This window comes from Balaenoptera musculus, chromosome 20, assembly GCF_009873245.2.
Source record: "Balaenoptera musculus isolate JJ_BM4_2016_0621 chromosome 20, mBalMus1.pri.v3, whole genome shotgun sequence".
NCBI lineage: Eukaryota > Metazoa > Chordata > Mammalia > Artiodactyla > Balaenopteridae > Balaenoptera > Balaenoptera musculus.
In genome coordinates, this window is record NC_045804.1 from 39,901,091 (window position 1) to 39,972,052 (window position 70,962).

The 70,962-nt window shown below is 46.0% G+C and overlaps 2 protein-coding genes across 6 annotated transcripts; one reads left to right on the forward strand and one right to left on the reverse strand.

Moving 5' to 3' along the window:
• Window positions 1-24,062: 24,062 nt before the first annotated feature.
• CCL1 (C-C motif chemokine ligand 1) lies at window positions 24,063-26,642 on the forward strand. Its single transcript, XM_036838166.1, has 3 exons — window positions 24,063-24,138; window positions 25,313-25,427; window positions 26,552-26,642. Exons 1-3 carry the CDS (start codon window positions 24,063-24,065, stop codon window positions 26,640-26,642), a joined length of 282 nt encoding a protein of 93 aa, XP_036694061.1.
• Window positions 26,643-27,629: 987 nt separating this feature from the next.
• On the reverse strand, window positions 27,630-47,696 carry LOC118887543 (C-C motif chemokine 8). Of its 5 annotated transcripts, none has more exons than XR_005018028.1 (4): window positions 35,124-35,184; window positions 32,854-33,204; window positions 30,748-30,867; window positions 27,630-27,964 (listed from the first exon to the last, which is right to left on the reverse strand). XR_005018028.1 is itself a non-coding variant. In XM_036838426.1 (3 exons), exons 1-3 carry the CDS (start codon window positions 47,628-47,630, stop codon window positions 30,086-30,088), a joined length of 393 nt encoding a protein of 130 aa, XP_036694321.1. In that variant the 5' UTR covers window positions 47,631-47,680; the 3' UTR covers window positions 29,635-30,085. The 5 variants fall into 5 exon arrangements, 2 of the variants coding, with proteins under 2 accessions (XP_036694321.1, XP_036694320.1); XR_005018027.1 differs by lacking the exon at window positions 27,630-27,964 and adding an exon at window positions 29,635-29,958; XR_005018026.1 differs by lacking the exon at window positions 27,630-27,964 and adding an exon at window positions 29,635-30,284.
• Between the last annotated feature and the right edge of the window lie 23,266 nt (window positions 47,697-70,962).

The following is a 70,962-nucleotide window of genomic DNA, read 5'->3' on the forward strand; positions in this document are numbered from 1 at the left end:
ATAGACGATCTCACACAGGCACAGCTGGAATATTATCCCAGATCTTTCATGCCCTAATCCCCCGCCCCACCCCCCCAGCCCCAGCCCATGCTGGTTCCACTTTGACCCCGTGGAAGCTGGGAGGTAGCAGGGGCTAAGGAACAGCAGTCCACACCCACCTTCCCCTGCTGTAGCTTTGCCTCCCTCAGAGCTGCACCCACACAGGGTTTCCCATGCCCAACTTGTTGCTAATTTTGGTCTCTGTGGCTTGGTCCTCCTCCGCCACACCTTCCTGTGACGTCCTCAGGCCCCCATGTCCCAGCCAGGGGCCGAAGGAAGGGAGATACCATTGAATGCCCTGGCGTGGGGCGGGGCGGAGAGGGGTTCTTTGCTGAGGTCTTCTATCTCTTTCCTTTCCAGTAGTTTATTCCTCCTCAATGTCATCCGTCCCACTCAGGAGCTTTGTGAACATCATTCTCCTAGCGCAGACACCAAAAAGAGAAGGAACAGAGTGGGTGAGCAACTTCCCCTGGGTTACACAGCGGGAAGGTCTCTGTGGGCAATAAGTTTCTTGGTGGCCGCCTTCAGCAGATGGTGACAGAAAAGGGTAAAGACCCCAGTCCTGTAATGTCCCCATCCTTCTTTGCTCTGTGCATATCGTAATCTCTCTCTGTTGCTGGGAAACGCCCACCTTGGTTTGGCAGTAGGGTTTGGATCTTTTTGGGCATCTGAACCTTCCTCCACGCCCCTTCCCCTCTCTTTCTTACTGCACACGGCTCATCAGTCTCCACCACAGGGAAATTCCAGTCCCTGCCTCCTGGTCTCCGCTCCCCTCTGAACCGTGCTAGGGGCTGTCACCTGCATGGCGTGACGCCATTACCCTGCACACTTGGTAGCCTCACTACCCTCATTCTAGAGATGAAGACACTGAATTTCAAAGACGTCTGGTGACTTGTCCAAGGTAACACCCCGGGTAACGTGTAGGGCTAGGCTCTGAAATCATGTCCTTAGCCCCCAAGCCCAGGGCCCTCTCCTTTGCAGCCTACATGGGGTAGGGGCAGCTGTGCTTTCTTCCACTCTCCCGGGGAGTGGCTTTACTGGAGAAGAACGCAAGCTCCACAGTTGACATAAATGGAGCACTGACTCTGCGCCAGGCTTGGCTTGAGCTCCTTCAATCCTCACCACACCCTACGCAGTGGGTACCACTGCTCTCTTGGTTTATAGCCAGGGAAACTGAGGCCCAGAGAGATGAGTGACTGATCCGAGTTAACATATCTAGTAGTCGACAGAAGTGTCAACTTGAACCCAGGACAGCTTCAGTGCTTAAGAATGGTGCTGCCTTCCTGAAAGGAAAAGCACAGGTTTGAGAGAGCTATATAGGTCTGGGTTTGAAGCCCCGCTTTGCCACGCCTAGCTGGTGCCGTCTCTCTCACCTGGGCCCCTAGATATGCAACGGGGGTGTTGCCCTGCAGTGTTGGATTGTGTGGACGCAAGAGAGGCATCTAGAGATAAAGCTCATTATAAAGTTCTGGCCCAGGGTAGGGGCTCAGTCAACCCGAGTTCCTTTCTTCTCTTTCTAGGCTTCAGCTTAGGTCCTCCAGCCTCAGACCACGAAGGAAGGATCTTAGATTACAGGAAAGAGGATGTTCTACTGAAGTTGGAGCCGGCTTCTTCCTGGTCCCAGGCAGCTTGCCCTTTTCATCTTCCTGGACCTCGCTCCGAGGGGCTGTGGGAGAGACTGTGCCCTGTGTCTCCCTCTCTGTTTTACAACCTGAAGTTTAATCTTCTCCCCTCCCTGCCCACCCTGGCGTCCCCTTTCCACCTCCCTAGCACACTGCCCGTGGGTTTCTACCATGGAAAGGCCCTACTGCCTGAACTCCTATCTGCTTCCTGTGGTTAATATTGGGGCAGTTTCTTTGAGTGGGAACATCTGTCTGAGTCACTGTCTCCTCCGCAGCTCCCACTGACTCAGCATTGGGCTTCCCTTCCTGTCCCCATCACCCCCCACCCCAGGTGAGCTTCTCCCTGCTCCACTCTGACCACTGGCTCCTCCTTTACCAGCTGCTCAGAGCCTCTGAGAGAGGGCAGGGCTCAATTTCAAGCCCCCACTCCTTCTGAGCACCTGCTCTGAACCAGGCCCTGTGCTAAGCATTTTCTGCGCATTATCTTATTTGACTCTCAAAACATCACTGTGTGGTCACGATTAGTTACTAACTGTTTCCTCTCGGAGGATCAGGGAGGTTAAGGAATTTACCCCAAATCGCATAGCTAGGCAGAGCCATGACTCAAACCCATGTCTGGCGGACTCCAGATCCTAGTTTCTTAAACACACTGTCCTGTGCGATATTTGGTCCTGAAGCAGAGGGAAAGACAGACAAGAGTCCTTCTAGCTGGGAGAATTTGAATACCCCATCACACACTCAACTTTGGGGGAAAATTGGGCTCCTGGGCACCCACTTAGAAGTCAAAAGTTGCCCTGGGATTTCCCAGAGACCAAAGAAGGCCACCATGTGTGGGAGGGAGGAAGTGTGAATTTCCAGGGGCCGGAGGGGTCCACAGTGCTTGGAGTCCGGTGGTGCTGGGCAGGGTGGAGGGGTGGTTCTCATCTCCTCAGAGGCCTGGTTACTTGGTCTGGGCTGTTCATTCCCTAGCCGACCTTCACAGAGGGCCCTGTGTGTACTCACACTCTGCCCCCAAGGCTCTCTGGGTAGTAAAAGAGACAGAAGTGGCAACAAGTATTGGCATGGCCGGTGACAAGGACTATGGTGGAAGCAGGCAAAGAAGGAAGGCTTTGAGGAAGGCTCTGAAGAAGAGCAAGGACCCACTCTCCCCAAGGTCTCGTGTAGAGTGACGGAAGGTCAGAGAGTGCTGGGTTCAAATCCAGTCTCTGATGCTTCTGACCTGGGGGATCTCCAGCAGATTTTCTCTGAGCTTCAGTTTTGCCATCATGAAATGGGGATAATCCTGTCTACTTCACTGGAGTGTTGTGCCTGGTAAATAAGGCGGGTTTTTTTTTTTTTTTAAACATTCCGGTTTTTAAAAAAAATTTTATTGATTGATTGATTGATTTTTGGCTGCATTGGGTCTTCATTGCTGCATGTGAGCAGGGGCTACACTTTGTTGTGTTGCGCCGGCTTCTTATTGCAGTGGCTTCTCTTGTTGCAGAGCATGGGCTCTAGGTGCGTGGGCTTCAGTAGTTGCAGCACGTGGGCTCAATAGTTGTGGCGCACGGGCTTAGTTGCTCCACAGCATGTGGGATCTTCCCGGACCAGGGCTCAAACCCGTGTCCCCTGCATTGGCAGGCGGATTCCTAACCACTGCGCCACCAGGGAAGTCCAATAAGGCGGGGTTTTAAAGCCCTGAGAGGTATCAGATGCTACTCTCTGTTTCCGTCCCCACCTTGTCCTGTCATCAAAAAATACTTGCAGGAACAACCTTCCCAGCAGCCATGGTTGCTGTCAAAGTGAACGGCTTGATCCTCAAGTTAGACAGTAGCTCTGGGCTCTACTCTTTTGTCCTGATCACAGAGGGTTTTAGATAAGAGATTGAGGAGAATTGGGGGTCACTCCCATACCTCGTCTTAAAAACAAAGCAAAAGAAAACAAAACAAGCAAACAAAAAAAACCCCCAAAACTAAAAACGGTGTTACAATGTCAATTGATGGGGAATTGGGAACTTTAAATCTCAAATATGCTACTTAACCCTCAAAACTGGGAGGCTTTACAGGCTGGGTTAAGAACACAGATTCGAGACCCAGACTATCTAGGTTTGCTTCTTGGCTCCATGGTGTTCAAGCTGAATGAACTTGGACACTTTTCTTACAATGCCCAGTATCCTTGCATCGGGCCTTACCTTCCTCAGCTGAGAATGGGGATCCTAGCAGTAATACTAGGGTCTTCCTCCTGGAGAACATGTGAGGCCAAAATAAGATAGCATGTGTCAGGAGCTAAGCACAGAACCTGGAGTATAGGAAGCGCTCAAAAAACAATAGCCAGTCTGTTACTGCTTGGAAACTGCGGTTTAGCCTTAGAGACTGGCAGTGCTGGCCTGGACTCTGGGGTCATCTAGATGCATGGTTTTCACCTGGGGGGCTCCAGGGTGTGTGGACGTGCCCCAGGAGCCCCTCGTCAGATTCCAGAGAGGAGTAGGCAGGCCCACCCATCGTCTGCCTCTGCCCCTGCCCCCATCTGTTTCATAGCTTGGGGTTCCCTGTAAAAGTTGTTTGGATAAAAGTGTGTGTGTGTGTTGACAGGGTTGGGGGTGGGTGGTTCTATTGTTTTTTTTTAGAAGTTTGAAATCTACAGATTTGTGTCAGTGATTTCCAGCTCCCTCTACCCCATGAGGACCTTTGACTATCTTTTCATCATAAACCCCATGGTTTGAAGAGTTTGGTCTACCTCCAAACTACATGTATTTAGCAACGACGTGTAAGATTTTTAGCTCTGGTTAAGGTATTTTGGAAAGACCTTTGGCAACACTTACAATTAGGAATCGTCATTGTGTATTTCAGAGTCTGAGAAGAGACTGGGGCCCTAGGCCTGGGACTTGGATCCCCTCCACGCCTTTTCCTACACGGGACCACGTCTTCTGAGCACCTTCTATGAGCATGATCTTATTTAACTTTCACAAGCATCCTTTGTTCCGATCCTCATTTTAGACTCAGAGAACAGAGCATAGAGGCATGGGAGGGGGCTGGTGGTGGTGGTATGTTTCACTGCCCAGTATCACTCATTTGATAAATGGTTTTCAAAGTCCCAGCCCACTGAAGCTTTATTTATTTTCTGCATGAAAACTAGAGGCTTGTAGCATCTGTCCACTTTTTTCCAAATCGTCCCAACTCTTCTAAACATTTCATTGTTATTTGGAATTCATTAATTGGTTCCCTGTGTTAGCAGAGCTATGCAGGAAGGTGCAGATGAAAGAACTGCGTTAAGCCACAAGTTGCCTGTGTTTGATTTCATTCCTTACATCTCCTCCACGATTCCAGGCTACAATTTATTCACACATACACATGAGCATACTCTAAGGAATACATGCTCAGAAACAAGGTGTCCGCAGCAGAACCCCAGACATATACACTCCACAACACGTCTGTTCTTTGAGGCATAAACATGGAAGCGGATGCACACACAGAGACGGTCAGATACTCGGACTCTTATATGTATCCAGATACAAAGAACCATAGCTACATCACAGCATGCACACACATACACGCACACCCTAATTGAAATGAATTCTCTTTGAAGCCCGTTTGACCAGATGTCTTTGGAAAGAAGAAGGGATATAGGATTTACAGAAAGGAAAATTGCAACGATGACAGGGTAACTTACATGCTCACTAAACTGGCAAAAAAAAAAAAGTAGGAGGGGAGTGGAATAATGACACCCAATGCTGAGGACTACTTTTTACAAAACAAGTGTCTTTATACATTGCCACTAACAAAGAAATGGTTACTTTTTTTTTGGAAACATCTTTCTTATCGCTCCAGGAGTCAGATGTGTTTATACTCTCTTTTCCTGTAATTCCACTTCTAGGAAGTTAATCTAAAGAAACACATCGACAAGAAGAAAATTTGATTTATAGAAAAGTAGCCACAACACTGTTACTTAGGAAATAGTGGTAGCCAGATAAAGATCTACAATTAAATCCCGTCATCTCAGTTTGAGGGAATATTTTCCAGCCACATCACAATGACAATTATGAAGACTAGGGAACATCACAGAAAATATTTATGATAAAGTCAGTGAAAAAGAAGAGCACAAAACTGGGAGTTCACTGTGGATGGGATGAGATGAAGATTTGTCTACAAAGAGTTAAATGGTGGAAGGTGAGAAACGAATAGTTCTTTGAGAGAGATATGACTATTACTGATATGGTTTTTTGTTTGTTTACTTTAATGTTGTTAAAATAAAGATTTCGGTTCCCAAAGCTATCTGTAATATAAAAAACCCAATGTAAGCCAGCCTGACAACTGCAGTAGAGATTTAACCCACTTGCGGACCCTTAGCAACTCCTATGTTCGAGGAGCTGTATACACAGACATGTGCATCTCTAAGAATGCCATGTGTACATTGGACTTGGTCAGCCTCCCAGCCTCAACCTACAAGAGTCTTAAATGACAAGCTAAGAATTGTCCATGGTGCTTCACAGGCCTAAGGCTCACCTCTGTTATTCTTCCAAGCCCTAAACTTGAATATTTTCAGGTGATCTATTTAATACCAATATCTGACCTTGCAGCTCTTGATCCTTGGAGATAAGACTCCAGTTGGTGAAAAAAGTTATTCAGTAGGGCCAGAGACCAAGTAAGGCCTAGCCTTTCCATGAACTAGCTCTGTGATCTTTGGCCAAACTTGTTAGCATTCATTTTGCAAATTGACAGCTTTGGGTGCTATGGTGGATGCCCTACGCCAGGGGTCCTCAACCTTTAGGAGCACCAGAATCACCTGGAAGGGGTTTCTTGCTGATACAGAGGTCACTGGGCCTCACCCCCTGTGATAAGACTCAGTAGGACTGGAGTGGGGTCCAGGAGTTTGCATTTCTAACAAGCTGCCAGGTGATGTTGAAGCTGCTGACCCAGTATGGAGGGCCATTTGCTCTATATATATTTTGCTCAGAATAACCTTGCAAATGAAGTAGCTTAAATATTGCTCCCATGAACTAAGAGGATAGAGAACTTGAGTGACTTGGAAAGTCATTTAATCCTCTTGGTAATAAGATTACCTCCTTCTCTTTCAAGAACTGAAATATGGAATTGATGTGACAATCCAGATACTAGTCATTTGCTCTGATGTGAATACCAATACACACACCCACACCCACACCCACACACACACTCTCTCCTCTATTATGGAGACCCACTGCCAGCCTGCCTTCTTCTTCAATATGAACTATCTCCAGGGGTCAGTTTCCTGTTTGTTTGTTTTTTTTGTTTTGTTTTTCAGTCAATGAGAATGAACTGACTTAGATGGTCAACTTAGAAACTTAGATGGCCAACTTAGAAACCTTCATGGTTTCTGCTGTCACCAGGGATCCTCAGCAAAGTGACAGCAGGCACTGCTAGTGACTCTGCAGATGCCCCAGGCTTTGTGGTCTCAGGCTTATCAGTGTATCCACTGTGCTGCCTGGGTGAGCTGGGTGCTGGGAGCACGCAGAAGAGCTACTGCTTTGCAGCTGTGTGCCAGCAGTCCGTCTCTGTGCATCTCAGCTGTAGTATGGGGAAAATAACCCCGACCTTCATCAGGTGGTGGTGAGGGTTCAATGAGCCGGCACATGTAAAGAACACAGCCTGGTACCCAACAGAGATTTTCCTGGGACTTGATGAAATGGCTCCAAACTTGACATAAAAGAGTAAAAGGGTGAAAATAGCCAGAACACGTCTGGTTGAAACACACAAAAACAACAAAAAAAGAGAGGGGGGCCTTACTTAACCAGATACCATGACTCATTATGGTCAATGCAGTGATAAACAAGATGACCCATGAAAAGAAAGTCCATAAACAGAACCATGTATGTATGATGCTATGGTATGTGATATGCCTTGTATGTCACATCAATTCAAAAATTAGGCCTGGAAAAATGGCAGTCCATATGGAAGAAGAGATTAAATTGGATCCTTATATTACACCATATGCAAAAATCAACTGCAGATGGTTAAATGTTAAAAATACGTCCCTGAAAATTTTAATAGAAAACCTTAATAGAAATATCTTTTGAACTTTGGAGAAGGGAAAGACTCCTTAAACAAGATACAAAAATGTTGACTCTAGAAGAAAAGAATGATACATTTTTCTGTATGAAAATTAAGAGTTTTCTTTCTTAAAAAGACAACTTGAAAATAAGCTACAGGTACTTCCCTGGTGGTTCAGTGGTTAAGACTCCGCGCTCCCAGTGCCAGGGGCCTGGGTTCGATCCCTGGTCAGGGAACTAGATCCTGCATGCTGCAACTAAGACCGGCGCAGCCAAATAAAGAAAGAAAGAAAAAAGAAAATAAGCTACAAATCGTAGACTATATGGCAATCCACATCCTAACAAAGGATTATATAAGAATGTCTCAAGAGCTCCTTGATATCTGTGAGAGACTCTATTCTTGTTTAAAATGATTCAGAATATATTGCCCTACATCATTGGCTTTGGGCTTGGCCATGTAACTTCCTTGAGCCAACAGAATGTGAGCAGATAGGACATGTGTCATAGCTTAGCAGAAGCTTTAAAAGCATTGCAAGTTTCTTTTTCCTGGATCCTCTGCCAGGAGAATGACATATCCTAAACAAGAGCTGTTCTTTTAGCCTGAGCCCAGGAGTAGGAAGACGTGGGGCAAGGAGCTGACCCACAGGTTGGAGCAGAGACGCAACTGACCTGCAGACTTGAGAGCAAAAAGGAACGTTTCTTGTTATAAGCCACTGATTTGGGGGATGAGGCGGGGGGGTCGTTACGGTAGCAAAAGCTGACCAATATGGAAACTAGTACCTAGCAGTGGGGTGCTGTGCTACCCAAAGAATAAAATGTGTGGTTTTGGCTTTGGGGCTGAGTGGCAGGCAGGGAAGTAACTACTACAGGGGGCTGGAAAACTAGCAAGCTATGTAATGTGATAGTGAAACACTTGGAAAAACTGTCACATGGGATCATTCGGAAGGCAGAAAATATACCTACTGAATTTATGACTTTGGGAGAAGAAGTTTTGAGACAGAATGTTGTTGGTGTGAGTTACTTGTTACTAAGTACACTTCATCAGATACAAGAAAGAGGTGACAGCAGATAAGACTGGCTCATCTGCAAGCAGAATTGAAAGAGAACATAGAAAGTGTAGAAATTGTAGGGTTTGCATGATGGAAAGGTGCAATCGTCTGTTATGTCAACCTCTGCAGCCTGCAGAATATTCTCAAAATAGGAACTAGCTTTAGGGGCAATATCAAAACAAAGGCATGACCTGGGGTCAAGACCAAATCAAGAACATGACTGTTACTCCCTTTGTTAAGACCTCTGAGGAGATTTAGATAGTCCCAGGGAATCCTGCTAGTCGGACAACATCACTTCTTAGAAAAGAAACTAAATCTCATCAATCCTGATAGTGTCCAAATACTTGGAGTTATATCTAGAGAAGGACAGAGAGGCATGTTTCAAAGCGAAGGTTGCGGCCACTGACACTTGAATTGGCTACTGACCTTTCACAAAAAGCTTTTGAGAGTTCCATCACCAAAAGTGCTGCTGGTCTGGATTAAATAAGACTTACTCTTCAGGACATAAAACGGTCTCGAGCCCCAGACTTTACAGGCAGGAAGCAGGTTGATGGTTTTTTTTTTTTTTTTTTTTTTTTTTTTTTATTCACACACACACACACTGTATTTTATTTTTACAAGACATAAATAGACTGACACCAAGCATTGTACATGGATGACCACAACAAAAGCAACAATGATTGCAATTACCAAACATGAAACACACTCATACTATGTCATAATATTGACATTCAGTCCAGTAATCCTCCACTGTAACAGCTCCTTTACTTTGCAGTGAAAATTGATTTGTATATTCTTTGCCTCTGAGTCCTTGTGGGATTTTTTTTTTTTTTTTAAATTCAGACAGAAAGTCACAAAAATTATACTCATCCTCATCAGTTCACTCAGTCCCATGTAATTAATTTTTTTTTTCATCTTGATCTTTTGTTAGCACTTTTATGAGTTCATCAGTTTTTCATTAGAGTTCTGAAAATGCTTATTCATTCAGTTCAGCAGTACAGTCAGTTACCAGAAACCTGTACTTGTCAGAGTCTTTTCCATGAATTTCTTGAAGATGAAACCCTTTTATAGGAACATATTTGCAAAATCATCAGAGTACACCCAGAACTGTCTGTAAATGACAAAAGACTTAAAAATGACCACGGTTAAAGATTTGATGAAAGTTCATAATAATGCAGTTGACAAGAAAATTAGTTATTTCTGAGATATACATTTTAAAGTAATAACTAGGATTATTACTTATAACATTATACCAGAACATATAAGATTTTTAGAAATTTCATGTAATATAAATGTTTCAGACATTACATGAAATTTCTAAAAATCTTATATTTGTATTTGTATGGAAATATGTATGGAAATATGTTAATATAAATGTTTCAGACATTACATGAGGTTGATGGTATTGATAAGAAAAACACAGACACCTAGAAGAAAAATGATGACAAACAGGAACAGATATTTCACAGAAGAGGACACACTTAATGATTGATGTGATGGACAAGGGAAGAAATGTTTAACCTCATTACTGTTCAGGGCAATGCAAATCCAGACAAGAAAGAGATCTCAATTCAAAGTAATTTGAGTAGGAAAAATGGGAAACTCTGACGATATCAAGTGTTGGAAAGAACATGGATCTACACGACCTCTTACACATGGCTGGTATCTTCAGGCAGCTACTTAAGAAAATGATTGAAACTGTACTCATAACAGTGACTATCCTAAACCAGCAATTACACTTTTTTATATAGACGTAGTAGAAGTCTTGCTCATACAAAAATGTTCATAGCTGCACTGTTTACAATGGCGAAAATCTGGGAAAAACCTCAAATGCCCATCGAGAGAGAGTGGATGAATAAATAGGAGCATACTTAACCAATGGAATATTACACAGCAGTTAAAACAAAATGAATTGTATTGGCACAGTCTGTAATATGGATATATATTAATAGAATACTACTGGCCCAAAAGTAAGTCCCTACAATTATAAACACTATGATACTCTTTTTAGAAAGTAAAAGTATATATACTTTAGAAACACACAGAGATTAAAATAAGCAAGGGAATTGAGGATGTTGGTTACCTTGGGTTGAAGGAGTCAGGAAAAATAGTATAGAGGGAAAATACGATTAGAAGCAGGTTATTGTCAAGGTTCTAGCTTTTGTTTGGAGTGGTGGTTCACATGGGTTTGTGCCATTATCAAGAAGAGCTAGAACTTTAAAAAAGAGAGATTGTTTTGATTGCTTTTTTAAAAATTTATTTATTTATTTAATTTATTTGGCTGTGTCAGGTCTTAGTTGCGGCATGTGGGATCTTCGTTGTGGCATGAGGGATCTTTTGTTGTGGTGCATGGGCTCTTCATTGCAGCTCACGGGCTTCTCTCTAGTTGTGTCGCATGGGCTCCAGAACGTGTGGGCTCAGTAGTTGCGATACATGGGCTTAGTTGCCCCGTGGCATGTGGGATCTTAGTTCCCCGTCCAGGGATTGAAACTGCGTTCCCTGCATTGGAAGACGGATTCTTAACTACTGGTCCACCAGGGAAGTCCCTTGATTGCTCTTTTATATTTTATTTTGTTTTTAATTGAAGTATAGTTGATTTACAATGTTGTGTTAGTTTCAAGTGTACAGCAAAGTGATTCAGTTATACATTTATATAAATGTGTGTGTGTATGTATATATGATTGTTTTTATTTAAGTCACAGACTATTAGAGTTAAAAGCATCCTTAGAAGTCAGTTAGTTCTACTTCCTTATTTCCCAAATGAGAAAACTGAGGACCGGATTGGAGAAGTGACGACCCAAGTTACACAATTCCTGAGTGCTGCAACCCAGCCTGCTCCTCTTGCAATCCTCCTACCTCAGTACTGACACGCTCAAGCCAAGGCTTCATCCTTCTTTACTCTCCCCCACATCTAACCCATCCATCAGTTCCGCTCTGCTCTGACACACCTGGGTCCATCCGCTTTGCACGGTACCCACCCCACCCCACCCCCAGGAACCAAATCCAGCCTCATCTCCCACCTGGACTTCAGCCAGTGCCTCCTGACTGGTCCTCCTACATTCTCTCTTGTTCTCCAAAACACCTGTTTCCCATACAACTGAGAGAGGAATCTTCTTTTTTTTTTAAAAAAAAAAAAGTCAGTTCTTATCTCTGAATTTCTCAGCTGTCTTCCCAAAGCACTTAGAATAAAATTCAGACTCATCATGGCCTCTCAGGCTTCACCTGAGCTGGTCCCTGCCTTCCTCTCAGGCTTCATTTCCTACCATTGTGCCCCACCCCCTGCCCAAGTTTAATATGCCACTCTCACTGACTTTCTTTCTGGGATATTCCAGGCTGGTCTCTGCATGTAGCAGATGCTGCCAGTAGCCAGCTCACATGCCTTAGCTAGGCCTTCTGTCTCAGTGCATGTAAGCTGCCTTCAGCCCTGGAAGATCACTCTGTCCGTGAGCAGGACAGGACAGAAGAGCCAGGGAGCAGGTCTCACCAGTGAGAGACAGGAAGTGGAGTATAAATACCCCAGCTCCCTTGCTCCTAGGTGAGATAACGCAGCTGTGTCTCAGCTGTGTGCTCTACACTGGTTCCCAAACTGTCCCTGGGGAGCCGGCCCCACGACTCACAAAGCAGCTGGCCTGATAACAGGTTCTTTATTAAGTCCTTGTTTGGTTCTCCTGTTCCCTTACTCATCTTTCCTGCACCTCCCAAATAGATGGCTCTCTTTAAATCTTTGTCTTGGGTCTTATTCAGAGGGTATTGTTAAGATACCACATTAGGCCTTTGCACTCACCATTCTCTCTGCCTAGAATATTCTACCCCTCCAGGTCTCAGCTCAAATGCCAACTCTTTAATCTCCCCTCTGGTCATATCCCATTGTTATATGTCTTCATTGACTTATCCTATTCGAAATTATCTTGTTTATATAATTAACTGAAAAATGATGTCTCTCCCAGGGGGTTAGCTCTACAAGGCAAGTGCCTTGTGTATCTTGGTTCCCAGCACATGGGAGAGTGATTGGCACATAGTAGGCACCCTTTAAATATCTGTTGACTTAGTTAATGAGTAGTTTTTGCCGGGAGAGATGTCAAATACTGCATAAAGAGTAAGATTTACAGTAGCTGTTTGAGTTTATGCATTTCTAATTGGCAAGCAAATTGCTGGCATGTAAACGGATACTGCAAATGTGTTTTTGAGTGGTTGATTCTCTTTAGTGAGTTACCCTGCCTCCAACTACTTTAAAGTGCTATCAGTTGCTGTGCTAATTACAAATCCTGATAAACTCTCCATTAACGTGTATCTTCGAAGTACCTTCAACACGATAATACTGTTAGAAGGATTTATATATGGTTGGAAGTAAGAGAACCACATTTATTTAATAACAGTCTTAAATTCAGCTTGCCTTTCCACTGATGTACCTGAATAAGTGAAACTGGACTACATTTACCTGCTTGCTTATTTACACAGGTGAGATGTTGACAGAGGCTTGCCCTGGGGAAGTAGAGATGTGGAGGCCAGAAAGAAATTCCATACACAGTCTTTTGGAGAAAACTCATTTCTTATGTGGCCTTGGCCCACCTCGTGCTCACCTGGCATAAACCTGCTTCAACATGGGACAAGCAGTCTTTGGAACCATAGGGCCCAACCCTTTCCTGGGGGCATTTGGATGGAGGCGTGTGTGTGTGTGTGTGTGTGTGTGTGTGTGTGTGTGTGTGTAGTATTAATTTCTATGAGCCTTGATTTCCTCATTTGTAAAATATATAGATTTATAACAACTATTCCATACCTTGTTGTGAAGCTTAAATGAACACATGGGTGTAAGGGACCAAGGAAGCCACAAATAGTTGTGAACACATAAGGGACTATTTTTGTATCTATTGTTGGAGACAGTCCTGTCTATGTGGGACATTACTCAGTAGTCAAGTTGTAGCTGATAGGCCCCATGAAATGGCCTGAACATTATGGAAGAATGCAAAACTCAGTCTCAGAGTTGGGATGAGACATTGTGGAAAGGCAGGATTTTCAGACTCCTGGAAGGTTGTACAGATAGGAAAATGGCCTGAGGGGGCTGGGACTGCCTAAGGGAACTTCTGAGCCTGGGAACGTGTGTGTATGTGTGTGTGTGTGTGTGTGTGTGTCATTGTATGCACATGAGAGCGTGTGTGGATCTGAATGTGAAGGCTTAGATTTTAGGTAAAAACACAGGGTAGATGAGGCTAAAGTCTCAGGATAATGAAGCAGGACCCTATGGGGCCTTCCTGGGACAGACCTCCCCACGTCCTGGCCTGCCTCTTTTTTGTGGAAAAGCTTTCGTCTCCCAGGCCTCTGTTGGTCACAAAAGGGTGGTTCAAGAGTTAATGATTGGAAGAATGTGAACATGTATAACAAAAGACAGCAGTTGGGTCAGGAGAACAGGTAATAATTTAAACAATAGGTCAGCCATACAGTAGAGTCACAGAATCTTTAGTTCTTCCCTGAACAACATAAATGACAGTACCTGACACACATTCCTGAGTTGTTTTACAAATATTAAAACCCCCATCAGATGGAAGGAGTTAACTGCATGATGACCATGTACATGTAGCCCCCAGACCAGTTGGAACCAGAAGGTTGATGATGTTGACTCCCGATTACGTCACCACCAACCAATCAGAAGAATGTCTACGAGCTGATCAAGCACCTCACAACTCTCTCCCTTACCCTGTCTTTGAAAACCTTTCCCCAAAAGCCAGTGGGGAGTTCAGGCCTTTTGAGCATTAGCCGCCCATACACTTTGCTTGGCCTTGCAATAAATGCTGCACTGTCCTTCACCACAATCCAGCATCAATAGATAGGCTTTACTGCATTTGGATGAATGGACCCAAGTTTGGTTCGGTAGCGTCAGGTTCCACTGAGACGTGGGCCAGCTCATTAGTTCACCTACACGTTCATCAGCAGGATCATATGCCTGTGTTAAACCAGGAGCTCAGAGTCTAGACAGGAAGGCAGTCTCAGGAATGGACAAATTACATTATAAGGCAGTCTGTGCAAGCACAGAGAGAAAAGCACAGTGCCTGGGATCCAGGGAAGAGGGAGGGTTGGGAGAAACAAGAGAAGGGTTCACAGAGGAGGTGATTTTGAACAAGAGTGGAACTTACCATGTGAAAAAAACAGTTGAAGTTTATTACCCTTAAAGAAAGGAGCATGTGCAAAGACCAGGGTGTGTCTGGCAGAAGGGTGTGGAATCCACTCTAGGGGCGCAGAGTGTATATATGTGGTTACAGGTGGTGTAGGTTGTGGCCGGATTAGGAGGCAGATTGCAGGATAAGCTAAGATGTTGGGCAGCACCCAGGGGTGAGTCTCTACCAAGAGGCGGTGCAGAGTACTCGTTCAGGATTGAAGCCAGACTGTCTGCATTGGAATCCCACCTTCCCAGCGACTAGCTGAGTAATCTTGGACAACTTCTCTGTGCCTTGGTTTCCTCATCTGTACAATGGGTGATAATAATAATAACTGCTTCCACGACCATGAGGAAGACTAGACAGCTGAACACACATGAAGTGCTTAGAGTAGCTTAACACACGTGAAGTGCACAACGTAACGTTAGCTAATAACTGCTGTTATTCCACGGAGGGTCAGGGGAACATCAAGATTAAGGGATGAACAGAGGACCAGGAGCCTCTAACCAAGTCTCAGAAGTAACAGCAGAGTGGTTGGAGGAAAATCATGAGGGCCACCTGTCATAGAAGCCATGGCAAGAGGATGTTTCCAGAAGGAAGGGTCAACAAGGTCAAGGGTGCCGAGATGTCAGGCAAGATGACAGCCAAGGGTGCCATGGATTTAGCAACAAGGAGGTCACCGTTGACTTTAGCCACTGAAGTTTTGGTGACGTGGTAGAGACAGAGGCCAGTTTGCAGTATATTGAACACATGGGTTGGGAGGAACCGGGGAGAGTGGCGCCAACTCTTCCAGCTATTTGGCTGGGAAGGGATGCAAGTGAGAGGCAGCAGAGGTAGAGGGATGGTGAGGTCGATAACCATGTGCTTTGCCAAATACCCACTGCATCCCGCCATTGTCTCCTATGAGGCTCACAATCTCCGGTCAGCTAAGCAGGAGAAAGAGCAGAATCTATAAGTCATAAATGAGGACACGTGTATAGACAGATCAAGAATGGCAGAGCTGGGAGAAAGGCCAGCTACCCATTTCCTCTCCCTTTTCATGATGTGATTGTGGGCAAGGGGGGACTGGGCAAGAGGGTGGGAGATGCTTAGTGCCGTCTACCTGCTTTACCACACCTGGATGTAAAGGACCCATCTCTTGAAGGTGGATGGAGGAGGTGGCAGAAGAGGTTGGTGACAGATTCCTTTAAACTAACATACGCTGGGTGCCCAATATGTCCCATCCTACTGAATCACATCATATCTAGGTGGTGGGAGAAATCTTTGGTTGAAATTGGTTCCAGCTAGAAACAGGGGAGGCAAGATGGATCCCAGATCAGCAGAGGCAACACGGTCTATTTTTCACTCCTGCCCCTCCTCTACAATCCCTTCTCTGCCATTTGAGATAGGTCTGGTCTTTCTTTGACTCTGCAGCTGGGGAGTTGTGGGTGGGAGTGGCTTGGAGGTTGATGTATCACTTAAAGCAGCAACGCTTGTGGGAAGTAAAATGCATCCTTCTGATTTGTTTGGGAAATGTCTTTATGTCAAGGACTTTGGAACGCTAAAACCATAATGGTGGGATTTTGGAAAATCATTTTCCAAACCAGGGCACAGGAGACCCAAAGTGGGATATTTCAAGGGGAAAACCAATGGATGCTTGAATCCAACATGAAGCAGAAACATGGCAGGAGGGCTGAGAGGGGCAGGACAGCCTTCACGGCATATGACTCGTGCAGACTCTGCTGTTGCACGCTTGAAATTTTTAGTTTTTAAACAAGACCCCTCATTTTATTTTGCACTGGACCCTGCAAATTATGTGAACCTCCTGGTCAGGGCCGCAGGCTTGGTGGAACACATGGACTGCAGACTTCAGCTAGGTCTGGCAGGCCGCAGCCCTGACTTCAGATGCTCCCCATGTGAACTTGGCTCCTGAAACTCACCCACCCTCGAGAAAGCTGGGCCAGCCAGCGGGAGTTGGGACCTGACCAATTTGCAGTCAGCTCTTAAGAGCAGCTGTAAAGATGCCTCAGACAAACCAAGCAGGGAGGGAGCAAACACAGAACACTCTTAGAAACCACGATAATGAGCAGGGCTCTGTGCTGCAAGCCTTCTGACACATTTCCATGTTTAGTCCTCACAACGATCCTAGTACAGAGGCACTGGGATAATGACCCAGAGGTTCAGGAAGATGATCAGAATTGATGGTGCTGGTAAGCGGTGACCTGGATTAAAATGCAGGTGTCTGGATCCCAAGTCCAGTGCTTTTCCTATTACACTAGAGGATAGAGGTGAAGGCCAGGGGACCCGGATGTCCAGGCTGTGCTGGCAAGCACATCCAAGGCCCGGCTCCAGTTCTGAGCTAAATGCACTCTCTGTGACCAGTTCAGCTCACTCCAGAGCCCACGAAGCCAGACCTGGCAGTGGAGGTGTCTCTCTGGGTGGCCAGCTCTGAGCTGAGCCTGAGAGCCAGGCCTAAAGGGCAATGAAGGAAGAGCATCCCTGCTCAGGCTCCCCTGGGCTCCCAGGGCTGTGGCCCCAAGATGACCTGGGAAATTGGTGGTGGGCAGAGCTGGGACCCAGGTGTCCACCTACTACCCCAGGGAGAGAGGGCTCCTCAGGGGACTTTCCTAGCAGCATGTGGGCGTGTTAGCTGAATCATGGGTGACCTTGTTGGTGTTGGTGGGCATATCTTGGGGTCAAACTGTTGCCACTTCCTGCCCCTGCGTCCTTGCTCTGTTGGGTGGAAAACCTGGGGCTTTTTTCTTCTACCATTCCCTGCAAGGTCGGCATCGTGCCCTGGCCTCCAGGTGGGCCGCAGGAACCCTGCAGGGCTTTCCAGCATCCTAGGGGCCCCGATCATGCCCAGCTTCTCTCTCTGACCACAGCCCAGCTCTCTGGTCCTGAGCATAAAGCCAGAAAATCACAGAGAAAGAGCCCTCTCTGGGAGTTAAGGTTCTTCAAGGCTCTGTCACGGGGTCCCCATGTGACAACTCGCTTTTCCTTTCTGGGCTTCCACCTCCTCACCTGTAACGTGAGGTTTTCCACCCCAATTGTCCTGAGTGTCCTCCTGAGCGCTGGGGGGATGTGGCACACACCTGACCCACGCTGACTCCCCGAATATACCCACAGAGACTTTGCAAAGTGGATATTTTTGGTTCAGGGACAAACGGCTCAAGAACCATAAAACTGAGGCTACAAAACATTCTGAATCCAAGCCTATGTGTTGCCTATCAGGCTTCTTTGAGTTTCTGGCTTCCTGGGAGCTTTCTAAGTGTCAGATGACTCTGGCTCCTAGGGTGGGTGGGATCTAAATGCCTCAGGGAATGGGATCAGCCCTCTTAGGCTCTTTGCCTTCTCTCCTCATCAGAAAGGGCAGGGAGCCCTCCCCAGCAGGCTCCCTCAGGACAACCGGCCTGATCCAAGAGGCCGGTTCCACCTCGGATGGACGAGGGGGCTGTTTAGTGTGTAGATTGTGGGCAGGGCTCTATCTGCCCTTAGAGACCCAGAATATCATTTCATGCCAAACCAGAGAGGGTCTCAGTAGCCATCCAGGCTAGAGGGAAGTGGTGGGATCGGATTATCTGGAGAGCCCTTTCGAGATACTCCAACTACCTTGAACTCCGAATACAAAGGTCCACAGTGAGGTTCAAGCACGTGTCTTTGGATAAAAGCTTCCCAAATGATCCTAATATGAATCCCATTTCTGAGGAAAGAGTCACTGATTTAGGCCAACTTCCCCACGTTTTAGGTGGGAGAACCTGCCCAGAGGCAGGAAGTAACCTGCTCAAGGTCCCACAGAAAATGAGCGGCAGAGCCCAGAAATCCTGATTTTTCACCCTCTTTCTACAGAACCCCACCTCCTCACCTGTCACCTCTCCTGGATTCCTTCAAGCTTCCCAGTCCAACTGCCTTCTTCCATTCATTGTGTCCTGCAGCCTCTAGCACAAGCCCTCAGCACAAACCACAAATCCGGCCCCGTCTCTGTCCCAAGCAAAAGATTACTTAAGGCCTTCCCTCCACTGACAGCAAGCTTAAGTCCCAAGGCCTGAGCCCAGTAAACAGGATCTTGTGAAACCCGGCCCAGGTCCTCCTGGCTCCGTTTCCAGCCCCTCTCTGCAGGCCTTCCTCACCCGCCCCCATGCCCTGAGGGCATCAGTCTGCGCACCAGCTATTCACATGCCATCAAACAACTGTTTAATTTTCCTTAAGAGATACAGCACGTTTAACTTTCACACAAGCCTACGAGCAGGTATCATTATTATCCCTGTTTGGAGATGAGGCTGGGACGTTAAGAAAGGGAAAGAAGTCACACCAGTGGTGTACAGAGGAGCTGGGCCCGGGGACCAGGCAGAGCCCGCCCTTATAACCGCGCACAACGTGCTATCCAGGCCCCTGCCCAGGCTAAGTTCCACCTTCAGCCTTCCAGGCCCAGTCAATATTCTACACTGCACCCCAGTGAGCTCCCCGCTCCCCCAGACTGGGCATGTGCAGAGTCTAGTCTGCATATTATAGCAGCCTTGACCATCGGCGCCCACTTACTGGTTTGCGTGTCTGTTTCCCTCTCGAGGCCCTGACTCTGTGGTCAGCTCTCCTCTCTCACCTGACTGCCCGTGCACAAAGCGGGCCCTCAGAAGATGTTTCCTGAGTGAATGAGTGAGTGAATGGATGAATGACCACATCAGGAACTGAGACCTGTCACCAGCATCCTGTGTGTGGAATGGTGCCCATCAGCACCAAATGGTCCATCCATGCTAGAGGGTCCAGGGGAGTATAAACAAGCACAGGGTTTGGGCCAGAGCTTCTCATCCTAATTCTGTCACTTGCTACTTGTATGACTCCTGTCACCTCCAGGGCCTCCGCTTCTCATCTGCGACAGGGGGATGACGAGAATGATGTGAAGGCCTCTCCTTCCTTCTGCGTTAGCAACAGTCACTACGCACCCGCCCTGGGTGGGGCGCTGGGGCATGAAATGAGGACCACGACAGAGGGACTCCTGCTCCCCGGGGAGCTTCCAGGTGAGGGAGGGGTGTGGACCACCAGGCGATCCCAAGATTGGCTTGGCTGCTATGGGGCGTGAGCCTGCTTCATGCTGGGAGCTCAGATGGGGCAGCCTGCAGGAGGTCTTCCAGATAGAGCTGGAGCAGGTGTCCCAGGCAGAAGGGGCAGTGACGCCCCAGCACAGGTGCGCAGAGCAGTAACAATGCCGTGCGGCTAGAGCTCTGTGGGCCACATTGTGCGGGACTACGTAAGCCGAGCCAAGACATTTGTACTTCACCTCCGAACAGCAGGCTGAGTTGTTGTCACTCTGGAGCTCCATGGCTGCGGACGCTAATTGAAAAACTGGTGACTGTCACTGCTGTGACATTCTTTGGGCACCCCCGGGGTCTGCTGTTGCTACTAGAGATGCTTGATGCCTCGTTCACTTTGTTGCTGAGAACTGGATAACAAGAGGCCTCCTGAAAAGCACAAAAAGTGCTGAATGTTAGAAGACAGTGTACAAGGGAACCCAGGCGGAGGGTAATAGTCGCTGGAAAACAAAAGAAAGGGCTTTTCATTCAAAGATGTTTGGGTGCTGGAGGCGCTGTGGCTGGACTTGCACTTATAGGAGGCAGCTGGGGACGGGTCCGGAGGTGGGGATGGAGAACACTGCTCCTGTGGGTGACAACAGAAAGCCTGGCCTGGGCATTGGGCAGCACAGGATTAGAGAGGAAAGAGACCAGGAGGGGGGTCCCGGATAGGGAGGTGGCGGCACTGTGATGAAGCCTCAGATGGTCCAGGATTGATGGGTAGAGGGGGGAGGGGTGAAGTTTTATCGAGCACCTACTATGTGCCAGGCCCCGTGGTAAGCCCTTCCATATGCTCTGCAGCTCATAGGACACGAGGTCTCTTCTCGAGCACTGAACACAGTTCCCAGTACCCGCCTCCTGCAACGAGTTGTGAGCCCCACAGGGGCAGGACCAGTGTCTGTCTTGTGTCTGCTGTGTCCTCAGGACCTGCCACACTTTAGGTGCTCCACAATGATTTTGAATGATCCAACTTTCTTTTCCCCTCCCCTCCTTCCTGCCCTCTTTCGTTTTCTCCCTCCCTTCCTTTCCTCTTCCCTTGTTCCAAGATAAGGTGAGACATCTCATTTAATTCTTCAAATAGCCCAAAGTTAGGCTGTGGTTTGGAGAGTTTATTTTGAAAACACTGGGGAGAGTTTTACCAGATCCAGTCCGGTAGTGGATTTTACAACGAAGGAACTAAAGTTCAGAAGCTTTAAGTTACTCGCCCAAGGTCACACAACTGAAAAGTCGTGGGGCTGAAATCTGACACAGTTACCTCTGAGGGCAAACACACTTCCTCCCTAAGTGAGGGAACTAAGAAAACTTGGCCCCAGAGATGAACAAAGCGAGGCCAGTATTGTTGCAGCTGTGCGATGCCAGGCAAATGACTCCTCCCCCCCCCCACCCGCCATGGGTTTCTGTGTCCTGGTCTGAACAATCAGGCTGAGATGTAACTGGAGGGGTAGCAGGCAGGACCAGGTTCCAGGACCCCCAGGCCAGCAGGGCTGAGGCAAGAACCTGGGGCCACTCCAGGAGGAGATGATCTTAAGATGAACCCGCACCAGTTGAACTCTGTCTGACCTCTACCCATCCGCAGTAAATTGGTCCCTACTTCACAAAAGATGACAAATAAGAAAACCTCTCTACAGGCACATACTGGTTTTCAAACTTCTAACTAAGAAAAGGGTAGTTCACATGAGAAACTGGTTCAGTGTCGATGCTGGGAGCTTTTCTTACCTCTCCCTCAACTACGCAGTTCTGATCCATCACATTCAAGGCCATGGAGATTTCATTGAGTTACTACTTGGCCCGTGCTTTGTGCCAGGCTTAGAGAAGAAGAGATGGAGTGGGGCTGGGGGCGGGACCCTGTGGGATGCTGGGTTTCCATGCAATTGGAGCCTCTGGCCAGTTCCTTCTGGGGCTGCGGGAGCTGGGAAGGCGGAGGCATGACTAAGTCTTTCTGTCGCCTCTTTTCCTGTCCTGGGCTCATGGTAGCCGCAGTGAGGGGGAGGATGGGAAGTGGGCAACTGCAGGGGCAGCACTGTCCTGGTCTCGAGTGGGCCGGGCATCATCCCCGGGAGGAGGGGAGAGCAAAGTATTTCCTGGGTGGCGACCTGGCCCCTCTCTGTGTCCCAAGTGAGGCTAAAGGATCTAAGGTGACATTTGGCCAATTGGCCACATCCCTTTCATCTCCTTCCTCTTTGAGACCCCACTAAAATGACAACCAAGGACTAAAAAATCTGTGAGGACAAAGAAAACAGGAGAGTGACAACAGTGTCTTAGTGATTTCAACTGCTTTAAGGACTTTTTGGGTGGCAGGAAGCAGCTGGCCAGATGAAGGCATTCATGGAGCAGGTCCTTACTGAAAGTGTGTTCCCAGAGGTGGCCACACGTGGCGGTCAGATGACCAGATGCCTTGGCATCCACTGTTCCATCTGTGCAATGAAGTCTCGGTATGACCTTGGCAAAGTCAGCTTCTGCTTTCTGAGGCTCATTTTTTCCCCATCTGTAATAGAAAGAGACTGTACTAGATTCTTTTCTGCTGGTGCCTGAATTACCTGGAGTTTTCCTCCCCTGCCCCTCAACACGTATAGGCACATGCGTCTTGCTGTTGCTTCAAAAATGGGGCGAAGGTATTTTTGCATTTTTTCCTCTCCCAGGACACTTTCAGAGCCACTGCTGCAGATGGTCTCCAAGGGAGCTTTCAACTCCGACACGCCAGGACTCCCAAGCAGGTGTTAGGATGGAGAATACTCGGAATGGAGGGGTTGTAAGAATGTAAGACCTTCATGTGGGAGATCCAGGCACAGAGGGGCTTCAAAGGAGGCTGAAGGCCTATCTGTGGGGACAGCAGAAGGGCCTTTACAGAGACAACGACATTTGCAATGGATAGAATTCACAGAGGGAGACAATGAGGAGGGCCCTGCAGGTGGAGGTTACGGTGGCAGCAAATCCTGGAGATAAGAAAGCATGTGACCTGTTCAGAGAATTGCAAATATTGCAACATGCGGGAATCCATGGAGACACCACATGAGCCACGAATGGCCAGGTCAGCAGCTTGCGCTTCATCCCATTGGCCATGGGAAGCTATCACGCTGGCCTTGTGATTTTAACACACAGATATGGCCCAGCTACTTTTTCTTGAGCACCTGCTAGTGCTACGTATTCCACACACTGCACACCATGTCTTCCTGACCCGGCCACTTGGTCGCTGGACAGTCACACATCTCTCCAGCCATTTCCTCACTCCAGGCACTGTCCTTCACGCCTCGTTGTCCTTACACAAGCTCCTTCCTCTGGGGACAGGACCCTTTCCACTTCAGCCTTCTTGCAGGAAGCTCTGCTTGAAGAACATTCCCCTGGGAGGCCTCTCCCCTGTGGGCAGCTCTCAGTCCTCCCCTGTGCCCTCCACATGGCACATCCCCTGCTGTCCTTACACCAACCGGCTTTTCCTTATTTAGCTGTGATGCAATGGCTTGCATGTCATCGGTAGCTGTCTTCCCTGGGGCTAACCAAGGACTAAGAACAGGGCAAGCGATTGAAAAGTGTTGAGTGATTGAAAAAATAGAAATTGCAACTATCTGGGCCAGGCCCTTGACAGAACGGATCTTACTGAATGCTCCTCGGTCACCTGTGAGACACAAGTTACTCTTTCCATCTTGCACAGGAGATGTGACTCGGGCGAGTTTATGCATCCGCTGATTTGCAGAACTGGGCTTCAAACCCACGTGTGTCTCAGTGCTGGTGCAGAGCTCTCCTGCTCCACCACGTTCCTGGGACGGTAGCTCCATCCCTGGATGGAAAGACATGGCCTCAGAGGAGCCACAGACAGGCCACTTCCTCTCATTCACCTTTTTCCAATTCCCACTCAGCTGGGACAGCTTCTATTCGGCCTCTCAAGATCCTTATCTGCTCCTGCGCTTGGGGAAGTTTCCCTACACCTCTCACACCACCCAGGAGAGGTGAGGAAAGGAGTTTTCCATGTGGTCACTGGACGTGAGTAACCATCTCTTCTTCCTGTGACTTCCCCACCTCTGCACTGGGGCTTGGAAAACCCCACCCAGGTCTTCTAATAAAAGCTCTGGGCTCTGCAGGATGGGCCAGAGGGCAGCTCTTCACTCCACCAGACTCCTTGAGGGACCCCTTCCAGGGAGGCCTGAGCTGGACGTCCCGAGATGAAGATCATCACCGCGGCTCTGGTGTGCCTGCTGCTGGCCGGGGCGTGGCTACAGGCTGTGGGTGCCAAGAGCAGTGAGTTTGGCTGGAGTCACTTTGCTCCTCCTTGGGGAGGGCGGAGACGCAGGCAGGTGCTCTGGGGTTGGGGGCGGGCTCACCCTGAGCTCACTGCCTTCATCTCCACTCCTCCAGAAAGAATTCTCCCTGAAGAGGAGGAAGGGAGGACTTGTTCGGGGGCAGGGGGACAGCAGGAGAACCATAAGTCTGGGGCCAACACAGACCGCTGAGTAGCTGCTTTCAGCCAAAGGAGGTCAGCCTCGTCCAGACCCTGCGGACTGATGGAGGGCAGCTGTGAGGTCATTGAGGCCAAGCTGGAGGCCTGAGGTCCAGAGGAGGGACTGACTGGGGTCTCGCCTCCACTGTGTAACAGATAACGGGCAGAGTCTGAGGTCAGGATCTGGGGCTTTAACAGTTGGCTAACCTTGGACAAGTTACTATACTGCCCAAACTCTGCTTTCGCTAACAGTAAGATGGGTTTGATAATGCCTACCCTCTAAGGCTGATGAGAGAATACTGACCTAACAGCAGACATATGGAAGGGGCTTTGCAAACGGTCAAACTAGGAGAAAGGAGCCAGGATTGAAATGCAAGCCTTTTGAGGGTGGGGTGTGTGTAGGGGGGGTTACACACTGGCAGAGTGGGAGCTGCGGGTCAGAGCTGAGGACCAGGGTGGAGGGCGAGGCTGGGATTGCGTGGAGCTTGTCAGTTCCTGGAAGCTCTTGCCTGGTCATTTCATCAGTCTGAGCTCCTAAAACAGTCCCTAATCCTGCCCCAAATAGTGGACTGCTGTTGAATCAGACTCACCAGGGTCTCAGGGCCCTTGAACCCAAATATGAGGGCAGAGCCACACCCTAGTGGTGGGATGTCAGAACTAGAATAGCCTTTAGAAATCAGTCTAAAGAGTCTTGCTTTACAGCTGGGAAGTCTGGGGCCCAGGGGACGGCTCATCTTGCTTGACCAAAGCCACACAGCTGTTTTGTGGGGAGCTGGGATCTGAACCCCAGTGTCCTGACTGCCTAAATACAGAGCTGGGTGGCTGATGAGACACTAGTGCCCTTTGGATGTGATCCCAAAGCCTGAGCCTGTCCTGGAAGGGTTTTCTGTTTTTGTTTTTCTCCCCATCCTGGCTGAGAGGAACTCAGTCCAGCTTGAGAAATGGATGCAAACCATTTTTGCGCTTCTCTTCTAGTGCATGTGCCAGCCTCCAATTGTTGTTTCGCACTGGTGGAGAGAAAGATGTCCCTGCAGAGAATCCAGTGTTACAAGAACACCAGCTCCACCTGCTCCTACAAAAACCGTCTAATGTGAGTGGTTGTATCCTCTTCCATCCTTGACTCCCTTCTCCGGAGGACAGAAACCGGCCCACCTGGAATTAGAATAGCAGACGCTAGGTGGCGATGTTCCACCGGATTAAGGTTTTTTTTAACCAAACTAGTGAGGCGGACAAAACCTGGGCGCAGAGCTGAGAGTGGGCGCTAGGACGAACAGCTGTGCTCCTGCAGTGACATGGGTTTCTTGGAGCTGCAAGGCGCCAAGTGTTATATCTTAATATTTTATGCCCGGAGCTTAAAAGCTCCAGGCACTACTGTGTGATGGTAAGAGTGAGGGGCTCTCAGTTAGTTCCTGCTTCTGGATTTGCCAACCTGTAGTCTTGGGTGACTCTGGGCAGGTAAGTCTTCTGAACCTCCTTGTCTGGGTAGCCCCTCTGCACTTCTGACCTGTGAAGTGGCGTAAACACGATAGCTGCATCACAGGGTCGTTATGAAGCTCCAGTGAGGTAGCTTACACTTGCCACTCAGTGTCTATAAGGCACTTTCGTGTATATTACTATCTCATCTAACTCTCTTGGTGCACACATTTTCATTATCGTGAAAACTGAGGTTCAGGAAATTGGAGAGATTTGTCTAAGGTCTTGCAGATAATTAAAGGCAGAATTGATCTACGGTTTTGGACAATAGCCAAGTTTGGGAGGTGGGCAGATCAGAAAAGAAACACGTGCACGCGCGCACACACACACACACACACACACACACACACACACACATCCAAGGCGATGACTAGGGGTCCCGGATGGACACAGACACATGAAAAGATGGAGCAGGTGGGCCCTCAGAGATGTTCTAGGAGGGGAATTTTCCATGTTAGCAGATCCTCAGAATGTCTGCAGCCTTCACTCTACCCTGATACAATGAATTCGCAAAAGGGGTCCAGGAAATGCAATTTTAAAAGCCCCCCCACCCTTTGCCCCTGAAGCTTGGGTGTTCCTCCCAGTGTACAAACTGTAGGTCTTACGCAACGACTTCATTTTATAGGCCCCGGGAGAAAAGCTTAGGGGCACCCAGGAGCAATGAGGGGGTGATGGGACTTGTGTGTGGCACCCAGGGGGTGGCTCAGGTGACTTAGCCCTTCCTTTGTTCTCTGCCTACAGATTGAAGCTGAACAGAGGCCGAGAGGCTTGTGTCTCACAGACAAAATCGTGGGTTCAGGCTTATTTAAAAAGGATAAACCCCTGCCAGTGAAAGGAAATATGAGCTGATTCCTTTCCATCCTGGACTCCGGACACCGCGTGGCTTTACCTGTCCCCTCAACGCCCAACCCTACACCAGCCCTTCTGCCCCAACTTTGCCGGGTCATGCCAGAGGGTCTGCTGGGTCCTGATAAGCTATGTTGTCGCACTTTATATACTTAAATTCTAGAATCTTCAACTTCTGCCTCCCTGTGCCTCTTGTTGGACCTGGTGCCAGGAGAACTGACTTCTCATCAATAGGAGCCAATAAATGACTTACACCTCTCAGCTGACTGCCTTTGTCCTGGGGGATAAGCGTGGACTCTGGGTTGTGATGTAGATTCTCTGCGGGGCTGGGTCCCCATCTGGATGCAGGATGCTCCCCATCACCCTCGCCCACTCTGCTCTGCCCAGAGGGTTCAGAGGCTGATGATACCCAAAAGCTGCCCTAGCTGGAAGGGATCTTGGGCATCATCTGCCTGTAAGACGATGCTAGCCCCATTGTACAGATGAGGTGACTGAGGGCTGGAGAGGGACACCCCCAGGCCTGAGGACATGCAGAAAGTCAGGATCAGATCTGGCGTTAGAGCCCAGGGTTCCCGCTGCTCGGCTGCTTACAAAACCAAACTCACAAGTGTTGCTAGAAAGGAAAGTTGCCTTTAATCAGAATGCTGGCAATCTGGGGAGATGGTGGACTCAGTGTCCCCCCAAAACCACCTCCGAAGATTCTGCTTGGCCATGAAAGTTTTTTAAATATAAATTAGTTAGTTAATTAATTAATTAATTAATTAATTAATTAATTAATTTTTGGCTATGTTGGGTCTTCGTTGCTGCGCGCGGGTTTTCTCTAGTTGCGGTGAGCGGCGGCTGCTCTTCGTTGCGGTGCGCGGGCTTCTCATTGCGGTGGCCTCTCCTGTTGCGGAGCACGGGCTGTAGGGTGCACGGGCTTCAGTAGTTGTAGCACGTGGACTCAGTAGTTGTGGCACACAGGCTTCGTTGCTATGCGGCATGTGGGATCTTCCCGGACCAGGGCTCCAACCCGTGTCCCCTGCATTGGCAGGCGGATTCTTAACCACTGAGCCACCAGGGAAGTCCGGCCATGGAAGTTTTTAAGGGGAAACAGGGAAGTAATCTCAGTTAATCACTGAAATAGGGGGTCAGAGTCATCACCATCCCCCACTGTGTGCAGGCTTGTGTGCAAGCTTGTCGACTCCTCGTGATCTTTCTTTAGATGCTCTCTTGTTAGCAGTTCTTTCGAGAGATTACTGAAGGGGAAGCTGGGGAAGCCATCTGGTCCTCAGTTAATTACTTACTCTTCATTTCTGCTTCTTTGATCTATGTAAAGAACCAACAAGTTAGGCAAAGTATTGTGTGATCAAAAGGTTTGAAAAGTGTGCTAGGGCCAGAGGCGAGTAGAGCATGGGGGCATGGGGGCGCCTGGTTTAAGTTTAGCAACAAGACAAAAGGGACCTCCTGCAGGGAGCGCTTTCCTGCCCAAAGCTGCTTACAATGCCTCCCAGGGTAGAGCTCTTCCCCGAGTCCCCAGATGCCACGTGACTGTGTGGTACAGCATGATACCTGGACCCTGTCTCAACCGGACAGAGCCTGCAGAGTTGGTTAGCAGGGCCTTCTCCTGGGGAGGGCCGTGGGGAGGCTCCAGGCATTGGTGGGTCCACGTCTGATGAAGATGCCAATACAAGTCATCCAGAGGAGGGAGGCAGGGGCTTCCCTGGTGGCGCAGTGGTTGAGAGTCTGCCTGCCAATGCAGGGGACACGGGTTCGAGCCCTGGTCTGGGAAGATCTCACATGCCGCGGAGCAACTAGGCCCGTGAGCCACAATTACTGAGCCTGTGCGTCTGGAGCCTGTGCTCCGCAACAAGAGAGGCCGCGATAGTGAGAGGCCCGCGCAAGGCAATGAAGAGTGGCCCCCACTTGCCGCAACTAGAGAAAGCCCTCGCACAGAAACGAAGACCCAACACAGCCATAAATAAATAAATATAAATAAATAAATAAATAAACCCAAAGTTAAAAAAAAAAAATCAATGGTACAGAGGAGGGAGGCAGTCTCGGGAAGAACAGGAGGCCCCTCAAGGGATAGAGAGGATGAGGAGGTCCTGTCCCTTTAAGAGGGACAAGCACAAGCTCCAACTTGTGTAACATGAGACTCTAGGGAGACTAGCAAAGGAGGGCAGTGAATTCTGGCTCTCAGGGTTTGATGGCTTTAGGGGAGATGGTCTCCTGTCCTGTGTCTCAGGGCTTTTCCCTCTTTCCCCGGCATTCAACACGCAGCACATCTGGCTCATACTTCTTAGGCCGTCTCTTCCCTCCGCCCCCGGGGCTGCCCTGCTTCTCTGGCTACCCCTCACATGGACCACTGCAGTAGGCTGCTCTCAGTGCCCCCCTGCCAACCCCATCCTGCCCTCGGCCCCGATCCCAGGCTACTCTTCCCGGCACCCCACACCCTGCCCTCCCCATCGCTCCAAAGACTTCAGAGCTGACTCCAAACTCCCACCTTGATATTCCGATTCCTCTATAACCATGCCTCAACCTCCCTTTCCGAAGGTCTCTGGCTTTTCCATTCTGGATCCCTTACTCTGACTATTTGGGGATATTCCCTGCAGGCCCTCTCCCCTCTTCTCCATCCCGCATCTCCTCCGGGAGAGTCTTTGCTGTGACGGTGCTACACCATCTTCCAAAGCCCATCTGTCCAAGTCCCATCTTTGCCGTCAAGTCTGATGCTAATCAGGATGGGGTCACCTGATTCCTCCCCCTCCCTCGCCCCCACCAGGGGGTGTGTCAAGTGCACTTACTGGCTGTATTACTCCAGGGTGGAGGACGAGGGCAGGGAGACCCACTGGAAGCTAATGCTGGGGACTGGAGCCATGGTTCTAGAATATCCTGGGCTGAAGAGCCAGGCCCTCCCTGACACTCAGATGGGCCCAGGTTAGCCACACAGCCAGGCCCTGGCTACATCCTCATTCCTCTAGCACCCTCTGCCATCCACCTGCACCTGAGAGCACCCCCTACTGGTTGGGAGTTATCCCTGAAGAAAACACCACTACTGTATCAGAGATTTTAAGCAAAATGTATTTTCTGCAAAAAGACAGCCATCCTACAATTGCATTCATGTTTCCATAATAACACATTTAGCAACACCTCACATTCACCAGGCGCTGTCCTCCCTAGATTGCAGTAGCCCTTCATCGTTGTGGCTCTCATAGGCATGCTCATTACCCCTGGGGAGTTAGGCAGGAGAAAGACCCACTGTCCACAGCTTACAGGAGAAGGAGCTGGGGCTCACGACAGGAGCCAAGTGGCTCAAGGCCCTGCTTTAAAAAAAGAGATCACCAATATTCAGAATAACTCCCCAACCAGCCACAATTCAAATAATACTCAATATTACTTAAGACATAGTACATTTTGCATCAGGAAACAGAAAGCACCCTATCTGAAAATTCAGGTCAATTTAGTCGAGGATAGAGACAGGAAGGCTGGGGGAGAATAATCATTTCTCAGCCTCTGGTTCGGTCTTAGTGTGGCCGAAAGAGTCCAAGTCTTCAGGGTGTGAGGTTTCTGACCCAGGTGTTTCATATAATTCCGGACCCATTTCTCCTTTGGGTTGGCACCAATGTCCTTGGCCAGTTCGGTTCTGAAGCTGTGGATGAAGGTGGGCTGGCAGGGTTAGGTGAAATGTTGGAGGGTTTTATCCAAGGGATGACTCATTAGGGATGACCAGGCCCACCTGCTGCAGGTGAGGGGCTGCCCTGGGACAGGATGTCAGAGGGATGTGGAAAGGAGAGGCCCTCTGGGGGTAGTTGCTGTTCTTGCCGCGCCCTGGGAGAAGCTGGCCTGGCATCCAGAAAGCAACCACCCAAGTGTGAGCTGGCACCCATTCAGCGAGGAGGATGTGGGAGGTTACCGGCCCTCTCTGGGCCTGTCCCTGATGTAATAATAGGAGGCTTTGGATTACATAGTCTGCTTGGATCTTATCCCCTGAGTATGACATCTCAAATTAGTCTATGTCTGTCTTGTGGGGCAGAACTTAGGATGGGGGGGATGGAAGAAAGAGAAGGGGTGAGATGAGGTGGGGAGGGTGGAGGGGAGCAGGGTTTTTCTACCTCCAGGACAGCTGCCTACGGACACTGGCTACTGGTGCTTCCATAGCTCTTCAGCCTCTGCAAGGGGATCTTCTTAATGGTTAAATGGGAAACATCAGGTGAACAGGTCACAGAGTGCATCTAGAAATAACGTCACAGAGAAAAACCATTTGAGATGTCAGGCTTTTCTCAGCTTGAATGCTGCAGGGGAAGGAAAGCTAAGAGGTAGAAGTGGGTCTTCTCCACCCCAGGTCCAGTGTTCCTGCCCGCCATCCCGTGAGGGGGTGGGACCAGGGACATGTGGCTCGAGATTTTGAGGTTGATTCTGCATGTTGGGGACACGTCTTTGCTGACTGAGGGGGGCCAGAGTGACAGGTCCTGGATATGGCCCCCAACCTGCAGGGTTTGGGGCGATCAGCTGGGGTCAAAGAAAAGGCCCTGGATTTGCAGTAGGGTTTAGGCTTTATTCCGGTTCTGCGGTGTCCTGGAGGTGGGAGGGGGCAGGTAGGACGCCTGCTGTCGCCAACCTAGGCTTCTGCTTTCTGTCTCCAAAATTAGATGTTAAGACTCCAAGGACCCCGGATGCTCTGATAGTCTCCGAAGTGGGTCACTTTGGCTTAGGCCTTCCTAGAAGATGAGAAACATAGGGAAGGAGAGAGAGGAAGGGAAGGGGGGAGAAAGATTGAATTTACTTGGCTGAGCGAGCACCTGGGGGCTGATGGCAGCTGCCGTGGGCAGCAGACACAGAGGCGCTGTGGACACCTTCCTGTTGGAGGGGGAAGATGTGAGCTTCAGCCTAAGAGCTGTTGGTTTCTGGGTTTTTCTCAGCCTCTTGGCAGCTCTGGCTGCCCTGCCTGCCTTTGTAGGTAGCAGAGAGGATGGGGGCCCTCAGAAGGATCGTTGCCTGGCCAGGGTACAGTCAAGTCAAGAAGAATCTACTAAGATTATGAATTCTTAGTGTGTATCCTGAATCTACTAAGCTGGAGGCTGGGCTGCCAAAGAGTTTTCCAGGAAATGCAAGGCAAAAGCTGTGGCCTGTAGGGGGGTAGGCGCTGTTTCCTTCCAGCTGCCCAGACCACAGAGATGAAGACAGAACACAGATGTGCTGGCACTCACCCTAGTAAGTGATCCAAGGAGCTGCTTTCTCCAAAATGGAAAAGAAACCATAGAAAAGAACTCCTATGCTAAGGACTTTCCCCTATTACATATTTAGTCCTGACAAGGTAAGCGCTATTATTATCATGCCCATTTACAGATGGGGACACCGAGGGACAGAGAGATTAAATAACTTGCCCAACGTCTCATGGGGAGTGAGGGGTGACACTGGGAGAAAAAGCCAGTCTGTTTACATATAATCACCAAGAGAGTTTCATGTAGCTGATGTCTTTTTCCAAGGCAAGTTTTAGGTGGAAGTCTCATACTGGAGACAAATTAAAGCCAGCTTCTGGTGACCGGGTTCCTCCCATCACATATAGGTGCTCCCTTCTGCTACTCAGGCTCAGAGGGATACGGTTTGAAAACCACTGATTTGTCTAAGCCCCTTGTTTTCAGGAAAGATCATTGATAGGACAGGGTAGGGAGCGAAGCAATGAAGTGGGCTCTTTGTTCCTGAACCTGGCTCCCTCCTGCAAGGGGTCTGAGCTAGGAGCTTGGGGTGGGGGGGAGTGCCAATGAGCACGGTGGCAAGGAGGGAACAGCTTGGGCTGTGATAGAATACCTGGCAAGGCCCTTGGCCTGTGTGTTCCTATCCCCATACTCATTCTTGGCTCCCAGACTTTGCTTACTTTTTGCACCTGCTTGGAATATTTTCCTGTCCACTTTCCATCCTTGCAAGTTTTTCTACTCTAGCAAAACAAGCCCAGTGATAGTAAAAGAAATGAAATAAAGAGCTATGGTTTGTGAAATAGAAAAGAATATGTAGACAAAGGGCTAAAGAAGCTCAAATTTGGTTCTTTGGCAAGCCTACGAAGAAGCTGAAACTCTCCTGAACTGACCATGAAAAAAGGAAAAAAGGCACCAGTAAGGGACATCACTACAGAGCCCGCAGACACCAAGAAGAAAATAAGAACCTTATGCCAATAACTTTAATTTAGAAGAAGTGGACGGATTTCTTAAAATCTAACTTACCGGATTGCAAGAAAAAAATTTTTTAAAATCCTCAAACTGTTTAAAAAAATTGAGTGAGTAATGGAAAACCTTCCCACAAAGCATCCTCCAGTCTCCAGAAGCTTTAACAGCTCTTCCACCAAGCATTCCAAGAACAAAGAATTCCGATCTTACACAATCACTTCCGGACAATAGCAAAAGTGTTCACTCTTCGACTCATTTTATAAGTCTTTGACATGAAAACTTCTCAGGAACCACAAAAGAAAAGATTTCAAGCTTGTCCCTGCAGACACACATTCCATTCTTTTGTGGATCACATCAATGAGATTGCAGGTCTTCTGGCTTTGGGTTGGGTTTGGACATGGGGGAACCCTGCAGGGTGTTGGAAAGAGGGAGTAGTTAGGGTGAAGTACTGATTTCTCTGTTGCCTCCTTATACCTCTGCCTGGACGCAGCCCTCAACCAATGGTTTTCACTTCCTTTCCAGGTGGCCCTCTCCATGACTCTCTCCGTCCAGTTTTGGGGACCCACACTCTGTCCTTGCTCCTTCGGGTCCAAGGGTGGTCACCATGCTGTCACTAGCCTCAGAGTACCAAAGCAGCCCTATGCTTTCTCCACACCCAGCCCACATCTTGGTAAATAGCATTTTTATTAAACCCTCCTCAAATCATTCCAATTTCAGTGCCATCTATTTCTTCCTGACTGACATAGGTTTAGGTACCAGAAGTGGCTCCTGATAATAGACCTTCCAAATGGGATTCTGGAATTGGGTTGCTCATATATTTTAGGAGCATAATAATGGCACCTGCTGGCATCATGATTACTTAAATTATCACCAATAGTAGGATGGCAGACTGTGTTGTATCAAGCCCTCCAAGTGATTCTTAATGGGCACTAAAATTTGAGAACCACGGGATTCCAGCATATCCCATGGCCATCTCTGATCTATAGTGAATACCCACCAGAGAGCTCTTAAGGACGCTGCCCTCCTCTCACGGCCCCATCAAAGCATGCCTTGGTAAAGGAAGTGTCCTCTGGCCTAGCCCGGGAGTGCAGTTAGGGATGGCTAGGCAGCTTGCACATAATAGATCCTTTTCAATAGACCCACTTCCCCGTGGCTTTAGATACCTTCCTAATGTCCCAGGGGAGTTCTGGCATTTCAACTTCATCAACTGCAGGCCTGTTTTAAAGTCTAGATTCCAATCAGCCAATCTAGCCAAATATTCACCATCCCCAAGTACTTGTGCTAGTGCATTGAATCCTGAATTCTGGATAAGCACGTTTATGCCAATGAATTTAACCAACTGAGTCTTGTATGTTATTATCCTCTTACAATCCACTCCTACACATGCACCCCAAACTTTTCTCCAAATTGAGTGAGTGGGGGGACATTCAAACACTTCCAGCTGAAGGGACTCCTGTCTGTCCTTCCCTCTGCTTCAGGACCTATTATCTTGTAAGAAAATATGTTTAGGAGCCTGGGGTCTGGAGTCAACCAGACATGGATTTAAGTCCTGTATTTGCCATTTACTGGTTATATGATTTGGAGCAAATTGCTTACCTCTCTGAGCCTCTAAGAGGAACTGATTGCTAATTATTACCTCACTGTGATGTTCTGAGAACCTAATAAGATAATGAATGCATGCAAAGTGTTCAGTCCTGTGCCAATAATTTCTATTTTGAAAAATTTTTATGTTCATTGAAGTATAGTTAATTTACAATGTTGTGTTAGTTTCTGGTATATAGCAAAGTGATTCAGTTTTATATATATATATGTTATTTTTCATATTCTTTCCCATTACGGTTTATTACAGGATATTGAATATAATTCCTTGTGCTATGCAGTAGGACCTTGTTGTTTATTTATTTTACATATAGTAGTTTGTATCTACTAATCCCAAACTCCTAATTTATCCTTACCCCACCCCCTTTCCCCTTTGGTAACAAGGTTTGTTTTCTATGTCTGTGAGTCTGTTTCTGTTTTGTAAATAAGTTCATTTGTATCATATTTTAGATTCTACATATAAGTGATATCATATGGTATTTGTCTTTCTCTTTCTGACTTAATTCACTTAGTATAATCTCTAGGTCCATCCATGTTGCTGCAAATAGCATTATTTCATTGTTTTTTATGGCTGAGTAAAAAAAAAATATATATATATATATATTTATATATATAAAGGAGGAAAAGAGCAACCAAATCAATAAACAAATCTACCAATGATAATAAACTCTAAATACTAAATTAAGTTAAACATTAAACCAGAAACAAATTAGATGCAGAAAGCAAACCCCAAGTCTACAGTTGCTCCCAAAGTCCACCGCCTGAATTTTGGGATGATTCGTTGTCTATTCCGGTATTCCACAGATGCAGGTACATCAAGTTGATTGTGGAGATTTAATCCGCTGCTCCTGAGGCTGCTGGGAGACATTTCCCTTTTTCTTCTTTGTTCGCACAGCTCCCGGGGTTCAGCTTCGGATTTGGCCCCGCCTCTGCGTGTAGGTCGCCTTAGGGCGTCTGTTCTCCGCTCAGACAGGACGGGGTTAAAGGAACCGCTGATCTGGGGGCTCTGGCTCACTCAGGCCGGGGGGAGGGAGGGGTACGAATGCAGGGCGAGCCTGCGGCGTCAGAGGCCGGCGTGACGTTGCACCAGCCCGAGGCGCGCAGTGCGTTCTCCCGGGGAAGTTGTCCCCAGATCACGGGAGGCTGGCTGTGGCGGGCGGCACAGTCTCCCGGGAGGGGCGGTGTGGAGAGTGACCTGTGCTCGCACACAGGCTTTTTGGTGGCGGCAGCAGCAGCCTTAGCGTCTCCTGCCCGTCTCTGGGGTCCTCGCTGATAGCCGCGGCTCGCGCCAGTCTCTGGAGCTCGTTTAGGCGGCGCTCTGAATCCCCTCTCCTCGCGCACCCCGAAACAATGGTCTCTTGCCTCTTCGGCAGCTGCAGACCTTTTCCCGGACTCCCTCCCGGCCAGCTGTGGCGCACTAGCCCCTTCAGGCTGTGTTCACGCCGCCAACCCCAGTCCTCTCCCTGGGGTCTGACCTCCAAAGCCCGAGCCTCAGCTCCCAGCCCCCGCCCGCCCCGGCGGGTGAGCAGACAAGCCTCTCGGGCTGGTGAGTGCTGCTCGGCACCGCTACTCCGTGCGGGAACCTCTCCGCTTTGCCCTCCGCACCCCTGTGGCTGCGCTCTCCTCCGTGGCTCCGAAGCTTCCCCCCTCCGTCACCCGCAGTCTCCGCCCGCGAAGGGGCTCCTAGTGTGTGGAAACCTTTCCTCCTTCACGGCTCCCTCCCACTGGTGCAGGTCCCGTCCCTATTCTTTGGTCTCTGTGTTTTCTTTCTTCTTTTGCCCTACCCAGGTACATGGGGAGTTTCTTGCCTTTTGGGAGGTCTGAGGTCTTTTGCCAGCGTTCAGTAGGTGTTCTGTAGGAGTTGTTCCACATGTAGATGTATTTCTGATGTATTTGTGGGGAGGAAGGTGATCGCCTCGTCTTACTGCTCCGCCATCTTGAAGGTCATATATATATATACACACACACACACACACCACATCTTCTTTATCTATTCATTTGTTGATGGACATTTATGTTGCTTCCGTATCTTGGCTATTGTAAATAGTGCTGCTATGGACATTGGGGTACATGTATCTTTTCGAATTGGAGTTTTTTTCCAGATATATGCCCAGGAGTGGGATTGCTGGATCATATGGCAACTGTATTTTTAGTTTTTTAAGGAATCTCCATGCTGTTCTCCATAGTGGCTGTATCAATTTACATTCCCACCAACAGTGTAGGAGGGTTCCCTTTTCTCCACACCCTCTCCAGCATTTGTTATTTGTAGACTTTTAAATTATGGCCGTTCTGACCAGTGTGAGGTGATACCTCATTGTGATTTTGATTTGCATTTCTCTGATAATTAGCGCTGTTGAACATCTTTTCATGTGCCTATTGGCCATCTGGATATCCTATTTGGAGAAATGTCTATTTAGGTCTTCCACCCATCTTTTTTTTTTTTTTTTTTTTTTTTGAGCTCTATCCCTTGATCTGTATTCTGAGGTTGCACTATTTTACAAGAATGTTTATTTCAAAGAGGATAAAAAGAAACACCCAGAGAGCTGAAGGAGTGTGAATGCCTGATTACAGTCTTCTTTGGATAAAACAGAAACTTTGCTTCTGTGGTATGTGTGTTTAGGCAGATTAAATTCATGTTTGATCACAAACCCCAGGGTAGAAGGAAAATAAATATGTTCATGAAGACTAGGAGTTCCCAATGGGAGGAAGAGAAAAAAAATCATTAGCTAATACCCTGATGGCTGCCGTCTCTAGGAAAGTCTAGATAGATCTCACTATGGTACCCCTGTGCTCACAGACCCTCTTTGGATGGCTCCCCATCTCCCCAGAATATCCATGCTCCCAAGCATGGCACTCACGACCCTCCTATCTGAATCCAAAATATTTTCTCTTCCTCCTTCTCCTCTTGTACCCTCTCCTAAGTCACACAGCAGAGGGCTTACCGTGTCCCAACACCTTCTGAGCTTTGCTGCCTGAGGGCCTTCGTCCCTCCCCTTCTTTACCTGTTGGAAAATGCTAATCAATATTTAAAGCCCAATTGAAATGGCTAAATCCCCTCTAAGTCATTTCCTAGCACCTTGCTTCTGCCCATTTTTTGACTGGGTTGTTTGTTTTTTTGTTATTGAGTTGTTTGAGCTGTTGATATGTTTTGGAAATTAAGCCCTGTCTGTCGCATTGTTTGCAAATATTTTCTCCCATTCCGTAGGCTCTCTATTCATTTTGTTTATGGTTACCTTTTGCAAAAGCTTATAAGTTTGATGAGGTCCCATTTGTTTACTTTTGCTTTTATTTTTATTGCCTTGGGAGACTGACCTAAGAAAACATTGCTACGATTTGTGTCCGAGACTGTTTTGCCTGTGTTCTCTTCTAAGAGTTTTATGGTATCATGTCTTATATTTAAGCCTTTAAGCCATTTTGAGTTTATTTTTGTGTATGGTGTGAGGGTGTGTTCTAACTTCATTGGTTTACATGCAGCTGTCCAGCCTTCCCAACACCACTTGCTGAAGAGACCGTCTTGCTTTCATTGTATATTCTTGCCTCCTTTGTCAAAGATTAATTGACCAACTGACCGTAGGAGTGTGGGTTTATTTCTAGGCTCTCTATTCTGTTAGACTTAGATTTTCTTGATGGGTGTGGGGACCATGTCCCTTTCAGGAAGGGCCCTGCCATGCCAGGTTGCCAGATGAAATACAGGACGTTTAGTTAAATTTAAATTTCAGATAAACAATGACTTTTTTGTGTGTGTAAATATACTCTTGGCAATATTTTTGCTAAATCTGTAAACCCATAGGTCTGTACTGTAAATCATCCCCAAACCTTCCCCCAGAGGGGCCTGCTGCCATATAACCAGAGTGACTCTGCAGTGGGAAAAGAAATGTTGACATCTTCTGGGATTATTTAATGATAGCTCTAAATGGATGATATTCTCTAGACACCTGAAAAGTCACTCGCTTACCAGTCAGAAAGGGAGCTTTTGGAGGTTCTAAATCAGTTCTTCAGGTATATGAAGAGCAGAAGTTCAGCTAGCTCTTTTCCAGCTCAATGAACTTTATAGAATAGAAGCCTCAAAAACTACAGAATCCTGTGATTTTAGACACATTCTTTTGCTGTAGAGCCTTAGCACCCAAGTGTCCTGCAATCTGTCTCCAGTAGCCCCGGACAATCTTAATGCCTTACCATCTAAGATCCTATCAGTAGAGTTAACTTCACTCTGCAATGTTGTGGTTTTCAGGGGTGTGTTTACCTGCTGATGTCTATTCTCCAGGAATAACTTATTGGGAAGCCCTGATATATACCCGATGAAAACTACAACTGCTCAAGGAAGCAGAGCTGGGGAACCCTGTACTCAGACTTCTCCGTCCATCTTCTTTCACTGTTTAAGCCTCTGAGGAATATTGAGACAGTGCAACCTTTCCATTTTATAGAACAGGTATCTGGCTGCTGGGGTGACTAATGAAAAGAGGAGGGAGACGTGCTAGCTGGTATTCTCTGCCCCTCAGACTGGGTCTCTCCAGAGAAAGGCAAGCCTGCAGAGAAAGAGAATATTTCCATTGTGACCGTGGAGGAGGGAAGTCCATGCACCACCACTGAACACCGTGCAAGACCACTTGCCTCACTTCTTCCCTCACATCACCTTCTTTCTTATCTCGGTCTTTGCTTATAATATCCCATCCACTTACAACATCCATCTTTCCATCTGGTGCATACAGGAATTATGTGAGGTCTGGCTTACATTGTGTCTGGCTTCACAGATTTCATAGGGGACCAAACTTGCTCTGAAGTGGATGGCTGGCGACCTTCCAGCTCAAGCCCTCCTACTTCTACTCTAGAAAACAGATTTATCTTTCTGGTCACGCTCTGGACCAGCATATAGTAAAAAATGAATACTTACCAATGATCCAAGGAGCCTAAAAAGACATAAGGGTTCTCCTCTGTGGGAAGATTATCATGTAATTGATTTTCTGAGCCAGACAGGGGTGAGGCAGAATTGTCCTGGGCAAAATGAGGTGTGCAGTCTCCCTACCCACTGGGGTCTTAGCATTTTGCCTGTTGTTGCATTGCTAATTCAGGTGTTTATAGTTTTTAGTTTCTGCTGTCCTCCCTTTGGGGGAGACTCCCAGGATGAATGCCTGAGGCTGCCCCTTCCCACGACTAAATAAAAAATGCAGGCAGAAAAAACTTTGTATTTGGCACACCCTGGTGCAGTGGCCAAAGAAGCGGAAGTTCTTCTGTCCACAAGCGAGTGGACCCAAATTTGATTCGGAACAGATTTTCCTCCTAATTCAATGTAATCCCAATTAAAATCCAAGCAAGAATTTTGTGGAGATTGATAAGCTGATTCCTTTTAAAGGAGAAATAAAAAACCAAAAATAGTTATGACAACTTTAAAGAAGAACAAAGTTGTAGGACTTACACTCCCAGATGTTAACAGTTTTTAGAAAGCAATAGTCATTATGACATGGTGCCATCGTTCCAAGAATGGATGATATGCCAAGGGAACAGATTAAAGAGTGCAGAAATAGAACCATACATATATTGATATTGGATATTACCAAAGTTTGCACTGTGGAGTAGTTAAGAAAAAATACTCTTTTGAATAACTGATGCTGAATCAATTGGATATTTATATGGAAAAATAAAATCTTGATCGCTAACTTTCAGCATACCCAAAAATCAAGTTAAGGTGGATTGTAGTTCTAAATGTGAACAACAAAAAATAACGCTTTTTGAAGATAATGTAAGAGAATAACTTCGTGACGTCTGGTTAAAAAAAGTTTTCTTTAACAGAAAACAAACGCACTAACCATAAAGGAACATATTGATAAATGGACTATTTTAAAATTAGGAAGGGCTTCCCTGGTGGCGCAGTGGTTGAGAATCTGCCTGCCAATGCAGGGGACACGGGTTCGAGCCCTGGTCTGGGAAGATCCCACATGCCGCGGAGCAGCTAGGCCCGTGAGCCACAATTACTGAGCCTGCGCGGCTGGAGCCTGTGCTCTGCAACAGGAGAGGCCGCGATGGTGAGAGGCCCGCGCACCGCGATGAAGAGTGGCCCCCACTTGCCGCAACTAGAGAAAGCCCTCGCACAGAAACGAAGACCCAACACAGCCATAAATATATAAAATTAAAAAAAAAAAGAAGACCCAACACAGCCAAAAATAAATAAATAAATAAATTAATCAAAAAGAAAAAAATTAGGAAGCTGTATTTCCTGTTAGGAAGGTCAACAAGATGGGGGTTCCCCATCCTAGCCTCTCCCTATCCACACAAACAATGCAAAGCCTGAAACTAACTCTAGCCACTGAGGTCTCTTTGCCATTCCCCAATCCCTCTGGCCTTTTCCTTATTTGAGGCCTTTGCTCTAAGTATCCCCCTCCTTGGATGCTCTTAACCCCATCTCTCTCTGGTAAATCAGCAAAGGCCTATCTTGGGCCAACTATCCTCTGGCCTCTGCCCAGTGATACTCATTAATGCATGATGAGGAAGTCCTGATAGGGGTGCTGAGTCTCTTTTCCCACCGTAATGGCACCCTCAACAGTGGCAGCATTGCACCAAGCACACAGTGGCACTCAGTAGAAGATGCTGAATTGAAATACATTTCTCTCCCAAGAGACATATACAGAGAAGCTCCAACTCAATAGAGTTAAAAACTAGGCTCTGATCTACTTACTCGTTGAAGATTGAGACAGAATTTTCTCTTAGGCCAATTAATTACATTTGAACCTGTTGCCTAAGAACAATTCAACACATGTTTGCAGCACCCTGATCCTGTATCTCTCTAGTTACCAACATCCTGGTCTTTGTAAGCCCTTCCGTGGAAATCAATCAATCAATCAAATCAAATCAAATCAGGAAGCTGTATCATCAAAAGGCAAAACAGGAGTGAAAAATAAAATGACAGATTATGAGAAGATATTTCAATTCACATGTCTGTCAGAAGATTCCTATTCAGAATATAGAAAGTACGTCTGCAAATTCATAATAAAAAGAAGACAGGCAATCTAAAAATAGACAAGATCCAAATCTAAACAATTAAAAATGGGCAAAGGATATGAAGTGGACCTTCATAAAAGAAGATATCCAATAAACATTTAAATAGATGTTCAACCTCATCTGTCAGGAGTAAAATGCAAATTTAAACCATAAGTATGTGGAATTATACACATAATCATTATGGCTAACTTAAAAAGAATGACAGTACCAAGTGTTGAAATACCAAATATGGAATAACTCAAACTCTCATACATTGCTGGTAGGAGTGAATATAAACTGGTGGCATAGCTTTGGAAAATATTTAGCCATATCTGGAAAAGTGTTTGGTGGTTGAGTATATGCTTAGTATATTCGTGTCCTATCATCCATGTGTGTATATCTATCTCTCTCTCTCTCTCTCTCTCTCTCTCTCTATCAATCTATCTATCCATCTATCTACCATCTATCTACCTGTCTATCTTTATCTATCTGTCTGTCTATCTACCTATCTATCTATCTATCTATCTATCTATCTATCTATCTATCTATCTATACCATCTACCTGTAAAACCTCAAGTTCACACTGATACCTCCAATTGCAGTCCAACACCACAGGGTTTTTCTAGCTTCCAACATTCCATATTTTTCTATGGAAGTTTCTCCAACAGTAAGGGAGCTGGCTTCCATTATCTTCAACACATTTACTTATTTGCTAAATCCTTCTTTAGGTCACCATTCTCCTAGCTACGTGGCTAACTCAGTCCTCGTCCTGTTGACCCTGACTTGTGGGCTGACCTGTTGAACCCAGTTCTACCAAACATGCTGGTTGAGTCCACAGTCTTGGCCCCAGCCCTGGTCCCAGAGAACATACTGGGTGAATCCCTGATCTTGGTCCCAGCCCCAGCCTTGGTAAACACACCAACCAAATGCCCAGCTAAATCCCTGGCCCTGGGCCAGCGAACTTGCCTGTTGAAATCCACGCATTGACTGGGGGAAGGAGACCAAATAGTGACTGTATAAAACAATGAATCAATACGGCAGAGCCTGAGATGAGAACTTCTCTCATACATAGCTCCTTCGGGAAGTGATCCCAGGGATCAGGACTGAGAGGCAGCCGAGTGAGATGGAAAAGGAGGAGAAACGAACAGAAGCATGCAGAATCAAGGTCAGTATAGTGGGCGATGGGGATAGCTTCTCCTGAACTGACTGATGTGCCTGCAGAATGGCTCCCAGAATCAGCCGCTGGAAGGAAGGGTGGCAGAAGCATTTAAACATCTGCCTTGCACCCTGCATTGGTGGAAAGTTGTCACCCAGAGTGTTCACTGCCCCGCACTTCTGAGCCTCAGGCAAATGTGCAGGTTGAGCCAACCCTGACCTGAGATGACACCCAAGGGGGAGCCTGTGTGCAGAAAGCAAGAAGTGAGGAGACACAGAGCGGTTGTTGAGAGAGTGAAATGAGTCCAAGCCCGCAGCAAGCTCCCTGCCCGGGCCCAGGGTGAAATCAGAGGAGAGCCCAAGAGGATGCTTGTCAGCTTCAAGTGACCTCACCAGTTCTTTGCCCCCAGTTGACAAGGGAATGAATTGTGCTCACAGATATGAACCCATTAATGGAAGGATGTGTTTTTCTTTTTTAAAAAAACTTTAAAATTTATATTGGGGTATAGCCAGTTAACAATGTTGTGATAATTTCAGGGGCACAGCAAAGTGACTCAGCCATACGTATACGTGTATCCATTCTCCCCAAACTCCCCTGCCATCCGGGCTGCGACATAGCATTGAGCATAGTTCCCTGTGCTATACAGTAGGTCCTTGTTGGTTATCCATTTTAAATGTAGCAGTGTGTACATGTCAATCCCAAACTCCCTAACTATCTTTTCCGTCCCACCCTTCCCTCTGGTAACCATAAGTTCATTCTCTAAGGTCTGTGAGTCTGTTTCTGTTTTGTGAATACGTTCATTTGTATCATTTCTTTTTAGATTCCGCATATAAGGCATATCATACGATATTTCTCTTTCTCTGCCTGACTTACTTCACTCAGTATGACAACCTCTAGGTCCATCCATGTTGCTGCAAATGGCATTGTTTCATTCTTTTTAGTGGCTGAGTAATATTCCATTGTATATAAGTACCACATCTTCTTTATCCATTCCTTTGTCGATGGACATTTAGTTTGCTTCCGTGTCTTGGCTTGTAAACAGTGCTGGGGTGCATGTATCCTTTCAGACAATGTTTTTCTCTGGATATATGCCCAGGAGTGGGATTGCAAGGTCATATGCTAGCTCTATTTTTATGGGGATTTTCAAAACATTAATATTCAAGTTATGGCACATAAAACATCAATAACTTAAATAAGATGACATATCACTTAACACATTTATGTTTAATGTCATTAACAAAGTTTATTGTGATTTGAAATACAACGACATAATCCCGGAGTGCCTGTGGGTGATGCTTGGGGAAAACAAATGGATTGTGTCTTGTGCTGTGGCCTGGTGTCAGTTTAGGGTGAGTCTCTTGCCTTTGGAATTTAGGATTTGTGTCTAGGTAGTTCATGAAATCCTGGGCCCAGATCTCCGGAGCCAGCTTGACCTTGAGGCTGTGGAAGAGAGCGGTGAGAACCAGATGGAGCCTACTGTGGTTGGAAAGCACTCCTTTTGCCCAGCTGACATTTAGATGCCTTATTTAGATGCCTGGGGTTTAGGTGTGCTACCTTGGACTTCAATGGAAAGCTTATCTTCAGACAGGTTATATACCTGACTTGCAGGTGTTTGCCATTAGGCTGGGCTCCTGGCTGCCTCAGTGGTTTTAATTCTAGGCACTTTCTTCCTGGCCCTACCCTAGCCAACAGATGTGGCCAAGTTCCCAGGAGACATGGCTCCTAGAGCAGGAGAGAGATTATGAGGTTGTCTGCCAGATCCTCTCACTTCCTGCCTGTGACACAGAACAACTTCCACTTTTGTATGGGGCATCTTAATGCCAGAGAGAGAAATTGACTTGCTGTAAGTGACTCAGAGAGTCAGGGTCAGTTCTGGGATCAGAGCCCAAGTCTCTTGCCTTGCTATGTTTCCATGTTTCTACTGGAATCATGGTATTTCTCCAACCAATGACAGCCCCCCTGGACTTGGGTCAGCAGGACAATAATCTTCTTTCCCTTAATGAGGGGTCTGGTCTTTGTGCCTTGGTACTGTGGGCCTCATGTCTGAAAAAGGAGCCAGCTATGCTCACGAAGTACAAGAGTATCTTGACCTTAAGAGGCTATTAAGGAAAGGAGAGTCCATGCCTTCAAGTGGATTTTGCAAATTCTTGAGATTGGGGTTTGAGGGTATAGTGATAGAGATGAATTCATTCTGTGTCTCAAGGGTGCAAGCCCTGTAGATATTGGTTTGCAAGATTATAAGAGAAGGGTCTGTGTCTTGGTCAGTTATTCTCAACCTTCTACAACATTTAACCTATCACTCTTTCTGGCCCATTCTTCCTCACTTCATCTCCACTCCCACCCTGTACCATTTATGTCCCCATCATTTCCCCTGCACCATGGCGGCAGCCTGCTCTCAGGCCTCTATCTCTCACACTCCATCCTGTCCTCAGATACTAGGTTATTCTTCTTAATGCTTGCCTCTGAATGTGATATTCTCCTTCTCTCCTATTTCAAAACTTTCGGTGCATCTCTATTACCTGCTGACTTCCCAATCTGAAATTCAAGAGCCCCTACAACCTGGTTCCAACCTGCATTTCTAAAACTCTGACTCCTCTTTCTTCCCAGAGCCCAGCCAGATGGGATTCCTTCCTCTGGCCCACTCCCCTCATCTCCCTCTTGTATCAGTTCTGAAGAATCCTTTCATTTCCCATCATATTCGAATCTCTCAAGACCAGTCCTGTTGAAGGCTCATCTCCAGTAAAGAACCTTAAGTGGACCTCTAAGTTATAGACATCTAGTTTCCTGTTAGACTCAGTTTCATTTCTGGGATATTACTCTGGGTTTGAGAATTAATTAGATGGAGAAAACCTGGGGCTATGGAGAAAAGTTTGAAGACTGTTGCAAGAGATCAAGAGAGAGACCAGGCAAAGGTAAGTGTGGAGAGAAAAGCAATAGGAATCTAGATTCTATTAAATAAGGGCAGGTGATTTAGGGACTGGAGCCACAGGGCTGGAACAGTCTGGTCTGGTCCTTCTAGGTTCTCCCTAATCCTCAGCTGAGTCCAAAAGACTCAATTTAGAGGATGACCCTCACACTCCAAATTGTCACTCATTGCTGCCATTTTCTCCCTTCCTGCCAAATGTTACCCCATGCAAAATAAGACCAAGTAGTTTAAAATTATATATATTTTTTGTTTGAAAAATTCCATAGTCATTTAATAACGTTAATTTCCATCACAATACTACATGCACACATTGACTTACGGGAGCACTGATTTCCTAAGAATCCAAAGGTGTTTCACTCTGATGATCGGTGGAAGGACCTCAAGATACTACAGGCAGGTAGGAGGGAGAACAGTGCCATCTTACCATGAACTTAATTGAGCTCACAAAGGAAAACTCATCACCGGATGTTGTGTTTTTACATTCACTAGGATTTATGGCAGATAAAGTTAAAACATCAATAACTTAAATATAATTAAATATTGTTTAAGAAACTATGTGTTTTAAATTATTAAACAAAGAACCTCTTTTTGGACATTATAATAAAATAATACAGCTGGGGAAGGTTGGGGGGGAAATAAATAAGATTTTCCAAGGCTCTGACTGTCTCTCAGTCCAGGTACGAAGGTTCAAGCCTTCAGGGCTTGGGACTTTTGATCCAGGAGCTTTATGGAATTCTGGACCCACTTCTGCATGGGGTCAGCACAGACCTCCTTGTCCGCTTTGGTCTTGAAGCTGTGGGGAAAAGAAGGCACAGTTAAATGGAGTGTCTTGAGGATTTTGCCCAGGAGTTTGGCCCGTTGGCCCCTGAACATGATTAGCCCTTGCTCCCTGGGTGAGGAGCCTGGATGGGGACCTGAAGAAGGGAAAATGGGAGGAAGAGGCCTCTCTTCCAGAAAGGAAGTTCTGTTGTTACTGCTCCAGGGGAAGCCTTCCTTTAGCTCCTGGCTAAAGGAACTTGGATGATCTGACCAAGCTTCCAGAAGAGCCTGGAGCGAGTATGGATTCCTTCTCATGGGCTTCATTTGTCTATGGGGTAAAGGGTCCTTTGGATTAGATGGCATATTTATCTGACTCATTTGGAAGTATAGAACTTTTGGCTGACGGTGCCCGGGCATGGTCCACTCACATCACAGCTTCCTGGGGACACCAGCTGTTGGTGATTCTCGTGTAGCTGTCCAGTTTCTTGAAGGGGATCTTCCTACTGATCACAGTAAAGCAGCAAGTGATTGGGATGGAAACTGAATCTGAAAAACATTTTGCAAAGCATCAGAGAGTTATAATGTATTGTAAGCCTGCATTTGTAAGAGAAGAAGGAGAAGGTAGAAGACAAAGCAAATACACACGTTCTAACTAAGACCTACCATTCCCTATTTCAGAGCTTTGGTCCAGATTCCATAGATAAAATGTTATCTGTGAGTCAATTTCCTCTGCTGAACTGTGGGGCCCCTCATTGTTGACCGCAGATGGAGAAATCTTGAGTAACCAGATTAATCCTTGTAGCGTGATTCGGAGGGTCTACAGATCCAAAACCTCTGACCCTGGGAAGATAAGTTCTAAGACCTTGCTTCCCAGGTATTTGTCCCCATGGGCTTAGAGCCAACCTATGTCACATGCTGAGATGCCACTGGGTCCTTATTCTCCTTACACAGCCACCCTTCTGGAAGCTACCCTGGACCATAATCCAACATTTGAAACCTCCAGCAAGAGTTTCATCCTCTCTACTACTGCCCGAACTGTCCTTCCTGCCCACAGTGAGAAATGGTTCTTCCTTCTGTGCCACATCTCCAAACAAGGTGAGGATTGTTGAGATAGCAGCTGCATTTAATGTCCCAAAGCTGGTGTCAAGAAAGATCGTGGAGCCTGGGCTTCTAGTTCTGGTTCTGCCTCTGACCAGTTGTGACATGCCATCTCTTCTTAATTCCCCTCTGGATTTCATTCTCTCCAACTTTTTAATGTAGGCTACGCAGCAAGCATGGGATGACATGCCGGGTGTTAGTGCCTGGGGTAGTTAAAATGTTAAGGCTTAAGAGGAGAGGGGGCTTACCTGGCTGAGCGAGCACCTGGGTGCTAAAGGCAGCTGCTGTGAGCAGCAGACACAGGAGGGCTGCAGAGACCTTCATATCGGAGGGTGAGCACGGGAGCTTCAGCCTGATGGAGGTTTCTGCGCTGGTCTCAGCTTCTCTGCAACTCTGACTCATCTGCCTGATCTGCCTGCCTTTTATAGGGAGCAGAGCACATGGGCAGGGTCGTGTTTAAGGAAGGATAAAATAGGCCCTAAATGTGGTGAGTAGGTACCAGATCCTGGTGGTGGTTTCCAGACACCGAGAAAAGGAAGTTGTGCAGTTTCCATCATTTGTTTAGACTCTGGGGCAGTGGTGGAAGGGTATGTGGTTATGCCCAGTAAAGTGTAGGAAGTGACCTTATTGGCCTATTAAGGGCTCTGATTTCTTTGAAATGGAACATGATCTGTTGGAAAGGAAGTGTAGAAGCTGAGTTGCTAACGGAGTGAAGAGAACCAAGTGCCTGACCCTCCCCATGTCCCGGGAGGTCTGGGATGGGGCCCTAAGGCTTTGCCTGGTCTCTTTATCAGATTTGTGTCCCTGCCATCCTAAATCAGTCAGGGTCCTTTAGAACCTCATACAGGTAGCTTGATAGAACCTTAGCAGAATGACAGAATCCAGGAATCTTCAAGTCTTAATGCCCTGGAATGTTCTGTTGTAGAGCCTAGGAACTGGGCGGCAAATACCAATCTTTTAGGGTGGTGATTTCCAAATATTTTATCTAGACACTAAAGTTTCTTTCCAAGTGAAATGATACGCAGAAGCCCAATATATCATGCAGATTCAGGTAGAATGGGTCTGTTTGAAAAAAGTCTTTTGCTTTTGGTGTCAAATCTTTTGCCCATTTAAAAAATTGTTTTTTTTTTTTCTTACACTTGACTTTAAGAAGTTCTTTGTATATATTTTTCATTCAAGTCCTTTACCAGATATGTGCATTGCAAATATTTTCTCCACAGGCTGTAGCTTATATTCTTAACGATGGCTTTCATAGAGCAGAAGTTTTATATTTTAATAAAGTCCAAGTTATCAATTTTTTTCTTTCATAGATGTTGCTTTTGGTATTATAGCTAAAATCTCATCATCAAACCCAAGTTTGCATATCACCTTTTCAATGAATATTTCCAGACTTTCCACAAATCATTCAATATTCTCCAATAATCTTGAATGTTAAAGACTCCACAGGAGTCCATATATAAAGGCACTATAATTAATTGAAGAATTTCAGTTGGGAATTATATAATTTCCATTTTTTCACAATCATAAACAATAATTATGAGAAAACTGATGTAATATTATCATTAATGTCTCCAATCAATTCCATAGCTAAGGGATTAATCAATCAAAATATGTGGATATTATTAAGGCTCTTAATCAAATTACAGCATCGTTACATTGTTGGACGGTTTGCATCTTCATTAAAATGCGAGTTTGTTGTTCTTAAAAATATTTAACGATTGCTAAGAAGATATTTATCTCGTTAAAAGGTAAAACTAAGCTGTGGAATAGTGGTTTCCTTTGTGGTGTTGACATCATGAGGGAGCCTTTTTAGAGGCAGAAACATTCTATATCTTAATCAGAGGTGTGCTTAAACAGTTGTCTACATAGTTAAAATTCATGAAGTTGTACACTTAAAATGTCTGCACTTTATTGTATGTAAATTAAGCTTCAACATAAAGTAAATAAAAAGAAAAAAGCACAGCACTATTTTGCTTACATTCCAATTTATTTATTTTTTTTTAGTGAGTCTGTTAGTTGATTTTTTTTTTCTTGTGAGTAATACATTCATGTTTTTATATCAGATGGCTTTTTATTGTTCTTATTGATTTGGAAGAGATTTTTGAACATCTACCTCATGCATTTTCCACTTATTGCAAATACTGTATGAACTTGTAAGAGTACAGAGCTTGCAGAACATGAGACAAATCAGTGTCATGAGAATTTCTCGTGACCAGAAGGGAACTTGAATTCTTCCAGACAATCCACCTTCCTGGTGTAGTGTGTAGCACCGATCTCTGTGTGGGAGGGTGTTGTCTAAGAGGTTGTTTGCACACATTTTTCATTCAGAAGTAAAGTCATTGTCTTACAGAATACCCTCAATGCCTCATTAATTTCTCCTCTGAGCTGCCTTCATACAGAAAGTGCATCTATAAGCAGATGACAAAAATGGTAGCAAAAATCATATTATTGAGAATCAACAAGGGTTGGTCAAATGAAGGGAATTAAGTGTCAGGTAACTTGATTCCAGTCCTGCTGGAGACAATAACAAGCCAATGGCTTGCCCAATGTGACCATGGGTAAATCTTAACTCCTAGATTCATTCTCCTCATCTACAAAATAGGGAGTTTTGACAAGTTCAGGGATGACAAATAGTTTTCAATAATTTATTAACTTAATAGATTGATGGCAGATAACCAGAAAGGTTTCTTGGAAAAAAAAAAACAAAACCAAACCTAAAACTCTAGTGAGGCCTTACCTTGGGTTATTGAATGCAATGCTGTGATTGATTAGTGATGTCTGCCATGGGTACAGCAATAGAAAGTGGTACTACCTATGTAACATAGTTGCTATTCCTGGATTAAATAATATTTAAACTTTTCTTTAACTTAATTCATTAATGATTGTTTGCAAAGTATCTAGTCAGAGACCAGAGAAGCTAGAAGGCCTGGCAGAGAAGCTTCTTAGCTGTCAGCCCTAGGAAAGGCAGTGAGTAGCATATGGCAAGTGATCAATAAGCTAGCTGTCATCAATAGTCAAATAAGAAAGGTATCGTGTCTAGAACATGCTAGGAAGGGACCCAGAGTGTGGTTCTTGGTCTCCTGTACAAGTTCTCTCTAAAATTGCTTCCAAACAAAGATATGTGGTAGGGATAGACCTCCGGGAATATCTGTGCTATAGGCGAGGAAAGAAAAAGAGTCTCCCGGAAGCAGAGAAGTGCAGTCCTGGGATCCTGCCATGAACAAGAAGAGTGGGCCCCAGAGGAGATGGGGGTCAGATTCCAAGGCTGACACCCCAAGGGGCACCAAGGTCTTAATTCTACAGGGAGCTCAGAGATCTCAAGTGGTAAGTCACTTTGATTACGAAATTTCCCTCTCTTGTTTTGTTTTTAAACTGAATTCGAGAAATCCCATCATAAAAGTTAAAACGAAACTTTAGGTCATGCAAGTTCAACAGCTGTTTTTTTCCAGCAGCTTGGCTGTGCTGTTTAAGGAAGTGTTCATTCTGCACTCTCTCTCTCTTTTCTCCTCGGTGTCTTCCCAATGAGCATCTTCGTAAAGCAATTTTGACAAGTCACCTATGGCTCAGTGGCTGTGAAGGGGCACCCGAGGTCAGAAACAACCTCTGTGAATAGAGGGTCAGAAATGGGTACCCTGCTGTGGAAATAGATCTGGATTCTTACATGATTCTTTTTTTTTTTTTTTTAATTTATTTATTTATTGGCTGTGTTGTGTCTTCGTTTCTGTGCGAGGGCTTTCTCTAGTTGCGGCGAGAGGGGGCCACTCTTCATCGCGGTGCGTGGGCCTCTCACCATCGCGGCCTCTCTTGTTGCGGAGCACAGGCTCCAGACGCGCAGGCTCAGTAATTGTGGCTCACGGACTCAGTTGCTCTGCAGCATGTGGGATCTTCCCAGACCAGGGCTCGAACCCGTGTCCCCTGCATTGGCAGGCAGATTCTCAACCACTGCGCCACCAGGGAAGCCCTTACATGGTTCTTAAGGATTGTGATTAGATGCAACAGCATCCTGGGAATCAGGATTTCTGCTTTCATTTTCCAGCTCTGTCCCAAGTGTCCGCAACGGTCACAAAATTATGCAATGAATTAGAAAAGACATTTGCATTTAATTTAGTCAACCCTTTCCCTTTACAATTGAGAGAATAAATTATGGAGGTGAGATGCTTTGTCATAGGTTGTACAACTACTCTGTGACAAGCCAGGGCTGGTGAATGGGCATGTCAGAATGAAAGCCATCATTCAATTCCGAGTTAAAAGACAAGAACCAGGCAGAAATATACAGTGAGGTACCCAGGAACCCCAGCGACTGTCCAATGCGCTGGTCCCCAGGTCTGCCTGTAATATCAGAATACCCTGGGCAGTGATTTATAACGTGGAAGGGACGCCTTAACCTACTCTAACACACTGACTCAGAATCTTTGGAGATAATGCCTCGAATTCTGTTTTTGGAGTGTTCCAGGTGACTTTTAACCATGGCCAATTTGGGAGCCATGAATCTGGTTTAAATGCTTCATTTATAGATATGTAAACTGAGGCACGGAGTGGTAAATTGATTTGCTCAGAGTCACTCTGACAATTTAGTAAAACCCCAAACCAGAACTCAGAGATGCAGTCACTATGCCCAGTTACACACTGGGCTGGGCCTGCTTCTTTGGTTCCTGGTACAGGCAGGATCTTCATTCTAACAGAGGCCCCAGAACCTCCAATGTCTTGTGTCTGTAGGTTCATGTCACAGGGATAAGCAACTGTGGGCCCAGTTGGAATGTAAATGATTTCAAAGAGGATTATTTGATAGGTCTTAACAAGAGGAACATGAATAGATTCTATCTGAACTTGGGAATATGTAGTTTATCCCACCAAGCCCTTACATCACCATTTCCCACTCAATGCCTAGGAAGTGCTAATAACGGAGGACCTTTTGAGACTCAATAGACTACCTAGAATGTCTATTCTTGTCCTTTATAATAACTCCACGGAATCAATTGGAATTTTGATGGCAGCAAGCTGTTTAGTTGCTCCAGGGACTTTGGGGGTGCCATTGGGTTGTGGATAGAAGTTGCCCTGACCCTAAGTTCCTGGCTGGCTTGGTAACGTGGATTTTAGACATTGCCTTGCCCTACTCTGTCTCCGCTGGTGCCCACGGCAATGTGGTCTGAGAGACATGGCTTCAAGAACGAGAGGTGAAATGGACTTTGTTGGATTCCCGTATTTCCAAAGTGAACACATGATCTCAACTTTACTGATGAAGCAGCCGAAGAACAGGACAAAGTAATGATATGTCCTATGTGTCACAAAATAGAGCACCCAGGTCTCTGGTTATCCAGGCCAGGCTTTTCCCAGGGCCCCTGGTTTCAAGTGTAATGCATGGAACAGTGTGATACAGCATGGCACAGCATAACACAGGGTGGTCTCTTATCCCGCTTTGAATATTTTCCTGACTAATAACTGAGTGGAGAGTGCTGGTTCTGCTGTAGTCTTTCTTCACTTGGGCTGTTGAGGTCTTTATCAATTAGGAATATCTCTGGTCACTGTGGCAAGGCAAAGAGACGTGGAGATTCTTATACTAGCTTTTAAGTCCTCTGCCTGGAGTGACACAAAGTGGGTCATACCGCTTCCCTAATATAGGAAAGGAAATAGACAATCAAGTCCAGGAAACACAGAGAGTCCCATACAGGGTAAATCCAAGGAGAAACACACCAAGACACATATTAATCAAGCTATCAAAAATTAAATACAAAGAAAAAATATTAAAAGCAGCAAGGGAAAAACAACAAATAACATACAAGGGAATCCCCATAAGGTTAACAGCTGACCTTCCAGCAGAAACTCTGCAAGCCAGAAGGGAGTGGCAGGACATATTTAAAGTGATGAAAGGGGAAAACCTACAACCAAGATTACTCTACCCAGCAAGGATCTCATTCAGATTCGACAGAGAAATTAAAAGCTTTACAGACAAGCAAAAGCTAAGAGAATTCAGCACCAGCAAACCAGCTTTACAACAAATGCTAAAGGAACTTCTCTAGGCAGGAAACACAAGAGAAGGAAAAGACCTACACAAACAAACCCAAAACAATTAAGAAAATGGTAATAGGAACATACATATTGATAACTACCTTAAATGTAAATGGATTAAATGCTCCCACCAAAAGACACAGACTGGCTGAATGGATACAGAAACAAGACCCTTATATATGCTGTCTACAAGAGACCCACTTCAGACCTAGGCACACGTACAGACTGAAAGTGAGGGGATGGAAAAAGTTATTCCATGCAAATGGAAATCAAAAGAAAGCTGGAGTAGCAATTCTCATATCAGACAAAACAGACTTTAAAATAAAGACTATTACAAGAGACAAAGAAGGACACTACATAATGATCAAGGGATCAATCCAAGAAGAAGATAGAACAATTGTAAATATTTATGCACCCAACATAGGAGCACATTAATACATAAGGCAAATGCTAACAGGCATAAAAGGGGAAATTGACAGTAACACAATCATAGTAGGGGACTTTAACACCCCACTTTCACCAATGGACAGGTCATCCAAAATGAAAATAAATAAGGAAGCACAAGCTTTAAATGATACATTAAACAACATGGACTTAATTGATATTTATAGGACATTCCATCCCAAAACGACAGAATACACTTTCTTCTCAAGTGCTCATGGAACATTCTCCAGGATAGATCATATCTTGGGTCACAAATCAAGCCTTGGTAAATTTAAGAAAATTGAAATCATATGAAGTATCTTTTCCGACCACAACGCTATGAGACTGGATATCAATTACATGAAAAAATCTGTAAAAAATACAAACACATGGAGGCTAAACAATACACTATTGGTTTAGGTTTTTTATCTTGTGAATTGATAGTCTCCTTAGCTTAAGAATTCACTTATTTTTCTTCTTTATTTATAAGAGACTTTAAAACGTCTATCTCTTGTATATTTCATTTTTTGAAAACACAGTATCACCTCTTAACGATACAGAAGTTACAGAACATGAACCATAGTTCTGACCTCAGGATTTCCTCTTAGAAGAAGAAGGAACTTAAGCCCTTCCAGGACGGCAGCTTTTTTAAACTCGGGGACTCTCCCCACCAATTGCATCATGTCTGATACACATGGTCCAGCGTGGTTTAGGGACCAAGTTTGTATTTAGCTGCAGTCCACATGCAAGGTTCACTAAATAAGCCCAGGACATTTTTATCCTCCAGTGAGATGACATGATACAGAGGTGCATCTGGAAGCAAGAACTAGAAATAAGACTAAAAGTCTATTATGAGGACAAGTGTGTTCATCGAAATGCAAGGGGTTAAGGTCCAGCAGGCATAATCCTGGCTTGCCTGCTAAGTAGCTCTGTGACCCACCCAGATTCCATTAGGCCCACCTGCCTCATCTATGAAATGGGGGGATGCACAAGATCAGGGATGACAAGTCAGTTTCGGTGCATGTGTCTACCCAAGAGGATGGTTGGAAGGATAGCGAGGCTATGAGAAATAGTGATGAGACTCTTTACTGATGTCCTCCATGGGCACGGTGTTAGGGAGGACCCCAGTTTTGTGACATGGCCATTTCTGGGCCAAGAGATACCTATGCTCCCCTCCATTTTATTCTCCCAAGATCATCTGGAATCGGGTCCAGTCTGAGACCGGACATTTAGGACATTAGGAATCGCCTGGGAAGTGTTCTTTCCTGCTTAGCTCCATCTAGGAGGAAGGACAGTGGTTAAGCCAATGAACTCCAGGATTTGGATGCTTGGATGCTTATTTCGGCTCTCTGTACCTCAGTTTCCCTATCAGTAAAATGAGCGAATGAAAAGAGTTGACACAGGAGAACATTGAACAGTGTGTTATTAGCATATAGTAAGTATTTATTAAGTTAACAGTTATGGTTATTCATAACAAGGGGGATGCAGTGACCAGAGGCTGCTAGGGAGGTACCTGGGGTGTGGACTGTTTCTTGGTAAAGATGTAGTAGGACCTTCTGGAAGACCTGTGCTATAGATGAGGAAATAGAAAGAGTCTCCTGGAAACAGTGGAGCATGGGGTCCTCAGACCCTCACACAAACCAGAGGTGCAGAAGACTCTGGGCCCCCAGAAGGAATGGGAGACAGATCCCAGGTAGGACAGACACAGAGAGGCACCTCGCTCAGGTTCTGCGGGGAGTTCAAAGACTGCCGTCAGCAAATCCCTTTGATTTCTCAATTTCCCTCCTTTGGTTGTGGTTTTCATCTGGATTTGGGAAATCTTAGTGCAAAAGCTAAAACGAAACTCGAGACTGCTCAAGTCCTGTAGCTGTTCTGGCCAGCTGCCAGACTGCCCTCCCCAGGGAGGGGATCCTTCTACCTTCTCTCTCTCTCTCCCCTCCTGGGGGCTTCTCAACGTGCGTGTCATTTAGGAGCCGGTGGATGGCAAGCCTGTGGTCTAGACAATAAGCTGGTAGAGGACAGGTTTAAGTTAGCATTGGGAAAGAAATGAGGCTGCTGCCTTGGAAGCCGGTCTCCATCTTCTTAAGTGACTCTCAAGGAACATCAGGGTCAGGTCGAAGAAGAGCCTGGGAATCCCAAGCCCGGGCTACATTTTACAGCTTTGCCCCAGGTTTATTCAGAGATCACAGAATCATAGAAACAATGGAAAGAGGCTGACCATTTAGTGCAGAAGAACCTGAGAGGGTGATGCTCAATTACACATCATGCATCCGTGTTTGGTCCCTGGTCCCTGGTGGGAACTGTTCTCTATCAGAGGTCCCAGAGTCTCCAGTGCTTTGAGTTTACAGGTTCATGGACAGAAGTGAGAGGACAAATGGGCGGAGGACCACTTCAAAATGAAGAGCGATACCTTTAAGGAGGGAGTGCAAGCAGATTCTATTTGAGGTTGTGCACTTGTGGCACTTGGTGGCAGTGCATCTCTACCTATTGACCCCAAGGATGTAGCAGCAGAGGGTGGTCCCAAAAGCAACAAGAACAACAAAAACCCACCTCATGCCTCTTACCATTCCCCGCCTTCTGCCCAAGACTTGCCTAGTGCCAGAGGGGCTTCTGAGTGTGGATCACATGGCGGCATCTCAGTCATCTGTACTCTGACTCACTCTGTACCCCTCCACTCCATTGGAGGTTTAGGGGTCACTCTTGATGGGCGTTTGGAGATAGGATCTTGGTGTCTGAAGAGGTACACGGGACCACTGGACCCAGTCCTAGGATGAATGAAGATGATAATTGCTCCCAGGACCTGGGGGGCCTCCTCGGGGGCTTTGATGAAAACTCTGTGCCTAGGCAGGCAATGGCTGAGCCAGGAGTGGGTTTACAGTAACCCAGGCCCCTGGCTGGCCCCAAGTACGGATTTGAAGCTCGGTCCCTTCCAGCTTCTCCCAAGACATGGCTCCTTGAACTGAGGGAAATGGTGAGGTCACTTACCAGACTCTCTCCCTTCCTGCCTGTGATACAGTATTATCCCCGTTGAATGGAGAGGGAAACTGAGGCCCAGAAAGAGAAGTTGATATGCCTGAGTGCACAGGGAGTCAGTGCCACGTCTGCAATCAGCACTGACATCTCCTGCCTCCCAGGCCTGGACATTTCCAGCACCCCACGCTCCCAAGTACACTGTTATGTACAGCAACCATCTCTCCCTGAAACTGGCAAGTGTGAGTCCCATTAGTTGGTCTTTAACTTTAGAGACCGGCTCTCAGGTCCTGTCTTCCACACCCCATCCTGCCCACAGCTTTCTCCTCTGAGAGCACACTTCTGATTATGGCACTTTGGCTTCCCTGCTGGTCAAATATCCTCAGGATCTCCCTATCACTTTCAGAATTGAACCCCAGCTGTCCACCTTGACATTCAAGATCCTCTAAAACATGACTCCAAGCTGTCATTCTAAAATTTCTGAACTTTCCTCCTATTCCTGGACCGAATTCCAGCCAGATGAAATTTCTGCTTCTTGCCTACTCATCTGCCCATCCTGAACTAATTCTGTAGAATCCTCTGCTCTAATCTCGCCCCACCCTTTAAGGCAGGTCCTGCTTATGTTTCTTCTTCACTGAAAAGTGTCACCTGACTATTAAGTCTGTTGTCACCAGCATTCCTCTGAGGTCTCAGTTCACATAAGATCTCTGGGGCTGAGGATAGATGGATGGGAATGATGAGAGGCAGGGAGAAATCCCAAAGGCTATTGCAATAGATCTCCCTCCCACGAGATTTCACTGTGTGGGAGGGAGGGCTTGGTGGGCAGGTGAGGAAGGGAATGGCTGCGGGCTGGTGCTGGACAGGCGACTTGAAGTCCTGGAGTCCCAGCAAGCTGCGGTGGGGCACCGGAACCCCAGAGCTGGAATGGCCCTGTCTGTCTTGAACCTCGGCATGGAGAGCAGCCAAGTCAAAAGGCCATACATTGGGGGCATGCCCCTCACTTCCTAAAACCGTGGATTTTTCTGGGTTTGTCTCAGCTTCTCTGCTCCCCTGGCTGCTCTGCTTGATTTTTATAGAGTTGTGATCCATTATTTTATAGGAGGTAGAGAGTTAGGAGGATGCAAGGGAAGCCTTTCTCTTAGTAGGGTCACGGTCAAGGAATGATGAAATGAGATCCAAAATCTGCAGAGTAAGCAGTGGGGTCCTGGGGAGGCTTCCTGGAAGAAAAAAAGGGAACCAGTGGAGCGGGCCTGGACACATCTTCCATCCGGTGCCAAGACTAACAGGGCTGAGATAGGAAGAGGAGGTACAGTTATGCCCAATCTAAGAACAGGAAAGCCTCTGAGCTGGATCAGCTTAGGGGCTCCACTTCCTTTTCATTGAAAATCCTTTTGTAGAAAAGGGAAGAAGAAATGAAACTGGTCATAAGAAAGATAAGCAGATCCAAAGTTCCCCCTGTTGGGCTGAATGAAGGACTCCAGGAATCCTAGTTATAAAGCTCTTGGATCATAACATCAGCAGAGTTCAAAGCTGGCAGATAAAGATCTTGTAGTGCTGTGGTTTTCAAACCTCAGCTTAGTTGTCATATTCTTTCTCCAAGTGAGATCATGGGCGGAATCCCAGTGATTAACCAGGGCAAGTGGAGCCGTCTGTACGAGGCAGAAGCTGGAGGCCCTGGTCCCTCATGCCAGGCCTCCAGGGAACTGCTCAGAGTGAGATGCACTGATGAGATATCTCCCCCGCCACCCCCACACACATCAAGAACTAATGGGCAGGGGTGAACACAGCATACACATGTGTTCTACTTGCTGAGGATTGGCTCCCTCTAGTGGACAGTTGGTGCAGAGGTACGCAGGGCATCAGAGAAAAACACTGCATCCAATATTGGCTTGGAAGTATTTTAGAGACATTTGTCCAGCTACCCCTGAACTCTGTGCTCATCCCTGCTCTGTCTAGGCTCCCTCTGCCCAAGTAGAACGTCCTCTTTGAAGATCTACGGATGATGCACGGGTGTGGAGGATGGCACGGGGGCCCTGTCCAGAGGCGACTGAACACCTCTTGTGGATGTCAGAGCAATAGGTCAAGGGCTATGGCCTTCAACTGATGAAGCCCCTTACCTCTAGGAACTTCCTCAAGGTGAAGGCCTGAGTGTCCCTGTCCTGGGACCAGGGGAAATGCCTGCTTGTGTCCACTAGATAAAAGCCCTGTGCACATCAACACGGGATGTGGCAATAGGGGAGGAGTCAGAAGCTGAACCTTAATTTCCACGTCTGGAATTGGGCTAATACAACTTGTGAGGCTTAAATGCACTGAGGTACACAAAGTGTTTTCAAAAGTGGCTACTAGCACATGGTGAATTCTCTGTAAGTTTAATAGTCGTTACTTTTAGGGACTTCAGAAGAAGTATGGCCTGGCGTCTCTGGGCAGAGACTCAAAAGTGTAAGACAATGGAATTCTCATAATTTCTCCCCCAAATTGACCTGTGGTTCCAAACTGAGACATGTTGCAGTGGGGATGGTTTTTCAGGAATGCCTGTGTTATGGAAAAAGAAACAGGAGGAATACCAGCTAGAGGGGCAATGTCCAAGATATTGTGACGAGGATTAGATGTTTTTGTTTTTTGTTTTTGCTTTCCCACAATCTGTGAAATTTATTGAGATTTCTGGCCTATAAAACTGGAGAATATAGCAACCCGCCTGCACTAGCCTCCTTTTTCAAATGGTAACAAGTGCTTCAACCTGTTCTTAGTTTCATTTATTTATTTTTTTAACACCTTTATTGGAGTATAATTGCTTTACAATGGTGTGTTAGTTTCTGCTGTATGACAAATTGAATCAGCTATATGTATACATATATCCCCATATCCCCTCCCTCTTGCGTTTCCCTCCCTCCCTCCCTATCCCACCTCTCTAGATGGTCACAAAGCAGCGAGCTGATCTCCCTGTGCTATGCGGCTGCTTCCCACTAGCTATCTATTTTACATTTGGTAGTGTATATATGTCCATGCCACTCTCTCACTTCGTCCCAGCTTACCGTTCCCCCTCCCCGTGTCCTCAAGTCCATTCTCTACATCAGCGTCTTTATTCCTGTCCTGCCCCTAGGTTCTTCATAACCATTTTTTTTTAAGATTCCATATATATGTGTTAGCATACAGTATTTATTTTTCTCTTTCTGACTTACTTCACTCTGTATGACAGACTCTATGTCCATCCACCTTACTACAAATAACTCAATTTTGTTTCTTTTTATGGCTGAGTAATATTCCATTGTATATATGTGCCACATCTTCTTGATCCATTCATCTGTCGATGGACACTTGGGTTGCTTCCATGTCCTGGCTATTGTAAACAGTGCTGCAATGAACATTGTGGTACATGACTCTTTTTGAATTATGGTTTTCTCAGGGTATATGCCCAGTCGTGGGATTGCTGGGTCGTATGGTAGTTCTATTTTCAGTTTTTTAAGGAACCTCCATACTGTTCTCCGTAGTGGCTGTATCAATTTACATTCCCACCAACAGTGCAAGAGGGTTCCCTTTCTCCACACCCTCTCCCGCATTTACTGTTTGTAGATTTTTTGATGATGGCCATTCTGACAGTGTGAGGTAATACCTCATTGTAGTTTTGATTTGCATTTCTCTAATGATTAGTGATGTTGAGCATCCTTTCATGTGTTTATTGGCAATCTGTATATCTTCTTTGGAGAAATGTCTGTTTAGGTCTTCTGCCCATTTTTTAATTGGGTTGTTTGTTTTTTTTTAATATTGAGCTGCCTGGGCTGTTTATATATATTGGAGATTAATCCTTTGTCCGTTGATCTGTTTGCAAATATTTTCTCCCATTCTGAGGGTTGTCTTTTCATCTTGTTTATAGTTTCCTTTGCTGTGCAAAAGATTTCAAGTTTCATTAGGTCCCATTTTTTATTTTTGTTTTTATTTCCATTACTTTAGGAGGTGGGTCAAAAGATCTTGCTGTGATTTATGTCAGAGAGTGTTCTTCCTATGTTTTCCTCTAAGAGTTTTATAGTGTCTGACCTTACATTTAGGTCTTTAATCCATTTTGAGTTTATTTTTGTGTATGGTGTTAGGGAGTGTTCTAATTTCATTCTTTTACATGTAGCTGTCCAGTTTTCCCAGCACCATTTATTGAAGAGGCTATCTTTTCTCCCCTGTATATTCTTGCCTCGTTTATCAAAGATAAGGTGACCATATGTGCGTGGGTTTATCTCTGGGCTTTCTATCCTGTTCTATTGATCTATATTTCTGTTTTTGTGCCAGTACCATACTGTATTGATTACTGTAGCTTTGTAGTATAGTCCAAAGTCAGGGAGCCTGATTCCTCCAGCTCCGTTTTTCTTTCTCAAGGTTGCTTTGGGTATTCGGGGTCTTTAGTGTTTCCATACAAATTGTGAAATTTTTTGTTCTAGTTCTGTGAAAAATGCCAGTGGTAGTTTGATAGGGATTGCATTGAATCTGTAGATTGCTTTGGGTAGTAGAGTCATTTTCACAATGTTGATTCTTCCAATCCAAGAACATGGTACATCTCTCCATCTACTTGTACCATCTTTAACTTCTTTCATCAGTGTCTTATAGTTTTCTGCATACAGGTCTTTTGTCTCCTTAGATAGGTTTATTCCTAGGTATTTTATTCTTCTTGTTGCAATAGTAAATAGGAGTGTTTCCTTAATTTCTCTTTCAGATTTTTCATCATTAGTGTATAGGAATACAAGAGATTTCTGTGCATTAATTTTGTATCCTGCTACTTTACCAAATTCATTGATTAGCTCTAGTAGTTTTCTCGTAGCACCTTCAGGATTCTCTATGTATAGTATCATGTTATCTGCAAACAGTGACAGTTTTACTTCCTCTTTTCTGACTTGGATTCATTTTATTTCTTTTTCTTCTCTGATTGCTGTGACTAAAACTTCCAAAACTATGTTGAATAATAGTGGTGCGAGCGGGCAACCTTGTCTTGTTCCTGATCTTAGTGGAAATGGTTTCAGTATTTCACCATTGAGAATGATATTGGCTGTGGGTTCGTCATATATGGCTTTTATTATGTTGAGGTAAGTTCCCTCTATGCCTACTTTCTGGAGGGTTTTTATCAGAAATGGGTGTTGAATTTTGTTGAAAGCTTTTTCTGCATCTATTGAGATGATCATACGGTTTTTCTCCTTCAATTTGTTAATATGGTGTATCATATTGATTAATGTGCATATATTGAAGACTCCTTGCATTCCTGGGATAAACCCCACTTGATCATGGTATATGATCCTTTTAATGTGCTGTTGGATTCTGTTTGCTAGTATCTTGCTGAGGATTTTTACACCTATGTTCATCAGTGATATTGGCCTGTAGTTTTCCTTTTTTGTGACATCTTTGTCTGGTTTTGGTATCAGGGTGATGGTGGTCTCATAGAAGGAGTTTGGGAGTGTTCCTCCCTCTGCCATATTTTGGAAAAGTTGGAGAAGGATAGGTGTTGGCTCTTCTCTAAATGTTTGATCAAGTTCACCTGTGAAGGCGTCTGGTCCAGGGCTTTTGTTTGTTGGAAGATTCTGAGTCACAGTCTCAATTTCAGTGCTTGTGACTGGTTTGTTTATATTTTCTATTTCTTCCTGGTTCAGTCTTGGAAAGTTGTGCTTTTCTAAGAATTTGTCCATTTCTTCCAGGTTGTGCATTTTATTGGCATATTGATGCTTGTAGTAATCTCTCATGATCCTTTGTATTTCTGCAGTGTCAGTGGTTACTTCTCCTTTTTCATTTCTAATTCTATTGATTTGAGTCTTCTCTCTTTTTTTCTTGATGATTCTGGCTGATGGTTTATCAATTTTATCTTCTCAAAGAACCAGCGTTTAGTTTTATTGATCTTTGCTATTGTTTCCTTCATTTCTTTTTCATTTATTTCTGATCTGATCTTTATGATTTTTTCCCCTCTGCTAACTTTGGGGTTTTTCTGTTCTTCTTTCTCTAATTGCTTTAGGTGTAAGGTAATGTTGTTTATTTGAGATGTTTCTTGTTTCTTGAGGTAGGAGTGTATTGCTATAAACTTCCCTCGTAGAACTGCTTTTGCTGCATCCCATAGGTTTTGGGTCATCATGTTTTCATTTTCATTTGTTTCTAGGTATTTTTTGATTTCCTCTTTGATTTCTTCAGTGATCTCTTGGTAACTAAGTAGTGTGTGTTTAGCTTCCATGTGTTTGTATTTTTTACAGATTTTTTCATGTAATTGATATCTAGTCTCATAGTGTTGTGGTCAGAAAAGATACTTGATATGATTTCAATTTTCTTAAATTTACCAAGGCTTGATTTGTGACCCAAGATATGATCTATCCTGGAGAATGTTCCATGAGCACTTGAGAAGAAAGTGTACTCTGTTGTTTTTGGATGGAATGTCCTATAAATATCAATTAAGTCCATGTTGTTTAATGTATCATTTAAAGCTTGTGCTTCCTTATTTATTTTCATTTTGGATGATCTGTCCATTGGTGAAAGTGGGGTGTTAACGTCCCCTACTATGATTGTGTTATTAAAGTCCTCTACTATGATTGTGTTACTGTTGATTTCCCCTTTTATGGCTGTTAGCATTTGCCTTATGTATTGAGGTGCTCCTATGTTGGGTATATAAATATTTACAATTGTTCTAACTTCTTCTTGGATTGATCCCTTGATCATTATGTAGTGTCCTTCTTTGTCTCTTGTAATAGTCTTTATTTTAAAGTCTATTTTGTCTGATATGAGAATTGCTACTCCAGCTTTCTTTTGATTTCTATTTGCATGGAATATATTTTTCCATCCCTCACTTTCACTCTGTGTGTGTCTCTAGGTCTGAAGTGGGTCTCTTGTAGACAGTATATATACAGGTCTTGTTTCTGTATCCATTCAGCTAGTCTATATCTTTTGGTGGGAGCATTTAATCCATTTACATTTAAGGTAATTATCGATATATATGTTCCTGTTACCATTTTCTTAATTGTTTTGGGTTTGTTTTTGTAGGTCTTTTCCTTCTCTTGTGTTTCCTGCCTAGAGAAGTTCCTTTAGCTTTTGTTGTAAAGCCGGTTTGCTGGTGCCGAATTCTCTTAGCTTTTGCTTGTCTGTAAAGCTTTTAATTTCTCTGTCAAATCTGAATGAGAACGTTGCTGGGTAGAGTAATCTTGATTGTAGGTTTTCCCCTTTCATCACTTAAGTATGTCCTGCCACTCCCTTCTGGCTTGCAGAGTTTCTGCTGAAAGATCAGCTGTTAACTTTATGGGGGTTCCCTTGTATGTTATTTGTTGCTTTTCCCTTGCTGCTTTTAATACTTTTTCTTTATATTTAATTTTTGATAGTTTGATTAATATGTGTCTTGGCGTGTTTCTCCTTGGATTTATCCTGTATGGGACTCTCTGCCTTTCCTGGACTTGATTGACTATTTTCTTTCTTATATTAGGGAAGTTTTCTACTATAATCTCTTCAAATATTTTCTCAGTCCCTTTCTTTTTCTCTTCTTTTTCTGGGACCCCTATAATTTGAATGTTGGTGCGTTTAATGTTGTCCAGAGGTCTCTGAGATGGTCCTCAATTCTTTTCATTCTTTTTTCTTTATTCCACTCTGTGGTAGTTATTTCCACTATTTTATCTTCCAGGTCACTTATCCGTTCTTCTGGCTCCGTTATTTTGCTATTGATTCCTTGTAGAGAATTTTTAATTTGATTTATTGTGTTGTTCATCATTTTTTTACTCTTTAGGTCTTCTAGGTCCTTGTTAAACATTTCTTGTATTTTCTCCATTCTATTTCCAAGATTTGGGATCATTTTACTATCATTACTCTGAATTCTTTTTCAGGTAGACTGCTTATAGCCTCTTCATTTGTTTGTTCTGGTGGGTTTTCACTTTGCTCCTTCATCTGCTGTGTGTTTCTCTGTCTTCTCGTTTTGCTTAACTTACTGTGTTTGGGGTCTCCTTTTCACAGGTTGCAGGATTGTAGTTCCCATTGTTTTTGGTGTCTGCCCCCAGTGGCTAAGTTCAGTGGGTTTTTGGTGTCTGCCCCCAGTGGTTGGTTCAGTGGGTTGTGTAGGTGTCCTAGTGGAGGGGACTACTGCCTGTGTTCTGTTGGATGAGGCTGGATCTTGTCTTTCTGGTGGGCAGGACCACGTCCTGTGGTGTGTTTTGGGGTGTGTGTGATGTTTTTATGATTTTGGTCAGCATCTCTGCTAATGGGTGGGGTTGTGTACCTGTCTTGCTAGTTGTTTGACATGGGGTGTCCAGCACTGTAGCTTGCTGGTCGTTGAGTGGAGCTGGGCCTTAGCGTTGAGATGGAGATCTCTGGGAGAGCTCTCACCGACTGATATTATGTGGGGCTGGGAGGTCTCTGGTGGTCCAATGTCCTGAACTCGGCTCTCCCACCTCAGAGGCTCAGGCCTGACACCCAGCTGGAGCACCAAGACCAGTCATCCACACAGCTCAGAAGAAAAGGGAGAAAAAAAGGAATGAAAGAAAAAAAAATAAAGTTATAAAAAATTATTAAAATAAAAAAAAATTAAAAAGTAATTTAAAAAAAGAAGATAGCAATCCAACCAATAAACAAATCCACCAATGATAACAAGTGCTAAAAACTATACTAAGATAAACATAAAAATCAGAAAATAGTCAGTCATATACAGCAAACCCCAAGTCTACAGTTGCTCCCAAAGTCCACCAGCTCAATTTTGGGATGATTCGTTGTCTATTCAGGTATTCCACAGATGCAGGGTACATCAAGTTGATTGTCAGGATTTAATCCGCTGCTCCTGAGGCTGCACCGAGAAATTTCCCTTTCTCCTCTTTGTTTGCACAGCTCCTGGGGTTCAGCTTTGGATTTTGCCCCACCTCTGCATGTAGGTCACCTCCTGGCGCCTGTTGTTCGCCCAGACAGGAGGGGGTTAAAGGAGTGGCTGATTAGGGTCTCTGGCTCACTCAGGCCGGGGGGAGGGAGGGGTACGAATGCAGGGCGAGCCTGTGGCTGCAGAGGCCGGCGTGACGTTGCACCAGCCCGAGGCGCGCCGTGCGTTCTCCCGGGGAAGTTGTCCCTGGATCACGGGACCCTGGCAGTGGCGAGCTGCAGCGGCTCCCGGGAGGGGCGGTGTGGAGAGTGACCTGTGCTCGCACACTGGCTTCTTGGTGGTGGCAGCAGCAGCCTTAGCGTCTCATGCCCGCCTCTGGGGTCCGCGCTGATAGCCGCGGCTCGCGCCTGCCTCTGGAGCTCATTTAGGCGGCGCTCTGAATCCCCTCTCCTCGCGCACCAGGAAACAAAGAGGCAAGAAAAAGTCTCTTGTCTCTTCGGCAGGTCCAGACTTTTTCCCGTACTCCCTCCCGGCCAGCTGTGGCACACTAGCCCCTTCAGGCTGTGTTCACGCCGCCAACCCCAGTCCTCTCCCTGTGACTGAAGCCCGAGCCTCAGCTCCCAGCCCCGCCCGCCCCGGCGGGTGAGCAGACAAGCCTCTCGGGCTGGTGAGTGCTGCTCGGCGCCGAGCCTCTGTGCGGGAATCTCTCCGCTTTGCCCTCCGCACCCCTGTGGCTGCGCTCTCCTCCGTGGCTCCGAAGCTTCCCCCCTCTGCCACCCGCAGTCTCCGCCCGCGAAGGGGCTTCTAGTGCGTGGAAACCTTTCCTCCTTCACGGCTCCCTCCCACTGGTGCAGGTCCCGTCCCTATTCTTTTGTCTCTATTATTTCTTTTTTCTTTTGCCCTACCCAGGTACGTGGGGAGTTTCTTGCCTTTTGGGAAGTCTGAGGTCTTCTGCCAGCGTTCAGCAGGTGTTCTGTAGGGGTTGTTCCACGTGTAGATGTATTTCTGATGTATTTGTGGGGAGGAAGGTGATCGCCTCGTCTTACTCTTCCGCCATCTTGAAGGTCCTCCGGTCTTAGTTTTATGTTTGATATTTAAATATTCTTTATGGGAGAGCAGCTATTCCTACCAAGAAAAAAGGTTTTGAAGTCTTCACTTTTGAGTACAGTTACTTTTATGTGACGGCAAACGTTCCCAGGAGCCGTCTTCACATTTCTTCATGAACTGGTCAAAGGGGAGTCTTAAGTCCTTGCTCCAGCTGGGGTTGGGGAGAGCACGATCCTTAGAATTGACTTTCTCAGTGGAAAACAACCTCCGCGCAGGTCCCGGGTCCCTCGCCGGCGGGGGCGCGCCTTCCCGGCGGCCGTGCAGGGACCGGAGCGTGCGCGGTCTCGCGGTGCAGATCCTCAGCATGGCTCTGGGCACATGTGGGGCTCCAGCCGCTGGAAGCACAGCGGCTGAGTCAAAGGCCGACTCTCCCACCCCAGATTAGATGTTTTGAGTGCTCCAGGCCTCAGGCAATTTGACTGATGTATTCCAGGGACGACAGCCTCTGAGTGATGCCAGCGTCATAGCTGGTGAGTGTTCAGTGACGCCAGGCTGCTATTTTCATTTTGCAGTTTCCTGCCCTAGACCTCAGCTGTGCTCCCTGGGGGAACTCAGTGTGAAATATTAACCCACTCATCCCCACCATCCAGGTTCGGCAGCTGTTCTGTCCGGCTTAGCTGCCTTCTGCAGTGTGGTGGGCGCTCTCTGGCTTTTTTCTGTGACCTCCCAGCCAGCACTCACCCAAGGCAGATTCAACTCACATTCGCTCTTGCTGGTGCCTGGGGAGTCTATGATCGGGATTCACTCTGATGGGGGCAGGATATGAGTACCCAGTTATGGAAACTGATGTCCTGACTTCTTACCTGGTCCCTAAGAAATAAGAACGGTCAGGTAGAAGTGCAACCTGGGAATCCAGCCTCCCAGCTTTGTTTTATAGCTCGGATGCAGAATTCATCTGACACCACACAACTAGAGAAAGAAGTGAATAGGACCCGAGAATTCATTGTCTTCTACCCTCTCCTTTCTTGGATAGAAAAACCAAGGCCCAAGGATGGACACAAAATCCATCAGGCCATGCAGGGTATTAGAGGCCTATGTGTCCCAGTGCCCAGGTCCCCTGACATGTCCCATGAGGGTCCTACTGTATTGTACTCTCTCAAGCCCAGGGCCTCAATTGTCCCTTCTATAAAAGAGAACCAGCTGAGATTTGGGATCAGCCTTTCCCAAAGTTTCTTGGAACTTTTTGGAAGAAACGGTCTATAAACTCATTTTCATATAAGAGCTCAGCATTGCAACTGACACACAGTAAAAACTCAATAATGATGGCTGCTTTTTTGAATTTGTCCTCCATGCCAGGGACTATAGAATTTATGCATGTTATCTAATTTAATCCTCCTGGCCAACATCTGAGGTAAGTGCTTTTATGACGCTCATTATAAAGATACAAGAAGTGCAGCTTAGAGAAGCCAAAAGCCTTCCTCATATGGGACAGAGCCCATAAAAGGGAGAGCTGCCTCTCTGTGCAGACCTGCCCTTGAGCTATGCTGAACACACACCCATGTGCCTTTGTTCTAGTGCTATTTGTCTGTTATTTCACATAATCCTCTAGTAGCAGGTGTCTTGATCCCCACTTTACTGGGGAGATTAAATGATTTCCAGAGAATGCAGAGCTGGTTCAGGCAAATCAGAGCTGAAGCAAGTCTAGCAGGTAGAATAGGGTCCCCAAGCCTCACCCCCACTCTAATACATTAGGCAGAGTCTTTGGAAAAGATAACTTAGAACCTGTGCTTTTAGACATAGAGAACAGACTTATGGTTGCCAAGGCGGAGGGTAGGTGGAGGAGGGAAGGATTGGGAGTTGGGCATTAGCAGGTGCAAGCTATTATATATAGAATGGATAAACAACAAGGTCCTACTGTATAGCACTGGGAACTATATTCAATGTCCTGTAATAAACCATAATGGAAAAGAATATGATAAAGAATGCATATATATGTATAACTGAATCGCTTTGCTGTACAGCAAGAAAGTAACACAACATTTTAAGTCAACTATACTTCAATGAAATAAAATTTAAAGAAAAGAACCTGTGCTTTTAGACATGTCTGTGGTCATTTTAATGCACAGTCAATGAGAAGTCATATATCTAGTTCAAGGATCCCTTTTATGGTTGGGTACAACAAAGCCCAGTGAGAAAATGTAAGTTTCCAAGAGTTACCTTCCAGGCTAGCTACAGAACCCATCCAGGGATCAGGCATGCCTTAGGTCCAGGCCTGCATCCTTATAGCAGCTGCCATGTTGCTCTGCCTAGAGCCCCATTCACTCCTCAGGACCAAGGTAATCATTCCCCCAACTTCAGCCGCATTGGTGGCCAACAGGTCTGCACTGAGTGCCTCTCTAGGAATTGCCTTGGGCTGTAGGGAACTGCCTTCCTCAAAGTCACATCCCCTTTTCTGGGGACTGCCCACACCCAATGATGGGTGATATAGACAGATAAAGGCCCATTCCTTTTTCCTTATATGGGCTAATTCTAAAGGAGCATCCCTGCTCCAGAGCGCCTCATAGGATTAGTCTGGGAGCACACTGGGATATCCCCTCCGAAGTCAGAGAATAATTGTAGCATCCCTCGCCTCCCACCATTGAAAAAAGAGACACAGTGCCTGTCAGTCAGCTTCTCTGTCCTCGGGAAGACTGCTCTGACCACGTATACAAAAGGCTTCCACTTGTGACTTCCAGGCTTCCAGGGGCGCAGAGCATGAGTGGGTTCCAGCAGGTCTGGATGTGGGGCAAGTGATCCTGCAGCTTGTGCCATATAACCAGCTCGACGCAGGTATTAGAGGTAATGTGGTGGGGAAAGAAGCCCACTGTGCCCCGTGGAGTCTATGACTCTGTTGGAGAATCACAAAATGGACCCCTGGGCTTCTGGACCAAGACCATGCCATCTAAAGAGGAGAATTTATATCTTCTGAAAAAAGAGTTCCCAGTGTGTTTACTGCCCCAGGCAGAGACAAAGAGCCTGGCCAGAGGAATTCAAGTAGACTTGCAGCCAGAACTGCCTGTCAGGAGCTGGGTTTAGTGAAACCCACCAAGTTATAAAGCCAGGTGGGCCCAGCAACAATCCATTGTGAGATTAAATCAGCACCTTGGGACTGGGCACAAGCAGGGCCAGAGGGCCCGCATCCTTAAGCACTTTCCAGAAGTAACCTCGTTATGTAACAGCTCATATTAGCTCTCATCACTGGAAATTCCAGTTTTAGGAGCTCTGTGCCAGGAACATGTATTTCTTATTATTAATTGCAACACCATAGTATCATTTACAGCCTCAAGACCAGCTGCAGCAGTGGATTAGTGTTTTCATCTAAGGGTTTGCTTCCCAGAGAAACCATTCGATGACATCCCTGTTCCCTGGTTGGGGTCTGTGTGTAACTGAGCAGGACCCTATGGGGCATCCTCACAACAGACCCCCCACCCCCAATGTATGTCTTCTGCTTGCTTTTTGTCTGTAGAAAAACTTTGGTCAAAGAATAATTGTAATCAGAGGAGTGAGAAAATGCAGAAAGAAAGGAAAGCAGTCAAGCAAGACAAAATAATAATAGTTTAGCCATTACACAAAGTCAAGGACTTTTAGTTCCTCCTCAAGGGCTATAGAGAATATTCTGAGCCATATCCTTGGGCTGTTATGCAGATACTGAAATCCCCACCAGACCGAAAGAAGTTAACTGTATGCTGCCCATGAGCACATAGACCCCAGACCGATTGGAACCAGAAGGTTAATGACGTTGACTCCTGATGACCTCACCACCAACCAGTCAGAAGAATGTCCACGAGCTGATCACACACCCCACACCCCACAAACCCCTCCCTCACCTTATCTTTAAAAACCTTTCCCTGAAAGCCTTTAGGGAGTTCAGGCCTTTTAAGCACTAGCTGTCTGGACTCCTTGCTTGATGCCCTGCAATAAATGCTACACTTTTCAGCCATCTACTGCAATGTTCATTGCAGCTCTATTTACAATAGCCAGGACATGGAAGCAACCTAAGTGTCCATCGACAGATGAACGGATAAAGAAGATGTGGCACATATATACAATGAAATATTACTCAGCCATAAAAAGAAACGAAATTGAATTATTTGTAGTGAGGTGGGTGGACCTAGAGTCTGTCATACAGAGTGAAGTAAGTCAGAAAGAGAAGAACAAATACCATATGCTAACACATATATATGGAAACTAAAAGAAAAAAAAAAGGTTCTGAAGAACCTAAGGGCAGGACAGGAATAAAGACGCAGATGTAGAAAATGGACTTGAGGACACGGGGAGGGGGAAGGGTAAGCTGGGATGAAGGGAGAGAGTGGCATGGACATATATACACTACCAAACATAAAATAGATAGCTAGTGGGAAGCAGGGGCATAGCACA

Coding starts and splice junctions, on each gene's coding strand:
- CCL1 (XM_036838166.1), top strand. CDS start 24,063: ATGAAGATCATCACCGCGGCTCTGGTGTGCCTGCTGCTGGCCGGGGCG. Junction 24,139..25,312: donor GGCTGTGGGTGCCAAGAGCA/GTGAGTTTGGCT, acceptor CTTCTCTTCTAG/TGCATGTGCCAGCCTCCAAT. Junction 25,428..26,551: donor TCCTACAAAAACCGTCTAAT/GTGAGTGGTTGT, acceptor CTCTGCCTACAG/ATTGAAGCTGAACAGAGGCC.
- LOC118887543 (XM_036838426.1), bottom strand. CDS start 47,630: ATGAAGGTCTCTGCAGCCCTCCTGTGTCTGCTGCTCACAGCAGCTGCC. Junction 46,755..47,554: donor CCAGGTGCTCGCTCAGCCAG/GTAAGCCCCCTC, acceptor AATGTTTTTCAG/ATTCAGTTTCCATCCCAATC. Junction 30,285..46,636: donor TGTCCCCAGGAAGCTGTGAT/GTGAGTGGACCA, acceptor CTTCATCCACAG/CTTCAGAACCGAACTGGCCA.